Source organism: Castor canadensis, chromosome 3 (genome assembly GCF_047511655.1).
Source record: "Castor canadensis chromosome 3, mCasCan1.hap1v2, whole genome shotgun sequence".
In the NCBI taxonomy this organism is placed as follows: Eukaryota; Metazoa; Chordata; class Mammalia; order Rodentia; family Castoridae; genus Castor; species Castor canadensis.
Window position 1 is genome coordinate 48,184,556 of NC_133388.1, and position 72,089 is coordinate 48,256,644.

A 72,089-nucleotide genomic window follows, 5' to 3' on the forward strand; every position below is an offset into this window, starting at 1 on the left:
GCTTTAGGAGGTGGGACCTAGTGGAAAGAAGTTAGGTCATTGGAGGCACATGCCTGGAAGGGGATATTGGGACCCCTTCCTCTCTTTCTCTCTATTTTCCAGCCACCATAAGGTGGGGAACTTTTCTCCACCATACACTCCCAGCCATGATGGTCTGCCTTATCACAAGCCCCAGAACAACAGAGCTACCTGACTGTGGACTCAGACCTCTGAAATTGTGAGCCAAAACAAACTTGTCCTCCTTTTAAGTTGATTTTCACAGGTATTTTGTCATAGCAATGGAAAGTTAACACAGCATGTATTTTAAAACTTCTATGTAGTGCCTAATGCATAGTTAGAGCTTATCGTGTGTTATTTGTTATTATTATTGTGAAAACCAAAAGCAGATGAAAATCACTTTAATCATGGATCTTCATAAAGGTAAAAGTTAGGTTTTTGAATACGTATACACTATGAAAGGGTTTGGCCTCCTACCAGTCTGGAAGTTTTCTAAAACATTTGAAAAGAGACACCAGTCGTAAGTTGTCCCAAAATAAAGTTACTCTTCTCTTCAATGCTCTCTGCAAACTCCAGTCCCGTCTCTAACTTGCCACACATTGTGCCCCTGCTATTGCTTTCTGCTGACTACTCCCTCTGCTCTGAATCTTCATGGCCTTCTTTCCTAGGCTCATGTCCCCCAAACACAAAGGCAGTTTTCCTGACTCTCCCTGTCACCTGGTGGCAGGGCTGCTACGCCAGTTTCCTACTATTCCCACTGCAATCTCATTTAAAATCAGTCTTTTAAAACTTGCCTCTCTTATGCAGAAATTGGCATCCAGGAACAAAATAAGACCAGAAATTGGAGCAAAAGTCTAGGCCATGACTTCTTTCTCGCACAGGTATTTTCATGTGCCCTTTGCTGACCCAGCAAGATTCAGGGTGGGAGGAAAGATATATTAACAGCCCAGCATTCAGGTGCTGCAAATTCCTAGGCTTGCCCTTTAGAGCAAACCACAATTATTATTTTGGGTTGCATTTTTTTTTCTCTGAAATGGAGGAATTCATGAACTTTTCCCCTAGACTCAGATGCCAAGGAAATGTAGTGATGGGGGCAGAGAAATAACAGGCATGGCCAAAAGAGCCTGCCTCAGGGGCCCCTAGGGGAGCAGCTGCTGCAATTCAGTCCTGACCTGTTTCTGCACAATTCCAGACCCCAGGACGCACGTGAGTTTTGCAGAGCAGTGCACCCGGGGCCAGGCAGAGGGTTAATGACAGCAGACTGTGGGGGGGATGTCATTAGACCGTTTGGTGCTTTGGTGTCTGTTTGGGGACCCAATCAGATCTGACATAACAGGCCCATTTGACACAACTAGAAGTGGAAGCTGGCAGTTTGTTTGCTTGTTAAGGACCTGCAGTGGCTGGCATGAGAAACAAAGCTTCACCTGGAATGAATGTTGGTAAGAGCAAGAAAGTAGGCCCCATCACCACTTGGTAGTCTCTAGAAAGAAGGCAGTGTCCTTGGGAAAAGAGCTCTGTGCTGGGTTGGGCATGGTAACACACATCTGCAATGCCAGCACTCCGGAGCCGGAGGCAGGCAGATCACCAGTTCAAGGCCAACCCGGGCTACACAGCAAGTTCCAGGACAGCCTGGGCAACATGGCGAGACCCTGTCTCAAAAACAAAATGCTCTGTGCCACCATCTCCCATCTTAGCCTCCTGCTAACACAACCTCTGCAGCCTGTGAGATCCTAATTGTTACCTCCACATAAACATGAAAAAGAGAAAAGTCACAGTCTTCTCCATGCCTAGTCCAGGGAAATGTGAAAGGGCATATCCAGCCTGAATCTTCTGTTCTTTGTAGAAGAAGGCCAAGGTTGTCTGCAGTCTCAATCAGGCTTGGCCCGCTGATGGGAGTCGGATTTGGTACAGCCTCATCTAATGTGAAATGCTGGTGTTGAGCTAGTTAGTTCTATTGTATAGGGGACATCTTATCAGCAATAGTAGGAAACATCTGGAAGAGATAAAGGTCTGAGGAAGCATCTGGCTGCCTGTGAGTCCTGTGAAAGGGGCTCCCTCCCATAGGGTAAAAAGAAAGCCTTGGAAAGGTTGCTGTGATGGAGAGAATCCAAAGCTCTCGGCCTTGCCCATGAGCAGCCCTGCCTGTGAACAGACTGTTAGAGTTGGAACAAGCCAGGAAGCAACATGAAGGTTGCTGGACCTTGTGCATGGTACTTGGGACTACTTCAGAAAGGGTAAGGCCCAAGTTGGTATTAAGATTGAAGGTTCTTGGGGGGAAAATCCCCATGGTAGATCCCTGACTTCTGTGTAACATTTTTCCCTTCTCATCAGAAGCAGATGGAATAAACAGACTGAGCCCACTGGTCTATTTCTCCAGAATTCGGCATGTAGATACTCCAAGATCTGTGTCCTTCACCAGACTGCAAATTGGTAACAAAAAAATCTGTCTCTGCCCTTTTGTTTAGCAATCATGCAGATTTGCTTTCTGTTTCTATGAACTAACAAAAACAAAAGCATGCAGAAACTTGCTCTCCAGAGCCCCCAAACAGATCATAGACTCAGGATTGGATGTCATCTTGGATATATAATTTCTGCCTCAAGGAAAGTAATAAGTAGGGTCAGAGTGTCACCCAGCTGCACTGGCAGAAACTCAGCTACAGGTAACAGGAGGCCCTCTGTCCTCATTGCATTGCCAAATGACCTGAGTCAAGTCTGGGCTCCTAGGTCACCTGGACAAAGAATGGCAGGCAGAGGGCTGGAGTGAAGGTGCTATCTTGGCCTTGTATTTAATGTGAAAAAAAAGGAAAAAAAGAAGTTAAAGGAAAGAGAAATCTTTGGGGCTGGTCTCTTATTTGGTGTCTTCTAAGTTTTATATCAATATGATTTTTTTTAATCTAAGTAAAGACTTTCCCAGAGCAGGGTGACCTCCTAACTTAGGCTGGCCCCAGCACCAATGTACCTTAAAATCCACAGGGGACAGTGGATTTCTGAGCTCAGGCACTGGCCTGGCTAACATTTGGCCTAATGAAAACAGCAGAAGCTTCACTCTGGACTATTTTAGCCTACCATGAACTTTGGGACATCTGACTCACAGTGCTGCTCTTCACCCTGTCATATGTAGCCTCAGAAGCTAGAAACTCACATCTTCACTTCTGGGTACATAATTTAAACTTCCTGAAACAAGAAAGAGGTAAAAGATTTGTTTTAAGTAGACATCGGTAAGAGTAGGCATTTTGCTTTAGGAGAAAAATAGGTATTATTTAATTTAAGCATATATCTTGAGTGACCATTTAGAAGAGAAAGGGAAGAAGGAGGAGAGGAAGAGAGAGAGAAGTGGGGAGGCAGAGGAAGAGAAGAAGTGAGGGAAGTAGGAAGAAAGGTAGATGATTTTCTAAGGATGTCTTAAAAAGTATTATCACAACTAAAGATTGATACTCCCAATAAAAAATAAAATATACAAAAATTCTTTCATCTAAGTAAGTTCCTTAGCAGTGAATTTAAGAAACTCATCCACTGGCTATATTCAGAGTAGTATAGGCATGGAAAAGCCTGGTTTTAGCATTTGACCCAATGATACCCTGGCAGGGTAAAGGTACAAAAAAAAATAACTAATAATAATGAGTAAAGGTACAAATTTTATTCAACTGAGCCCATGTAACAGTGTATTCAAGAAGCTTCAGGGCATTCAGACACATAATTCACATTGCTAAATTGCTTACCCATTACGTATCTATTGCAGAAAAGACAGTAACTTTATTAGAACAAAATTTAGAAATACTGTAAACATTTGGGATTTAAACCCAACTGACTGAAAGTACAATAATTAACCTATGTGTGAAATTAAGTACAACCCCAAGGAATATTTATGTACACGTTGTTTTAAATTCTCTCTGATGCCCTTCCAAGAAAATCATATGCCAAAGGAGCAAAGAGCAATGTAACCAAACTGGCTCCAAATAGTCACCATTCTATCCTGAGGAATATCACCTTAGCATTTTCATCTGCTTAATATAGTTGGTCCTCTGTATCTTACCATTATTCCCCGAACAATCCAGCACCACTACTCTTTACATGACGTTTACACTGTATTAGGTATTATAAGTGATCCAGAGATGATTACAAGTATACAAGAGGATGGGTATAGATTATATGCAAATGCTTCACCATTTTATATGAGGAACTTGAGCAATGACAGGCTTTGGTCCTGGAACCAATGCCCCTACAGATAAAGAGGAGCACCTGTATACAACATCCAAATGTGATTACCATTTTAGAAAGAAACTAATTTTTCCAATAATGGGTTGTTTAAACTATCTGATTTGCTGCTTATTAAACACAGCCATTGAGTGGTTGTATGGTATTCTATACGTAGCTGCTTAGAACACAGCACTACTGCAGAAACAGCTTACTGTTTGATTCACATACCAGCTCGTGACCCTCCTCTAAATAAATCTGTCATTCTTCTCCCCAGATACATTCCCTGCCTTGCCAAAGGGGGTGACTCTGAGAAGTCCACCAAAACGAAAGCAGAGACAGTCAAATCGCAATCCTGTGACAAGAGTAGGTAAAATTTCCACCCAGGAAGAAAATTTCCTCCTCTCTTGCTGGCTCTTACTAGACCTGAGGCTGCAGAATGCTTTAAGGAAGCTTGGAGCGCCCTTAACTGATAGCAAACTCACACTTTCAAAGCGCTGGATCTTGTCTCTTGTCATTCAAAAACAAAACTCTCTCTTATTTAGGAGCAGGAAAATCCACATATCTCATTATGAATCAGTATTGAATTTCTATAGAATTTAAATCCACTAAACAAAATTGCTTAACAGTTTTGCCTCACAGCTAGTTTGGAATGAACCAAGAACAAAAGCTGAGATTTCTGAGGAAAGCAACTCTGTGGTTTCTGCCTCTCAGCTGGCTCACTGAGTCTTTTTTTTTTTTTTTTTGGTGGGATTGGGGTTTGAAATCAGGGCTTCAGGCTTACAAAGAAGGCTCTATACTGCTTGACCACATCTCCAATCCATTCTTGCTCTGGTTATTTTGGAGATGGGGAATCCCTTGAACTATTTGCCCAGGATGGCCTGGAACTGCGATCCTCCTGATTGCAGCCTCCCATGTCGCTAGGATTACCGGCGTGCCCCACCACCCTCCATCAGCGCCTGAGTCTTTCCTTGTTGTTGTTAGCATATATTTGTTGTACAAAGGGTTTCAATGATGTTTCCATACATGCACACAATGTACCCCAAACCCTTCCATCACTCCCCCTTAATCCCCCTTCTTGTAACAAATTCAACAGGTTTCATTATTCTGTTTTCATACGTGTGTGTAGAACACTTCAACCATATTCACCCCATCCTCTCTTCTCACCTTCTCACCTCCCAATTGTATCCACACCCAAACAGTACCTGTTTAACATTCCTGCCATTCATCTCTAAGGACTAGATTCCACATAGGAGAGAGCAAGCAATATGACTTTCTCAGTCTTTGTTATTTTGCTTAACATGATGATCTCTAGCTCCATCCATTTTTCCTGCAAATGACATAATTTCATTCTTCATGACTGAATAAAACTCCATTGTGTATATATGCCACTTTATCTTTATCCATTCATCAGTCATGGTTCAAGGCCAACCTAGGCAAAAGGTGAAGGCGATCCCATTTCAATCAATAAACTGAGCATGGTGGCATGCACCTATGCAGAAGACAGAAGGTAAGATCACAGTCTTGAGGGCAGCCTGGGCAAAAACAGGAGATTCTACCTGAAAAATAACGACAGAAAAAAAAAGGCTGGAGGCATGGCTGAAGTGGGTACGTACCTGCTTAGTAACTGTGAGGCCATGAGTTCAAACCCCCAATACCTCCAAAATAAAGTATTTCATATATATGTGTGTGTGTGATTGAATTCTCATTTTTCTCTTATTGAAATTAAAAAATTTCATCATGATTTTAATAAAAGTCTTTTCAGCATATGAAGTTTTTGAAAAAAATGATAATTTTTTAGCACTGATGTTTTCCAGTTAAATACAACCAATTAATTTACCCTCCTTTATCCTTATTGATCTTTTCTATATCTAGGTGTTAACTCCCTTAACAGGAAAGTGTCTGTTGTAATGGGATGTATGCAGTGGGCAGTGAGGACCATCCCGCGTGTGGAGATGTATACCAATACTTCCTCCGCAGGTCTGCTACTGGCTGATGCTTACTATGAGCTTACTTCATACCAGATATTTTTCCACGTGCTATAAATGGACTCAATTGATTCATTCTTCATGAAGTCTTATTAGTAATTTCATTACAGGTCAGAAATTGAATAATCTCTGGAAATCGCAAAACTTGGAAGTGGCTAGTAATAAGAAGAGGAACATTGTCTACAGCCATATAACCTGAACATGCTGATCTTGGGAGCTAGGCAGGGTCAGCCTGGTTAGTACTTGTATGGGAGAAGAAAAACACTGAACTGCATCTTCATTTCTTTAATTATTTCCTCAAAAAGCTAATCATTTCCTCAACAAAGACTCATTTTCTCCAAGACAGAGTATGTTCTCAAAATTAAATAATAACAAAGCAAAAAATGAGAGCCATATTCTTCTCAAGGGAGAGCCAGATTTTTCAAACACCATGTTAATCCCTTAGCAAATGGATTTAGCAACAATGAAAAATATATTTTTTAATTTCTCTTTGGAGATACGATGAAAATACAGGTAATCTATGCTCATGAACAAGTAGAACTTGAAAGTGTTTCTAAGTATAAATAATAAATAAATCACCTGTAACCCCAACCATTCAAAAATCACTACTCAATATTTTAGCACATTTCTTTCAGTCATTTTTCTTTTACTTTCTAAAAGCGTATTAAATAGGCTATCTTTTAAAACAATTTTTATTTGGATCATTTATTCAAGAAATTTGCTCCTAGATGGGCGGTGGTGTCTCATGCCTGTAATCCTAGCTACTTGGGAGGCAGATCAGGAGGATTTGCAGTTTGAGACCAGCCCAGGCAAGTAGTTGGTGAGACTCCCATCTGCAAAACAACCAGAACAAAAGGGACAAGAGCTATGGCACCTGCTTTGCAAGCACAAAGCTCTGAGTTCAAACCCCAGTCCCACTAAAAAAAAAAAAAAAGTTCCCTCAGTACCAGGAGAAAAGGTTCAGATTGTTTCCCTGCCCTTCCCTGTACCCATACCCCTTAAACTCAACTGAAGTCACTGACAGAATAAAGATTTAGCCACTCTTCAGTTTCCTCTCCTATTTGGAAGATACAATCTCTAATTAAGATTAAAGATTGACAAAGCTCTGTGTAATTAGCATGAATTTCCAAAGATTTCCATTATTAGCTCTTACTAATGTACCTGCAATGAAAAAGTCAAGTTTAAGTCTTCTCTATATCTCTATTAATGGCCTTCCTAGTGTTAGACATTTGTTTAATCATCAATAGCAGTTTGTATTTCTACCACTGAGTTTTTCAGAAAGTAGTATAACCAAGTCAATGTTTAACTGCATTCTTTGGGTCTGGAATGGAAAGCAGGGGTTGGAAGGAAGTCTCCATGGAAACCAATCTCCCAGGAAGTGGCCAAGGGGGTTACTGTGTGGTGACACAGAGCTGGAAAGATATCGTGAAGGAAAGAACTGTTTTGGAAACCTGGGGTAACCTTGAGAAAATACCTTAATTAAAACAAGCTACATTAAAGGCCCCCAAACCGCCTCCATCATGGTTTTCCTTTGAATATCTTCATGAGAAATGGGCCTGAATCAATCCAAGGCTCACCCTCGGGTGATCAAAGTTGCACCTTTGCAAAACAAAGAAGCAGAGACTTCCTTAGCTGGCCCTGTGCACTTTTCATTCTATCAGAACCTAGAAGAAAAGAGTCCAGATTCATTTGCAAGACTACCAGATGGGAATAAAGCTTTGGAATGGCAGCTGCCACCTCTGCGAGAAAGCTGGTATGGAAGACACTCTGCAGGTAAACATTAAACCCAGCAGGAGATGTGTGTCTGGACTAAGGAGAGTTGTTGACAGATTTACCTGACTGTCTCCATAATCTCAGAAAGTCTAGATTATCAGGATGTAATGGAATATCTTCTAGGAGGGCCTGAATGGTTGTCAATTAAAAGTGTTCTGATACACTAGAAGGGTTGTCTAAACTGTGTTCAAAAGTTATACCATTATGTACCATGGCTTTTCACTATGGAAGAAGGATCTTATATCAGCTTAGTTTATAGCTCTTTCAACGCTTATTCCTAATTTCATTAGGTCATTAAATTTATATAGATATTGATGTAATAAGTGATAGTAATCATATGTTTCAGTTAGGTTCTAAATTTAAGTTGTTATCTCCAGTACAGTTTAATGCATCAGACTTTGTGATTTTGATAGCAGGACTTTAAGAGTGAATCCTTCTAACATGAATTTTGAAGGCACCCTAAACAGAATTGATTTAGACAATGGATGAGTCATCCTTCCAATCCTGCATTCTTCATGGTCCTCTGCAGAACTAAGGAAATTTTTTCCTATTATGACTGGGAGCTCTGAGCCTAAAGTGACTATAAATTATCTGAGATATTTTATATGACATACTAACTGTTTTATGATGCCCACAATGATAATTAAGCAGGATTTCTAACTTGAGAAGAGCAGTTCATGTGTATATATACCATAAAATACATACACATATATGTATATCATTTTCTCTTTTCTTCATATTCTGAAGAGTGTGAACAGAATGCTTCCATTTTCTTTTGATGCCTAGCAGATCTTGTGCAGAATAATTTTCATGACTACTTTCCATAGACTTTACAATTTTAACAAGTTTTCATTAATACAGTCTATTTTTTCTGTTCTTCAACTACATGAATGAGACATTTCCTCTTAGTTTCATTGAAAGATAATTCTTTACCTACTAGATTACCACCTGACCTAAGTTTTAAGATTTTGGTAACCAAATAATAAAAGCTAATTTGGGTAGAGTCCCAACTGGAAAACCACTTTTTTTTTTTTCTGGTAGCACTGGGATATAAACTCAGAGCCTCACACTTGTTAGGCAGGTGCTCTTACCACTTGAACCACTCTACCAGCATGGAAAACCATTTTTGAAAAGACAAAAAAATCACATTAGTTATAAATCATTAGTTATAAATTAAAAAGGAATGGTGAACATTCTGAAGACTATATTCTAAGCCCAGCTCCACTAAACACCAAGTCATATGGCAAATTACTTCGTCAACCTTATTTATCTGTCATCAGGGGTGAAAACAAGGGCCTGAAACAGCCTATCTTCTTTGGGGGAATCCAACTAAATAATGGGATGATATCATTCAAATCGTAGCATAAAATAAGGGGCAGTCAGGCTTCTGAAAAAATTGTTTAAAATATTCACATTTTTAAATCTGAAGTTTTATTGTTACTGTTCCTATCCTGTTCAATGTGCAGGTGTCATTTGAAAGAAAATAAGGGTATACTTTCCACCCTACTAAAAGTTAGGGCAAAGTCCTTACAGTGTCCATTCCAATGTCTTTTTCTTTTTTTAATTGTTGCTCTGGGGTTACCTTATGACATTTACAAAAATTCTTATAATTTATCATGGTTGAATTCACCCCCTCAAATGTCTTAAGGATAGAAACACATAATTACCCAGGAATTTTTCCATTTAAAATGCAAGTGGAGGCTGAGTTTGGGAAGATCATGGTTTGAGGACAGCCTGGGCAGGGAGTTCGCCAGACCCCATCTCAACCAATAGCTGGGTGTAGTGGCATGAGCTTATCATTCCAAGCTCTGTGGGAAGTTAAGATCAGGAGAATCACGGTTCCAGGCCAGCCAGGCAAAAACTTTGCAAGATCCCATCTCAACTAAATAGCTGGGCGCCTGTCATCCCAAGCTACATGGGAGGCTGAGATGGGGAAGATCACAGTTCTAGGCCAACCCTAAAAAAAGTTTGTGAGACCAACATCTCAAGAGAAAAAAGCTAGGCATGGTGGCACATGCTCATCGTCCCAGCAATGACAGAAAACTTAACAGAAGGATCTCAGTCTAGGCCGGCCTGGGCAAAAAGTGGGAACTTACCTCCAAAATAATGAAAGTAAAAAGGGTGGAGATATGGCTCAAGTGGTGGAGTGCCTGCCTAGCAAGCACAAGGCCCTGAATTCAAACCGTATTATTACAATAATAATAATAATTATTATTATTATTAACAAATAAAATGTTACATAGAATAATCTATGTAACGATCTAGAAATCAGCATGCATACAGATTGTTAAGAGGAAAGGACAAGGACTTCATGTAGTTTGGTTATGGTAGCAGTTCCAAGAGCCCAGGATAATCAAGCCAAAACATGAAATTCATAATGCATCTGTAGATCTACTTCTTTCCCGATAGAGGCTTAGTGTAGTCCTGACTATACTATAATGTATTATAGTAGCAACTTGTAGGAATTCCCCTTATTGTCTATTTCCTCTGGAAAGGTAGTCTATTTTCATTTCTTGAAGCTGTGTTTTTCTTGTTGCCTATATTTTTGGAGGAGATTTCATGGAGTGAAAAATGAATCTGTAAGCTTCTATTTAAAAGGCTTGAATTCTGTGTTTGAGTAACACTTTCAGTCAAATAGCTGTTAAGATGTTCAGGACCAAGTGCAGTGGTTCATGACTATCATCCTAGCAATTGGGGATCCTCCTATTCAGGAGGATTATAGTTCAAGCCAGCCCAGGCAAAAAAATTAGTGAGACCCTCCTCTCAATAAATAAGCTCAATATGGTGATCCCAGCTACATGAGAGGCACAGGTAGGAGGATGGTGATCTGAGACTGGCCCTGGTAAAAACATGAGACCCTATCTGAAAAATAACCTAAAGCAAAAGTTGCTGGAAGTGTGGCTTAAGTGATTGGGTCTTGCTAGGTAAGTGCAAGACCCTGAGTTCAATCCCCAGTAATTAACACACGCACATAAATACATGCACATGTGCGCACACAAACGTGCACACACACGCTTGACTTTCCTCTAAATATTGACTTGGGAAGGAAATGAGGAAAGCAAAAGCAAAAATTAGGATAAAATTTTATCATTTGCATTCATATAGTGATACTGCTTTATGTATTTCATCTCCACATTCAACCTGTGGGTTAGGTGTGTATAACTAAAACATGCAGAATAGTGTTGACAAAGTCTAATAACTAATAATCAGCATACTTGCTTAATTTAATGACAAACTGGTTTTTCTTTTTCCATTTTTCATTTGCATATAATAGTTGCACAAAGGGGTTTCATTGTGGAATTTCTATATGTGCATACAATGTGGCCAATTGTTTTTAATGGCTTATTCTTGTTTTTCCCCCAATCCTTCAAGTACCCAGGGCCATGTATTTTGACATCCCACTGGAACAGGGAGAGACAAGTATTATTAAAAGGCATCCACCCCGAAGACTTCAAGTAAGATGAATTTAAAAGGCTTCATAAAAAACTTCTCGGATTTAATGGTAACACTCCTTCTTAACTGTAATCATAAAAAACAGATATCGACTAAACTGTTGAGAATGTTGTTGAGAATGTTCCCAATTGCAAAGACCATACTAATTAGGATTTCCTTTAGTAATGATTTCACTTTCAAGACCCACAACCAAAAGAAGTAAGCATGGTAATAAGGACATAGGCATGGGAACTTACAGAACCTGAATCTAACACTGATTAGTTGGGTGACTACAGGAAAATCACTTGCAATAAATAATAACTGCTGGTGGAATGACTCAGTTGGTAGAGCACCTGCCTAGCAAGTGTGAGACCCTGAGTTCAAGCCCCAGCACCACCACAAAATAAACAACTATACTATCAAATCAGATAGTACACTAAGCAACTGATCTATGTCATTCATTTCATCCCTTAACTCTCTATGAAAAAGTCTTATTTTTGTTTTATACATGTGGTTCAGAGAGTTAAGTAATTTTCCCAAAGACACACGGAGGCTAAATATCAGCCAGGTCTCCAAAGTCAGTACCTAACCATCGGTGTAAGTGCTCTCTATGTCTCCTTCTATCACTAACCTTTTACTCACTGGCTGTTTCAATTAGGGACAATAACACAAGAGCTTTCAATGAGCTCACCTTAATAAACATTTAATGGATTCCCTTCAGTGAGCTATGAATTCTAAGAAGTCTCATCCTAGAAAGGAAAAGAGATCAGAGTGGGTCCTTGAAAATAAGCATCAGCAAACAGGAGGGCATGGAGCTCTCTTGTGAGCAGGATCTATCCTTGACATTTGCAAAGAGGGATTGCGCCCAAATCCCACCTGCTCCACAATTCACCCAGGCTCCTGGATCAATCCCAGGAGAAGTAGAGCTCATTTGTTGAGGATTATTTCTGATTCAGTTGATTTTTATTTACTTGTCTTCTCCAGAAACTCAAAATTATTATTTGAAATGATTATATCCTTTGGTTCCAAAAGAGCATCTTTAGATATTAGAAACCAAATATTAGAAACCTCAAAAATATTGCTTAGTTCAAGAAAAATAAAGTACACATGTAATAAATTAATATATAGTTTAATATTGTAAGCATATCTCTGGCTAAACTGAAAAATCCTGAAACTTATTTTGTTCCTAAACCAAATGCTTCCTTTCAAAGGAGTGTTCAAAGCTTCTAAACTGACTGGCTCAAGCAGAAGAAACTACTACAACCAGTGAAAAATATTTGTGTGATACTCTACAGTTTACAAAGTGCTTTTAATATCTATCAACCCTAAATAAGTTAAGGTTAGGCTTTGATTTTTCTCAATAATCCATCAAGCTCAAAAAGAGAACTTTTGGTATTTCAAAGTCTAACACTATACCCCCCATACTAACAAACCTTAAAAAAGAAGACTCAAGACAAACATACTGAATGAAAAGACTAGATCATATTTCATCTTCTATCTTCAGTGAATGAATGAACAGACAAATGAATGACAACGAGGCCCACATCCCTAGTGGGGGACAAAACACTCAAGTATACTCCCTGCTACTTCAGACTTGTAGCATCACTGAAGCAGAAGTCCAGTTGGTGAACCATGGAACCGATGTGCTTAATTATGAGGACATAGGAATGTTTTATCGAACCCAAGAGCTGGGATTCTCCTGAATGTAGGGAAGAATTGCGTCTTAGAACCTGAAAAGCAGAATTCTAAGCATTTCTCCTAAGCGCTCCTCTGTGCATTTGCTTTCTTTCATCTCTTTGAAGATCAGCTTTCTCTGCCCCTCAGGTGCACTTGATAAAATATGGTTTGCATCTTATAGCTCCAGTCAAATAGATAGACTGGCCTGACCTCCATGGCTCTGTTTCCAAATTCCTGGGAGGAAAGATCCTATAGGCTCAGCTCTGCTCGTGATTCCAGCTCTGATCCAATGAGCTAGGAGCCGAGGGCAGGCTCATCCAGTAAAAATGTGGGCAGAGGAGTCATCCTGTAGACTCTGGAGTCAGCTTCCAGAGAAGAGGGAAATCACTAGGAACTTGGCAGACACTCCCAAAGATATCAACTATAATTATCTTCACAAATGAAGCTCAGCACATTTTCTACCACAAATGGGTTTTTGAGAGAATAATAAATGCTGGGTTCCCATGACATGCTAATTAATAGCTTGATCTCTGCCAGGGAAAATTCTAAAAGTATTTTTAATTATTAAACCAAACCTAATTGCATCCTAAATCATTTGAGTTGCACATTTGGCACTCTCCACTTCCTGAACATCTACTCCTCAAGCATAGAGCAGGTCGTGAATGAAGGGTTCTCATCTTGGAACTGAGAAAATCTGAGTACTGTGCCAGGGAGCTCTGAGTCAAATGTGCCTACCCCTGATCATCTGCTCATCTAATCATCTCAGACCCAGTCTAATTTGGAATGTCCTACACACACATGTAGTGTGTCCCCAGGTGATCTGCTTGGATAATTCTCTTATCTTCAAAATTTGTTCAAATTTCACCATACTTACAAGGTCTACCCTGCCTACTAATAATTACAACACTCATCCCAGCTCCACTGATTCCCTTGGCTCTTAACAATCTTATCTTTTCTCTTGCACACCAATTTCCATCTGACATATCAGACACTTTACTTATCTATTGTGTTCACTGTGCATCTCCTTCACTACTTCCCCACCTCTGACACTAGAACATAATCTTCACAAAGGCAGGATTGTTTTTTCTGTCTTCACTAACATATCCAAGCATGTAGAACAGTGCGTGATACATAATAGGTGATCAATAAGTATGAGTTGAATACTGAATGACTAAAGGAACTGGAGAGGAGAGAGAAATGAGTATAAGTCTGCTGGAAAGAGTGGTTCTGCCTTTCATTGTGTTGTTTTTGGCATTAAATAATGTTGAGTCTACTAAATCACGAACATGGCATAGATGGCAGATTTTCTTTTACATCTTTCCATGTGGTTTCATAATTTCTCCATGGAGATTTTGTGCAATTTTTAAGTTTGTTTCTAGGCACTTTGTAATAGGGTCAAGCCAGTAGAAGATGATATATGTTAAAGACTCCTGGTCTTATCTATGGCATTAATGGGACTAGCTCTGAATCTAAGTATAGGTTGAACATCCCTAACCCAAAAATCTGAAATGCTCCAACATCCAAAACTTTTTGATCACTGACATGACACCAAAAGAGGAAAATCCATACCTGAACTATGCTGAAGTTAAAATGCAGGTGCACTAAAAATATTGTACAAACTTCCTTTAGGGTATATGCCTAGAAAACAAATGTTGCTTATATTTAGGTCCCATCCCCAAGATACCTCATTTTACATATGTACACATTCTAAAATCTCAAAAAAGTTCAATATCTGAAACACTTCTGATCCCAAGCATTTCAGGAAAGGGATACTCAGCCTGTACAATATTTACAATAGGATTTTGACAGGTGTCAGTGTCAATGTCCCCAAAGGAAACAGATAGCACATTCAAATTACAATAATTCAAGGACTTTTTTTTTTTTGCAGGTATCTACTTATAGGAGTTTAAATTAGGGAAATCACAAAAGATATTGCAATAACCACTGGTGGTTATATCTAAGCCAAGGGACTAGAGAAAGAAAGAGCTTTCTGAAGTTGGGAAGGAGAAAGCTGAGTCTAGAAGCTGCTTTGAGAGTAGCAGTGACCTTCCATGAGGGACACAGTCACCCCAATACCACCTTGTAGAGGAGCTGAGGAGGAAATACCTGATGTCATTTTCTTCCCCAACCTCACATCACTCACCAGGGCTCCTCAGTGGCTGTACCCAATGGGAAGCCACAAGGCAGTGAATATGCTCAGTCCTTATGGTAAGAAAGCAGGGTAGAGAGGTGTGGTGAATAGATCTGGAGAACTCAATGGAAGATACCAGCACAACGCCATTTATTTAAACTGTGAACATTCCCTTTACTCCTCACAGCTGAAAGTTCTTCTCAGGACTGAGTGTTAAATTTTACTGTATTAAAACAATCATATAGATTTTTTTTAACCCATTTGATACATTGTAGATTTTGTGATGTTGAACCATGCTTGTGTTCCTGGCATAAATCCTAGATTGATGAATTGGATTTTCTAAAGCTTTATATATCTGTTTTAATAAGTGAAATGGATACCATTTTCTTAGTCTTGTTCATTCCAGCTTGCCATCAAGACTGAATCAGTCTTGTGAAATGAACTGATGACTTTTCTCTAAGACATTTATTATAACACAGGTATTATCTGTTTCTCTAAAGTTTGGTAAAAACAAATGTTAGAAAACATTTTTAGTCACTTAGACTTTTAAGGGAAGTGAAAAAATTTTCCTACTAACTTAAATTCTTTATGGTTCTTAATTGACTAGCACATCTTATTCTTGCTAATCTATGTTTTCAGGAAATTATTTATTATCTAAGTTTTGAATTTCTTATTTAAAAGTTTTGTCTTCATATTCAGCTCACATCTTAATTTCAAGCTTGGAATCTGGCTCTTATTTTCCACCTTATAGGAGTGTTTTTAGATCCCTGTTAGCCACTTGCATTACTGTTTTGGTTTTGGTCTACAGAAATGTTTAACTTGTATTAATGGCAAGCAGTATCTTTTTTCAAATTTGCTTTACTTTTCATTGCTAGCTGTTCAGAGTGAAGAGTGTGGTTGAGATGTGAACTCACAGCAGTGTCTTTCTTGATCAGAAATTCTTCTTTGACTTTATGATTTCTCATTGCAGAGCTGTCCTGGATACCTTTCCCTGCTTCCTAGAACTTTAAAAGACACATGGTGCCAGACAAATTTTACATTTTCTTTGAGTTGCTTCCTCTTCTTGCTAGTAAACAGAAGCAACGATCTCACGTTAATGTTTAATCATCAAGATCAGAGACCTGCAGGCAATAGTTGACTCACTCCTGATTCCTCAGTCTCCTAGTAGACATTTCAGCTGATTCTGCTGAACATTTATTTTTCTTGAGAAGCCATATAATCCAGAATTCTTTAGCTAAAGAATACATTATTAAATGGATTTTTAAAAAGGAATTATTCCACCAATAGACTAGTAATTCCTTACATGGTTGTCTCTCTGAAGATGATGAATTGAGGCATGTCACTTTCCAGAGAGGAAAAAGGACCCACGCATATGAACCCAGAATTTTGAGGCAATGTCATTTAACTGGTTTATTTAGCTGAAGTCAATTTTCCTAACAATTTTTTCTGTAATGCTTCTCTAGCCAAGTGGTTTAAAGGATGGGTCCTATTTACCATGTCAGTTGCTGCCATCTAGTGGTTTGTTGAGGAATAATGTGATTCTCTGGGTTCTTTTCAAAGGCCAATAGTTCTTGGAGCTATCCACCACTTAACCCTTATCAGAAAGGTGAGTTTAAATAGAAAGATTGAGAATAGAAGAAAAGGATATGATTAGTCATATCTTCATATTATCAAAGCAAAAACCTGACCCTAAGAATTTATGGATTTTAGGTGATTTTTTTTTTTATGATTTTAAGTGATTAAAATGTCTTGACTTCTTCAAACTCAATTTTCAATCATCTGCTACAAACAAACTCTCCCTGATCTGTTTTGATGTGGTTCATTTATTCACTGGAAGCAGTGTGACAGCCAATAGTCCCCAACCTGGAAAGAAGCAATAATAGTCCCTGAGAGAATTCTGAAAAGTATCCACTCCTGGGACATTCCCCAGACCTGGTGCATCTCAATCTCCAGTGAATTGCCTAGGATTTTTTTTTTAACTCTGGGAGATTCTGATAAAGTATTTGGGGTAAAAAATATGTGGGGAAGAGCATGAGATTTGGAACTGGACACACTTGAGCTTGAATCCTGGTGATGCCGCTTCCTGGCTATGCAAACTTGGACAAGTCATTGATCTCGTTGAAATGAGGATACCCATACTTATGCAAAGATTTCACTTGGAGATTAAGTGACATGGGATATTTATACCTGAACATGGTACACAGTGATGGCTGCAAAGCCAGACAGGCCTAATCACAAAGACCCAAATCCTGAACACTCCCCAGTGCAGAGGAGACACAAACACTTCTGTCAGACCCTGCACCCAGTCATTGCTGGTTTTCCCTCCCACAGGTGTCTGGAGGGTCCCCCCTCCTTTGGTCTCCCTTCCACTTCTTTTCAGTGCTCTGACTCAATCAACTGCTGTTTCTCATGCTAGCTAGCACCTTCATGTCCAGCAAAGTGGAGAACAACAAGAACAAACAAACTTTTCCTATACCGATCATGTCTCATTACATCTTCGCTATATTATGCTAAAAGACCATGTCTTTATTGGAGGTGAGAATGGAGCAGAGAGCCAATTCCTACCTTAAGTGCAAACTGCCTGGCCCCTGTCTAACATAAAGAGGAGTTCCTCCCCCTTAATGTCTCCTCCCTGTCTCCATTGCCCTTCTTTTCTTCCTTGCCAGGTCAACTTTGGATTGCTCCAGCAGAAAGTAGTGCTGACCACTGTCCTCAGAACAGGGCAGGTCCAGGACCAGGGACCAAGGAAATGACCTACAGAAAACAAGTGGGAGGCCCACATCATGTTCCCCCACATGGAGTTCAAACCCTAGAACCACTGAAAAGAAAAAAGAGTGATATCCCAGCCAAATGTATATCTTCCTTCTATATCCCACCCAAACTGTATCTTCCCACAGGATTCTCCACCTCAATGGATAACACCATCCACCTTTGAATTGGGGTATCCTTTGGAGACTTCAGCTTTTCTCCACCAAGCATAACAGATCTTCTTGTTTTAGGTTTAAAAATTTGTAGAGCCTGTCAGTCTTCCTCCATCAATCCCTGTCAATGATCTTTGCCCTCCTAACTGTTCCCTGAATGTATAACTGCTATTCTCTAATTTCATTTCCACACTGTAGCCAGAGTGATCATTTCTTTAAAAGCAAAGGCAATTATATAACTTTACTTAACAGACATCGGTGACCTTACATTACTCTTAAAGATCAATCAGCATCATTAGAATGACTTCTCAGCCCTACACACTTGACCCCTACCTAAGAGCAGCCACATTTCGAGCTGCTCTTCTTCATTCCCCCGCTCCTTGAACTGCAGCCAACTGACCTTTTGCATTTCCTTCAACAGATCTCCCCAGGCCAGGCTAGGGCACATGCTATTAATTCTGCCCAGAACATTTCAGTACCCTAAAATCTCCCAATCTTCCAATTTCTGCTTAAAAAATTACTTCCTCAGGAAGCTTTTCTGAGCTGCTTCTTTCACTCTTTCCCTCTTGTACTAGTTTCTATGGCTGCTGTAACAAAGTACCACAAACCAGGTGCTCAAACAATGGAAGCTCATTATCTCACAGTGCAGGAGGCTGGAGGTCTGAGGTCATGGTATCTACAGGGTTCGTTCCTTCTAAGGACTGCCAGGGGGGATTTGGTCCCTGCCTCTTGCCTAGCCTCTGGCAGTGTGCTGGCAATCTTTGACATTCCTTGACATCACTCTGATCTCTGCTTTCATCTTCACACAGTGTCCTCCCTGTATATGTATCCCTGTCCAAATTTCCCCATTTTTATGAGAAAATATCATATTAGATTAAGGGTCTACCCTACTTTAGTATGACCTCTTAATTAATTACTTCTTCAATAACCCAGTACCACATTCTGAGGTACTGGGGGTTAGGATTTCAACATATGAATGGGGAAGGAGCACAATTCAACACGTGACACCCCCCATTCATTTATAAGGTTGGGTCCTCCAGTTATATATTGCCATAGTCTTGTTCTAGAGACTTTTTCTTTGGAGCACTGATCACAGTTTATAATTATCAGTTGAATAATCATACAAGCAAAAGTCTATGTGTTGCCCATAGTAAAATCTCCACAAGGGACCGGGTCTGTTTATGTTGACCATTTTATCCCTGTGCATGTAACAGTCACATAGCAAGTACTTGCTGGGTAAGCAAATAAAGTCTCCACTCCCCTTTTGCATATCAATGTGAGGAGAAAAAGCTTCTTCTCCCATGCTCCATCACCTCTCAGTGCTCAGTTTATGGAGCATAAGGTAAGAAAGTCTGAAGACAGACTCATGGAAATGAATATCTACAGAATTAGTGATCCTATGAAAACCCAATGTGATATCCCTTACAAAGCCAAGCCTCTGCGAGAAAAAGACATCTCTAAGATTTGTGAGCATATTGCACTTTCCCTTTAAGTGTATGTCAAAGTCACCAATGATTATTACTGAGAAGTCTGAAGGAGCTTCTCTGGATATCTTAAACACAGGCCACTTCCCTAAGGACTGAAATAGTTCAGCTGAGTAGGGAAGGGAGAGTAAAATAAAGTCACTTCCTGCTGCCTCTTTCATCTCTAATATGCTAAGACCCTGGCTATTTGATAACTTTGAACATGGCCCCCCAGTGCAGACAGAAAAGGAGTCTAAGCCTCTTAACTCTCTGATCAAGATTTCAAATTAATAAGTCACTGACAACAGTGCAATAGAACAAGAAAGAATCCAAACAGGTCTAAAAGCCTTTTGTACAGATATGACTATAATTTTGTTCAAATCACCTTCCCTGCATGCTCGCAGGAATAAGTGCTGCTTTTGCAAAGTGCTCAGATGGCTTAATATCTGGCTTTTGTGTTTCCTCATTGCATGGCATGGGGAATGCTGACTACTTTAAATGTTGGACTTCTAGAAGCTTGAACCCATTGACCTGCCACAAGTAATTACCTCTGAAAGTCTCCTGTACCAGCAAGAAGCCAGGACAGGACACAAAGCAAAGGTGAGCTGTGGCATTCATTGGAGGGAGTGGCTAACTGGAGGGCCATGCAGGATCAGGGTGAGCAGTTCTTTTCATGTTCTCCCTGCAAGAAGAGTTCAAAGCCAAACCAGACAGTTCAGTCCTTCACAGTTAGAATGTTTCAAAGCTATCTATTCTTACCTGTGCCTGGCTCCAACTAGCAACAGCTCCTTCTTCTTGGATGAGCTCTGGGCCCTTTCTGCTTTGTGATGAAAACAGTGCCTTGAAGATGAGAAAGAGGAAATTTACATGGATGATGGTGATTCTAAAAGTTTTCAAATCTCTGAAAAATCCTGCATGACTCTTCCTTTCATTCTTTCCTCAGTTTAAAACTTTCTCTTTGCTCTCCATTAGCAGAAAGAATCTTGTCTATAAGTTCTTCTTGACTTCTCTGTCATAACCCCACCAAAATGTAATCATGGAAAGGTCTCCATTAGATCTTTGTCCTGCTATACTCTTGTAATGCTCTGAGTAGAACTCCCCACACCTCTCCCTGCTGCCAAGAAAAATGAAAGCTGTGAGGTAGGAATAACTTTCAACACTTTCCACACCTGATTCATTTTGGAGTCAGCTAGATGCTGCTGTGTGGCTAGGTGACTTGGTAAGAGATATCCAGGTACCATGAGATTCTCAAGGCCACATTTGTGCTGCCAGCAGTGGAGATGGGCCCCTCCCTGAGCTTTGCATCCATTGACACAGGCACTGTCCACAGGACAAAAGCTACCACTCAATTTGGCCCTTCCGTTTCCTGGCAACAGCAGGTAATAAGTGAAGATGTACTCCCTTTTGCTTGCCCTCAATGACCGTCTGCACTGTCCTACCAGAGTTCATGACACACCTGGGGGAGAGCATCAGAGTCACAAATAATCAATTTCAAATTCACCCTAAATTGCAATACCCCCATGGCTTACATTGGCATATGAGAACACACTGTAGAAAAATCAGTTCCATTTAACCACTCAGTGGTTCTCTCATTTCATAACCAGCCAACCAGTCAATGGTAGAAGAGGCAAGGAAAGAAAAGAAAGGTTTTATCAAACCAGAATACATTTCTAGAGAGATAGCAATAAGTATCTATTGGCAGGGAAATGATATTTGTCAAAATGAGATTGTCAAAACTTTACATTGCAGATTTAGAAAACTTTGTAGGAACCTTTAAAACTACATGATACATAAGGCAGAATGCCACTTTATTCACTGATAGTGATTCAGAGCTCTTGTCAGGGACACAAAGTGGTTTACCTTTGTCATCGCAAAAGGTCTCTATGGATAATGATGGATTAAGATCTCACCCTGTTCCTGTGGATCACAGAGTCAGTAATGAACTACCCCATACTAATGAGTATGTCATCCTTCATAGCAGGAAGTAGAGAAGAAAATGCCAACTCCAATGTATGCTGCTGGGAAAAGACAATATTTGCATAAGATGCAAATGCTGGAAATGAACCGTAAAAGACAAGAGGTAAATACAGAAGAGTGTCATATTTGCCAAATTTATACCACATAACCACTGCCCTGGCACATGAAGGTAGTCAAGCATATGTCCAGTCTCTACTTAGCATGTTTTCAGTTAGTCATGGGAGCTGGAGCTCCACTGACTGAAGCAGTGAAGAATGAAGATCACCTCTGTTTGCAATCCTGTTGAGTCTTTTCTATTTTCAGTTCTCTTAAGGATATATCTAGGCCTCAAGTGTCCTAAAAACAGGTTGTTCCTCTTGTTTTATTGCTCCAGCAGGAAAATGGGGTAATGTTTCTTGGTTTACTAAAGGAGGGGTGGAATTCTGATACCTAGGCCTCTCTCTATAATTCATGCCACAGAAGTATCTAATAAGAAAGACCTTGTCTTGGTCTATCTTCTGCTGCTATAATAAAATACCACAGGCTGGTTAATTCTGGGAAGTCTGAGATCAAGGTGCTGACATCTGGTGAGGGCCTTCTTGATATGTCATAACATGGAAGAGGGCATCACACAGCCAGAGAGTGTGAGCGAGAGGACAGGAGCAAGAAAAGCCAAATAACTGACTTGCTTTCACAACAATCCACTCCCATAATACCTAACTCACATTATGATATCAGACTTCATCCATCACGAGGGTGGAACTTCCATGGCCTAAACATCTATTAGAGGCTCCACGTCCAAATGCCATCAACACATGAATTTGAGGATTAGCTTCCAATATATGAATATTGGGGGACACATTCAAACCACAACAGACCTCTTGTAACAAATCCCTTTGCCACTAATGTCTTGCAACTGTCATATTCTAAACTTCCCTGACCAACGAGTCTATAGTTACCGTCCTCAGCAATTCCAAACATGTCACCTAGCCTACAAAGAAATGTTTCTACAAGCACCTTCATCTTAACTGAGCCATATTTTTTGAGGCAGCAGACACACTCATCTTTCTCTAGCAAGCTTGAGATAGCTCTCATACCTCCTGAGTGAAAAAAAATTGTATTGTGGTTAGGGAATTTCAGATGTGTATAGACAGTCTACAACTTGCAAAGTGATTGATTTGTTCATCTATTCTAGAAAAAAATAGCTTGGGGGGAATATTAACCATTTCTAGCTGATCATTTTCAGGCCCAAATGGAGTCGAAGAAAAATCTTGCCATGGAAGCAAGAATTAATAAGCCAAAACTAAGGGACCATAAAGCCAAGAAAATACTTCAAAGTATCCCCAGGAATGAAGACTATGATGTTCTAACTGTGGTGCCTGATGAAACCAGGAACAGAGGTTCTGGTGAGTCATAATTTTTGTAGTAAAATATTTTAAACATTTTTCAATGTTTATCAGGAAAACTTCCAAAGTGGATGTGGCGAGGAGAGTGAGAAGATAGCAAATAGCCCTGGTTTTTTTTTTTTTTTTTTTGCTGATATTTTCCATGTCAGAATATAATGGCATGTTGTCTTATAATTTCAATAGCTAAGAGGAAAAGACAGAGCTCTCTAATAAATCCTTGCATTCCTAGGAGGAGAAATGGAAAAACAGTCTCATCGTACAGTTAGAGAGAATGAAGCACATTAAATCAAGTGCAGTGATGTGGCAAACTTGCATTAGCTCTTAGCTTAAATAGCTGCCATGTGCAGACACTCACTGCACCCTTTCCTCTGCAGGCCAGCACCACTGTCCTCCTCAAACTGGGTCCTGCTGTACCCACTGTCTCAGTGGGTGAGGCCCCCATGCCCATGTCACTCACACGAGACTCTAAGGCTCTCTTCAGCCCTCTCTTCTCCTCCCACCACAAGTCCTGCTGAGGTCCCCTAGTGGTGAAATCTGTCCTCTCTCTTCTCTTCCCAATGGTGTTGCCTTGGGTCAGGCCTTCAGCTTGTCACTCCAGAGCCACTGCTAGAGCCATCTGACCAGTTCTTATCCACCTTCTACCAACCCACCACTCAGTGGTTCTCAATGTGAGTCTCAGATCAGCAGCATCAGTATCACATGTGGACTTGTTTGGCCCCACCTAGAGGGACTGAATTGGAAACTTCTGACATGAGGCCCAGCAACCTGGATTTAACCACCTCTCCTGGTCATCCTGATGCCCTGAAAGAATAAGAAACATGGGACCTGAAGTATTTCTTTACTCTGCTTGCTAATCAAAGTATTACCTATAGCCCAGTAACATTGGCATCTCCTGAAATTATATTAGAAATGGAAAATTTCAAGTCCCACCCAGACCTACTGAATCAGGATCATCTGTTAAGATCTCCAGCTGATTCTCGTGCACACAGATGTTCTAGAAGAACTGCACCAATGGCAGAGCAATCTCATAAAATGCAAATCTGAACATGTGACTCTCCTGTTGCAAAAACAATCATTCAACAAGTTTCCACTGGCTTGAAAACAAAAGCTAAACTCCTTCACAGGGGTCCCTCAGCCTTTCAGGATCTAGCTGCTACCTACTTTGATCTCCTGCCACTGTCACACCCAACCCCACGCTCCAGCCTTGGATTGCTGTATGCTTTCCACAGATACCTGTATCCATGGCTTTATGTGTACAGCCCCACCACTTAGAGTCCCATTAAGTTTTCCCTGTCCATATCCCCACAAGGTTGTAAATGTACTCTAGTCACATACAGAGATTGCTGTGCTGTGGACCAAACCCCCATATCAGTACAGCTGATCACTGTGAGAGCTGCAGAAATGCTAGCCATGTCTCTGGAGGTCTTTGTTTTGTTTTGTTTTGTTTGCGGTACTGGGGCTTGAACTCAGAGCTACACCTTGAGCCACTCCACTGACACTTTTTGTGTTAGGTATTTGCAAGATAGGGTCTTGTGAACTATTTGCCTGGGCTGGCTTTGAACTGTGATCCTCCTGATCTTTGCCTCCTGAGTAGCAAGGATTATAGGCGTGAGCCACTGGAGCCCAGCTCTCTGGAGTCTTAAACTCTAAGATGCAAATTCACTGGCTAAAAGAGACAATGCCCCTGCTCAGAAGAACAAGGCACTTAATCAGTAAGTTAATTAAATAAGAAAAGGCTGAATAATTGAAAATCTACTTGGGGCATCCAATTTAACCTATGCTTCCAAGTTTCCGAATGAAATATGCTTTGTAGTCACATAGACAAACAACTTTTACAATTGAAAAAAAAAAATGTTGGCAAAACAACCAAGAAAATGGACTCAGATAAAATTGACACTCACAGTCATCACTTGAGACAGGCCTAGAAAACCAGCATTGGCAAAGACGTTGGAAGACGCCCCAGGCCTTGACTCACACAAGAGATACTGTGGCACATGGAGAAGGGCTTTTTTCTCTGCTCTCCTGATGCTTTTTAAAGCAGCTTCATTTAATTCAAGATGAGATTTGTTGTGTGCTCATTATAAGCCATTCCTGTGGTCCACCCAGACAGAGAGAAGTGGCCACACCAGCAATACACTAGTGATACACAGACTTGATAGCCTGTGGGAGCTCGCTCAAATTTCATGAGAATTCTTTTCTTTGTAATAACTCTGTGTGTGTGAATACATATGACAAAACGAGCTAGAAAATACAGATTTTGCTAGCATGAGACAGAAATGTTCATTCTCCTCATTAAAGTGGGATTGCAATTAATTAGGGTCTCATGGAGGGAGAGGGTTGCAGCAGCGCATTTATTTGCCTACTGCTGAAGTTGTCAGAAAGGGAAGTAAAGCAATTATCACCGAACATTTGTCTGATGATGGAGAGATTACAATTTATACACAGTCTCCCATTCTGCTCTGTGCTTTAATTATCATTTATACACACAGCCCTGTATGAGTAAAATATAGGGTATCGACATAATAGTGCACAGAGCTAGGATTTAGAAGATGCCTCTAAGCATTTTAAATGTGTTATTGGCTCCTCCCTACATCAGCTCTGTGAGGTAAGGATTATTACCGCCTCTCATTTATAGATGAAGAGACTAGACCCAGAGAGGTCAGGTCCATGCCCCAGGTCACAGCCGGTCAGTGAGAGTAAAACTGCTTAGGCAATACACACTTGGGGCACCTGACTCTACAGTCCACATACTTTACTGTGCTTGGCAGGTGCTCTAGCCATGATTCCTTCTTACTTATTCCCAGAGAGCCTCTTTGCTTTCTTTTCCTGTCTTCTAAAAGCAGATCACTTTGCTTTCTCCTACAAGTAGAGGACCAAGATCATACACATCCACAAGCATCCTGCTAGTCGGGATCTGACAATTAAGTTTCCTCTGTGCCTGTCTGTTTATTTAATGACATGCTCACCCTTCATGTTCCTGTTTCAGAAGGTGGAATGAGAGTTTTAGCTCTCTTGTGAGATAAAAGTCTGTCTTTCTTTTCTGCTGCCTTTTTAAAATGAAATCACCTACTCTTTATATATGTTTTACATATATTTATATGATAAATTACACATATAATCATATAACTTAGGTAATTATGTATGTATAACAAACATGAAGTAAGAATCATTCTTTTCAGTGAACCATCCTACATGCTTTCACGTGTTGATGTAGCTCCTGCTCTTTCCAGAAGTCATGCTTTGAATATAGCGTGAGTAAAAGCACTGAAACTGAAACCAGAGTCCTTCACTGAGCCCCAACAGTGCCTTCACTAAATATAAGCTCCATGAGGACAGGCACCTCTTCTTGTTCATAGAATATAGCCTGGTACATAGTAGCCTCTCAATAAATATTAGCCAAATACTTTTCAACAAAGTTTTATTCTGTAAAGAGAGAGAACATAAATTCCAGGTATTTAACCTTTGAATACCTGCATTGTCACATCTGTAAAAAGGGAATGAATACTGTCCACCATGTAGAGGTTATGTAAGAATTAATCTCATATGCAGAAAAGCACACATAAAATATAAAGTGTCATACAAAGATATGGGAATGGGGATGGATCTGAAGAAAGATGGAATTGATGTCTGATAGTAAACCAACTATATGCTTCAGAGAATGTCACCCTAAATCAATCATTTAGCATGAATATCGCCTCATAGTTCTGCCATTATATGGCTACCTGCACTATTTTTCTGCAAGGTATCTCATTTTATTGCTTCAAATATAGCTTTGTCTGTGAAATTATGGGTTTGATAGAGTGGGATACATTTTTCTAAGACATATATTATAAAATACAAAACAACCAAGCAGTTTTCATACTTTATGATCCTTGTGCTATTTAGTCACTCCCTATTTTGTTGCTTTTTCTCTCCTAATATATTTGAAGTAGTATACACTCACGTCTACTCTGCTAACTCAAAACCCGTTTAGTGTCTAAAAGTTTTGTTTGCATTTTTCTTGTTTTTAAGTCTATAAACCACAGAGAAGCACACGTCTTATAAAAACGTAACATGTAATGAGACATCTAACTCAGAAGTTTCAGACCTTCATGTTATGTACACAAAGCTATGTATATAACACTTTATTAGTAACAAGGATTAATTTTCAAGGGTAAAATTAAACGTGAATTTTCCTCACACACTAACTTTAGGCTGGAATGATCACAGCACCAATGGGGTGTGTGACCTAAGCTATCATTAATATTACATTAGGTCCTACCACAAGCAAACATTTTCTTCCTGCTTTGAAGCTCCTGCCTCTAGTTAGATGTTCTAGAAAATTCCTGTTCTCAGTCTGAGTGATGCTTCTGGCAACCTCTTATTTCTGCCTCTCTCATTTGCAGAGTATAGTTGACTGACACTCTTATACTCCACTGGATGAAGTCTTTCTTAGGTACAGTTACCATTGCATCCTACCTCCTAAAATTCTCTGATGACTCATTGGTTCATTCATTCATTTATTTACTCATTCAGCAAATACCTATGGAGTATATATACATATAAATGACAAGATGTTCAATAAGAAGATAACTGGAAGATCTAACAAGCTGTGGGGTCAGGGAAGTTTTCTGTAAGGAAGTAACATTTAGCTGAGACATGGAGTAGCTAGTTGAAGAAGCAGGCATGTGTGTGAGAATGAGGATCGGGGATGATGGAATATTCAAAACTGTAATTGGTACTAGCAGGTGCAAAGGCCTGCAGTGGGAGCAAATGCAGTAGATTCTAGACAATGGTTGGAGAAGGAAGGTACAGAGGCAACCCGAGATGGTTCTGGAGACATCAGCAGGGACTGTGTCACACAGTGTCTTATGAGTCATGTCTAATTAAGGACTTTGAACTCTCCCTTAAGATCAATTGGCTGGGTGCGGTGGCTCAAACCTGTAATCCTAACTCCTTGGAGACAGAGATTAGGAAGATCATGGTTCAAGGCTAGCCTAAGCAAAAAGATTGCAAGACTCCATCTCCATCAATAGGTTAGTGTGGTGGTGCAACCCTGTCATCCTAGCTATTCAGGGAAGCACAAATAGGAGGATCATGGTCTACACCAGCCCAGGCATAAATAACCAATTCAAAAATGACTGGGGTTGTGGCTCAAGTGGTAAAGTGCCTGCGTGGCAAGTACAAGGTCCTGAGTACCACTAAAAAAAAGAAAGAAAGAAGAACATCAATTGGAAGCCATTGATAGGACTGGGAAGGGACACCATCTAGTTTCTGCTTTTAAATGTCACTCTGTCTGCACTGTGGAGAATGAGTGTGGGGGTGCAGGAAGATGTGAGGAGGCTGGTTATAAGGCCATAGCAGTAGCACAAGCAAGAAATAGTGTGTGGACCAGGAGAGTGAAGATGGAGAGAAGGAACCAAATATGAGTTATGTAGGGGACAGGGCTGATAGAACCTGGTGATGGATTAGACATGGGTACATAGTAGACTAAGAAGGTCAGGTAGTTTCCTGGGTTCCTCTTGGACAATTGGGCAGACAGTGGGGCAAAGGAGGTGCTATTTGCTGGATTAAGGTAGCTGGGAGCAGAGGTTTGTGAGAGAAGGAGGTCACACTGACACACTCACAGGTAGACATCGAAGTGAAGATGTCCAGTTTATTTTAAAAATCTGTATTAGCTTAGGAGAGAGGTCAGGGCTTCAGACATAAATTAACCATAGTACTCTGTGAGGCAACGATGATCATTAGAGTGATAAAACAGGAGGGCAGAATTGTTCTTCACTAAAGAATCACAAGACATGAATCCTCACACTGAGGAGTTTAATTTTCCACTGATCTAGCTGCATACATTAAATATGTACAAAAAGCTTTTTGTATGCCTATCATCTCTCAATAAAGTAGTTTTTAAAATTTGATGCATAGGAGAAAAATAAATGCTTGATTGCTTAAACAGTGACACATAACTTTAGATATCAAGGGTTTAAATAAAATATGCCAAAATATTTAATAAACAGCTATCATTAAGATGACTCAGTCTCCTTCATCCAGACTCAGGGAGAGAATAAGCTTTATTTTCCTAGCTCAGAAGTGGTTGGGAAGATTTTGTTTCCTTGAAAGTCAGACTTGCTTGAGCAAAGCCCTCATTACTCTGTGGATTCTAAAGGATGCTGGGTACTGCTTAAATAAAAAGCTGAAGTAAATACATAAAGACTTATGAATCAAGTCCACAATAAAAATAAGTTGTCTCTTCTAATAAAAAGGTAAATTAAAATAGAATCTCTGACTCACTGAGCTTACCAATTGCATAGGTCTAAGTGTGACCCAGGCATCTGTTTCTAAAAGGCTGCATGGGTGATTCTGACATGAAGTCAGAGCTGATGTGAAAGTTCAAAGTGAATATCATGTTCCTCACAGAGAGCAGGTGTTCAATACAGAGCACTAAAGACACCAGAAAAAAACCCTTGGACATCGTAAACACTTTTAGCAAAATTCACTAACTTATCTACAATGGACAAACTAAGAAAGAAACCAGGAAACAATCCCATTCACAATAGCTCAAACTTACTGAAGGAAGTGAAAGATCTCTGTAATGAAAAATTATAAATCACTGAAGAAAAATAGAAGAAGACATCAGAAGATGGAAAGATCTTTCATGCTCATGGATTGTCAATCAATATTGTGAAAATGGCTATACTACCAAAAGCAATCTATATGTTCAATATATTCCCCATAAAAATCCCAATGATATTTTTCACAGAGATAGAAAAATCAATTCTAAAGTTCATATGGAAGCACAGAAGATCTTGAATAGCCAAAGAAACCCTGAGCAAAAAAAAAAAAAGCAATGCTGGAGTTATCATAATACCTGACTTCAAACTGAGCTAGAGAGCAATTTTAAAAAAAAAAGTGGTACTAGTATAAAAACAGACATGAAGACCAATGGAACAGAATAGAAGACTCAGCAATAAATCCACACAGCTACTGCCATTTAATATTTTACAAAAGATTCCAAAACATATGTCAGAGAAAAGACAATCTCTTCAACAAATGTTTCTGGGAAAACTTGATATCCAAATGTAAAAGACTGAAACTAGATCCCTGTCTTTCACCTGGTACTAATTCCAATTCAAAGTGGATCAAAGATCTCAATATAAGACCTAAAACTTTGAAACTACTACAGTAAAGAATAGGGAATACACTGGGATTTATATAAGCATAGGTAATAACTTCCTGAATTGAACTCCAATAGCACAGTGAATAAAAGACTGATAAATAGGACCACATCAAACTAAAAAGCTCTGTACAACAAAAGAAACAATTACTAGACTGAATAGCCTAAAGAATGGGAGAAAAATCTTTTCCAATCATACATCTGCCAAGGGATTAATAACCAGAATTTACAGGGAACTCAAAAAACTAAACTCTCAAAGAATCAACAGCCCAATAAAGAAATGGGCAAATGAACTGAACAGACAATTTTCAAAAGAAGAAGTAAGAATGGTGAATTAATGCATGAAAAAATTATCAACATCCCTAGCCATAAAGGAAATGCAAATCAAAACTACACTGAGATTTCACTTCACTTCAGTCAAGATGTCTGTCATAAAGAACATAAACAACAACAAATGTTGGCCAGGATACAGGAGAAAAACAACCCTCATACACAGTTGGTGGAAACCACAGTATGGCGATTCCTCAAAAAAAATTAAAATAGAAGTACTATATTATCTAGTGATACCACTACTGGACATATATCCTAAGAATATAAGTCAGGATAGACTAGAAACACTTGCACACCCATGTTATTGTAGCACTATTCATAATAGCCAAGCTAGGGAAACAGCCTAGATGCCCTAAAGTAATGAATGGATTAAGAAAATGTGGCAGATCTACACAATGAGTATTGTTCAGGCATAAAGAAAAATGAAATTATATTGCTTGCAGGTAAGTGTATGGAACTAAAGATCATCATGTTAAGTGAAGTAAGCCAGGCTCAAAAGGACAAAGGTCACATGTTTTCTGTCATATGTGGAAGATAGACCCAAAAGATAAACCTACACACAAATACAAACATGATCTCATATATACATATATAGAACATATTTGCAGCACTGGGACTGTTTGAGGGAACTAGGGGGAGGAAGGAGAAGAAAATAGAACGATGAAGAGTGAACATTATTGAAATACACTCCATCTGTGCTGGAAGATGGCATAACAAAATGCATTGAAAGCCACTGAATGATAGGAGGTGGTGGGAAAGGATGAGGAAAAGTAATAGAGGGGATTAATGTGATTAAAATACAATAGGTGCATATGTGAAATACCTTGGTGAAACCCCTTTGAACAATGAATATACACGTAAAAATGAAGGACAGGAATGTAAAACAGTTAGAGTGGGTACTAGTAAGAGGAAAATGAGAAGGGTAAAGGAGGGCAAACATGGTTGATGTACTTTATATTCTTGTATGAAAACAGAACCATGACACCAGTTGACATTGTTTTAAGAAGGGGGAAGGAGGTAAGGTAGAATGATGGTGTGGGTGATCTAACCAAGGTACATTAAATGCCATAATGAAACCCCCCTGCACAACTAATATATGCTGATAAAAATGTTTGTTAAAAAAAAAAACACCCTAGGGAGCATCACCTTTCCATATGCTTGTTCAAAATGTTTAACCTTATTTTAATCACAAGGAACTAACCAGAACAGCCCAAATTTAGGATCTTTCTGCAAAATAATTGACTTGAACTCTTTAACATGTCCATGCTACAAAAATGAAGATAGAGGAAGAGGGAGAAAGAAGGAAGCTCTGGGAGAAAAACGTAGGGGAGATTTTTTTTTTTTTTTAATTAAAGGAGATGAAGACATAAGAAAAATGCTGGGGCTGTAGCTCAGTGGTAAAGTGCTTGCCTAGCATGCACAAGGCCCTGGGTTGGATCCCCAGCACCTAGATAGATATATGATAGATAGGTAGATAGATGATAGATAGATAGATAGATAGATAGATAGATAGATAAATAGATAGATAGATAGTTTTTAAAATATAGAGAAAGGAAAATAAAATACAATTCATGATCCTACACTGTTTTATTAAAAACTAAAACAAAAGCCAGCTATAAAAAGCATTTGAATATGGATCAGATATTAGAATATTATTACACCAGTGTTAAATTTCCTAATTGTAATAATTTTATTCTAATTATGTCGAGAAAATATCATTGTTTCTAAAAGATATGTGGTGATATATTTAGAGGGGAAGCAACTGCTACTAATTTTTAAATGGTTCAGCTGAAAGCAATGTTGTGTCAAAATGTCATGGATATAGTTACATATTATACTAGTCTTGTGACTTTCAGAGCATTTAAAAATTTTTAAATAACTAAAAATTTTCAATGCTTACAGAGATACCAGTTGGAATATATGTAAAAAGACCAAGCAAATTATTCTGTTCATAAAAACCTAGGCATTTTAATAAACAAAACATTGTTAGAGAAAATTAAAACCCTTTCCATCTCTTGTAGGAAATTCATGGGATGCAGAATATTTGGAATATCAAGCAGGGAATGACTGTTATCCCCAGAAAACTGGCAAAATGGAAACGTGGTTCCGTGAACAAGAGGCCCAGGGAAAGCTTCTCTGGGATAGTTCTAGCTCTGACTCAGAAGAGATGAGCAAAGATGAGAAACAACCACGAGCACTGGTGAGGACCAGGACAGAGAGAATCCCACTTTTTGATGAGTTTTTTGACAGAGAATGAGGGTGCTAGAAGATTGCTTTTCTGTCAAAATCCTTCAAGTTACCATATGAATTACTTTGAAGAAAGTGATTTACTTTGGTAATTTAAAAAGATATCATTTGGAGTCTTCTAGTTAACAGCTTTGTCCTGCATGCTGTTCACTATTGTAGAACTGCCTCAAAACTAAACCACCAAAGCAATGGCTATTGTATTGTTTCACCTTTCTGTGGGTGACAGGGCTGTGCAAGGTGCTTCTTCTGCTAGTCTCAGCTCTCTTCTCTGGTTGAAATCAGATGGCATGTAGACTTGGAGTCATCTGAAGGCTCCACTAGGACACTGGGACTGCTGGACCATGCCTGTTCTCTTCTCTTCACATGGTCTCTGCAACAAGGTAGAAACATTTTCCTCATACCAGCCCAAGCCTCCCAAAAGCAAATACCCGTGAGGAAGAAACAGAAGCCATCACGCTCTACTCATGGAACCAGCTCTACATCACCTCCACCACATCGTAGAAGTTAACACAAGTCACAGGTCACATGGTAGCCAATGAGAGGGGTCTACACAAGGGCATGCATGTCAAAGGGTTGTCCTTTGGAATCCATTATGGAGACTTGCCACCACGCCAGGCTGTTAAAGGCAAATTAAGTCTTGTCAAACAAATGAAGGAGAGAGCAGATTTGATGCAAATGGAAGTGATTTCTTAAAGTCAGTTATGCTACTGTAGACATTAAACTCACTTAGGCCACTTTTTAATGAGTAAAATAATAGAGAGGTTTCAAGAAAGAGGTAGAATAATGTCAGGCATGGAGGGCTGTTGTGAATTAAGGCTCAAAATTAAGACCTCTTACATTATATGGTAGATTTCAGAGTACTTTAAAACTAAAGGAAATCTTAGAAATGCTTGGTCCAAAGGTTATTCCATTTGTAAAAATGATCTTTAGACACTTCTAAAGATCTTTTGTGTAAAATCCAGCTTCAGGTGTAGTAAAATCTAAAAATAGTTTCAAGCAATCCAGAAATTTCCAAGAATTTAGTAAAACTTTAAAGCAAAGCAAAATAAAAACACCTTTTCAAGCCTTCAGCAGGAAACTTCCAAAAAGAAAACAGAGAGGAAAATGCCACCTGAATTTGACATTCAGCCTATTCAGGCCAGTTTCTAAGAAGATAAAAAGCCTGAAATGTCATGAAATGAACACTTAGGTTTCTTCCACAGGTGGAAGTTGATTAGGCCATCTCTGAGCCTGTGTACTTCCAGTTCTTTGTGAGTACTCTTCATACTTTTTTTGTGATAGACAAGAAACTTATTTCCATCAACAAAGGAAAGAATAAACTGACCAACTAGCCTTCTCAAAAAAGTAAAGCTCTTAAGAAGATAAATGAATCCAACCTATCCATAGTGTCCTGTTATGATGGTGGATCCGGAAACCTTAAAATGGGATGGGAAACTCGCTACACTAAAGATAGTGGGACCAAAGCACGCATCCATGGCTCTGCCCTGTCACTTGAAATTGGACAAAGCTCTGTTGTACAACTCATTGGACTATAAACTCCACAAGAGAACATGGACCATGTCTTCTCCCTATGGTATCTCTATTTCCTAGCACGACATCTGGCATAGAGTTTATTATTAAATGTTTGCTGAATTCATTAATTTAATGTGTCGAGTTAACTAGTCAATTAGAGAGGCACTTGTTTCTCTCCAGCTATGCAGTTGTTCCTACCCTTTTCTCAAGAGTCTTATACAGACGAGGCTGATTATACAATAAAGGGACTTTTAAAAAAGCTCTTGGAATTTGTACATCTAAATTGATGACCTAAATTAAACATCACTGTGGGGGTACAGAAGCTATATACATATGCCTAGGAAGATGCCATAGCTCAAAATATTTCTCCAAGCCAGGCACTAGTGGCTCACGCCTATAATCCTAGCTACTTGGGAGGCTGATACTGGGAGGCCAACCTGGGGAAATAGTTCCTGAGACACCATCTCCAAAAATAATCAGAGCAAAATGAATGCACTGGATGTGTGGCTTGAGCAGTAGAGTGTCTTCTTTGCAAATGTGAAGCCCTGAGTTCAAACCCAGAGCCACCAAATATACATATAATTTCTCAAAAGTCTATCAGAATATGTTAGCTCCAAAGACCATCAGAATGCCCTCTCTGATCTTGTTCACGTGCCCCATGTGAGACTCTTCCTCATTCAATTATAAATTCAAGAATTTGAAAAGGACAGTGATGATCAGAACTACCAATGTGCATGGACTGCCTACTTGTGCCAGGCACGCTTCAAATGCTTTGCATATGTAATCCTCACATGAGCTGTGTGGGTCAGTGTTAGTGTCATTCCCCATTTTACAGATTAGGAACAGAGGCCCAGAGAGGCTGTGTAACTTGCCAGAGTCACCTAGCACAACTTCCTTTGAGCTAAACCATTGTTTATCAGAAGTGAACTGCTGGGAGCCAGGGGCTTCTCCCTCCTTTTTTCCCCAATTTTACTTCTACACAACAGCTTCATTAGGTGGCACCCCACATTTCTTTTCTATTACGTACTGTAGGGGGGTTTTCTTGCTGTTGTTTTGAAAGGCAAAATAATATACTGGGAAGGACAAGAGTTTTGTCGAATTATTTTATAGGAAGGAAGAACAGCTTAACTGATAGATAAACTGTGGCCACAGAGTAGGCTAACTAAAACCATCTGAAACAGCAGATGCAGCAGAGACAAACTTAACTGTCTTCACATTGAGCCTGGAGGCAGCAAGGTGAGCAGCCCCACCCCCACCCAGATGGAATGCTGCTGCAGGCTATGCCCAGAGCTGGGGACAGCAGTGTGCTGTGCTGGTGACAGGTTAGAACCACCAGTTGAGTGATTTAAAAAAAAAAAAATCTAATAAATCAAAGTGTCTGGGTCCTCCTTTTGATTTTGGGGAGGTGGTAGTTGTAGCACCCTAAGACTGGATTGGTGGGTTCTTTGTTTAGCTTCCAGATAAATCTAATGTTGAAAATCACAGCTTTAGCAGTATAAACACTTTGTACTTTAGCAGACTAGATCAACTTCAATCTAAAAACAATAACTTCTAAGGTAATTTTTTGAAGTTAAGGATAGGAAGCCTGGAGATCCACAAGAAATTGTTCATTTTGTTAGTGATCATCTGAGATACCAATCCTGTAGTTCATCTTGAATTTGTTCGGGCCAATGTACAGCCATCATAAACACAGTTGTTGCTGGTGAAAACTATAAAATTCAGCCTGAGGCAAACTTGTCAGTTTTCTTCAACTGAAAAATCTCTCCAGCTTTGGAAAGAAACAGGGCTTGCCTATGAACAAATGTATGCTTTCGCTTGTAAAAACAATACTTTGCTTCTTGCTCTGAACTTTTCATGAGAAAAATAATTTTTTGCATACTCTTGGAAATGTATTTCTCTCAATTTTTTTTTAAGCAGGGAGCTATTTTTCCTGTCTTTATTTTATTTGTTTGGCAGTACTGGGGAATGAACCCAGAGTCTTCTGCATGCTAGGCAAGCACTTTACCACTTGAGACAGGCCCCCTCAGCTTTTATTTTGATGATAGTTATAAGCTACTAAGCTAAGGTTTACCTAAAGATGACTTCTGCCAGAGTGATCTATGAAATAGCCTTGTAAACAAATGTATAATGTTTCTGCTTGTACAGAGTTTTTAAAAGCAGAAACGATAATGACAATTCCTTGTGCCGCTTGCCTTTCTTATGGAGGCATACTTGTCATCAAATTGTAATTTACATCAACTATTTCCTGCCTTGAATGAAGAAGAGAAGCCAGTTTCCACATTACTGTAAAACCTCACTAATTTAGCAGCCTGTCTGGGGGTTGGGTGAAAGTACACTAAGGGTTAATATAGGGACGGTCAGAACATTAAAAATTTGAATGATATCTCAATTTTAAAGAAATATTATTTTACTCAAGTACAGAATAAACAATACTGCAATAGAGAAGTAAGCTAATAGCTGGGTGACAGTGGCTCATGCCTATAATCCTAGCTACTTGGGAGGCTAAAACAGGGAGGATTGCAGTTTGAGGCCAGCCTGGGCAAACAGTTTGTGAGATCCCCATCTCCAAATTAACCACAGCAAAATGGACTGGAGGTATGATCCAACCTGTAGAGCTCATGATTTGGGAGTGCCTGCTTTGTAAGCACAAAGCCCTGAGTTCAAACCTGAGTCCCACTCCACACCTTCCCCCTACCCCCAAAAAACTAAAACTAATAGTCAAGTCCCATTTATAGATACACACTTCATAATAAGTCTACAATCCATTCACTCATTTAATCATGCACTAAAGAATAGGTTTTGTGTGTGCACTACACACCAAATAGTTGCAGCTGCTGAGACTGCAGTCATAAGCAAGATAAAGTGCCTATACTCATAGGTTATATTCCTGTGGGGAGACCATGAGCAAACAGTCAAGTACATAATAGAATTCCATGTAATCTTAAACATTAGGAAGAAAAATGAAGCAAGCAAGAGGCTAGACATGGATGTAGTGGACTGTTAGCTGGGATGCTCGGGAAGGGACTTTCTGAGGAAGAGCATAAAGGGAGGTGTAAGCAATAGGAAGCCCTGTGAAACAGGCTTTCTAGACATCAGAGAAGATGTACCTTTGCCTTGAGATGGGACTGAGCCACAATGTTCTAGGGCCAAAAGACTAAAACGGCAGAGCGAGCAAATAGGACTGTATTAATTTGTTTTCTGTTACCATAACAAAATATCTGAGACTAGCTGCTTTAGTTTTAAAAGAAGTTGATTTAGGTCACATTTTTGCAGGCTGCAAGACCAGGATTGGGCAGCCCCATCAATATGGCTTCTGGCTGAGAACCCCCTTGACTGCCTCACTACATGGGAATATGATGGTGGGAACATGTGCAGAAGAAATCACATACTGAGACAGGAAGCCAGAGAGATTCAGGGGTCAGACTCACTGAATTGAATAGCTTTCAATTGGGTTATTGTTTATTCTGTACTTAAATAAAATAGTACTTCTTTAAAAGGAGATGCAATTCAGACTCGTTTTGGCGGGACTGTGGTTCAAATCTAAGGCTTCACACTTGCAAACTGCTCTACTGCTTGAGCTAGTTTTGCTCTGGTTATTTCTTGGAGATAGCATCTTGAAAACTATATCCCTGGGCTGGCCTTAAACCACAATCCTTCTGATTTCAGTCTTCCAAGGAGCTAGGATTACAGGAATGAGCCACCAGTGTCTGGCCGCAATTCAGATTTTTTAACAGTATAACCTTCATTAACCTTTTTAACTCTTATAACAACCCACTGTTGTGGGAACTAACTTCATTAAGCTACATGGATCCCTTCCAAGGGCAGTGCCCTTATGACTCAACCATCTCCCACTAGACCCCACCTCTGCAAAGTTCCACCACTTCACACCACACTGGGCATCCAGCTTCAGCATTTTAACCTCCTGGGGACAAACCACATGCATGCAAGCCATAGCAGGAAGGTGAAAGGGGGTGTCATCAAGAAGGTGCAAACAGACCCTCTAAAGCCTTGTGGTGATGGCTAAGTGACCTGAGGTTGACCCTGGACCCCCTGAGCCAATCAGAAGGGCCTCCATCTCTGCTGGTAGCAGGAACCTTGACAAGCAATTTCAGGGTGATGGGTGGCAGCGCTCCATACCGTGGGCAGAGATTCATGGATGCTGACCTGCAGTGGGTAAGAGGGACACTGAGGCCCTGCAGCACTTCTGTTCCTCATTCCCAGACCTTCCCAACACCCTGCTGCCTCTGCTCTTCCTTCTGGGACTGTATCTTTCTACTTGGGCCAACTCCAGCTGATTTCCCTTTCTTAAAATTAGGCAAAGTCAACTGACAAATATCTTAAGTAGTAACCATCTCCCTTGCCTTATGGCATAACACCAGAATGGCCAGCCTCAAGTCCAAAGAGGAATTGTGAAGTTCTCTTCCCAATCCATGCTGAGTAGTGCTGTGTCATCCATGTTGGGAGTACTTACATCACGAAAATTAGCGAATGTTACAAATCCGGACTTTTTCTACAAAGCTAGATGTGAAACATATACAGGCACACCAAAGTAGAAGTAAGAATGGCTTAAGGATAGGCCTACCTCATAGTGTGTTTTGATAATGAAACAAGATTAATGCCTGTAAACTGCTTAGAAAAGTGTTTCAGCACCTAATAACTGCTTGATACATATTAGTCAACTAGCAGTATTAAATTAAGAATAAAATAAGAATTTGTGTGTTTTATGTGAGATTCTAGAAGTCTAGTAAATACATGAAGACATGAGATGAAAGACAGAAATACATAACAATGGAACTGTGAGAATGAATTTATCATGGTTCATAAATAATGCTATTATGTGCCTAGACTACCCAAGGAAATAAACTAAAAGAGGTTTAGAATTAATATTGGAATTAAATAGATATTTGGATTAAAAAATATGGGGGGATACTAGGTCTTGAACTCAGGGCCTCACATTTTCTAGGCAGGCACTCTACTGGTTGAGCCACTCCACCATCTTAGTTTTTAAATCACCGTTTTTGCAAGCCATTTCTCAGAACTTATCCAACAGAACCAAATATATTAATGTGCAAAGATCAACATTCAAGGATAAATACTGGATTTACTAATCGCAGGGGACATGTCTCAGGGTACCCTATCATGGAATATTCTTTCTCTATAACTCTAGGTCTGAAGCCCCCATTTCCATCTGTACCTATTCAAGGTACTTCAGTCACTTCTGGATTATAATGCACACCCTAGTTTTCTTCCCCAGCCAGTCTCCATGTTTGTGCCCTCCTCCCCATGGGGTGTGAGGAAATACCTCATTAGTGCTGCCCTTTGTCTTCTCTGGGCTTGACTGAAAGATGTTCATCCTGATGACCTTGAGTGTTGCCTGCCCTCTCCTAAGCACCCACCTCAACCTCCCTGGCTTGTGTTACTTCCTGCCATACTCTGGGCATTGGCCTATTACACTGATTACTCAGAAGAAAGTTCAGTGGTCTTCTCCAGCAGACTTGGGCACAACCTCAGACCTGAGGGTGCTACTGATATTCCAAGAACAAATGATATCCTTTCTGCAGCCTTAGGGTTGGGTTGTCCATCCTGCACACTGTGATAATGATTCACCTTGAGTCTCAATCCTCAGCTCCCTCCCTGTCTTTGGAAAGACAGGAAAGGCTTTGCAAACTTTTTGGATGTTCTCCATAGCCTACAGGAGCCAAGGAGACCAGAAGCAGGTACAGCTATCCCCAGCCCTCTCTATCAAAATATGTGTTGCTGTCATTATTGCTCAGCTGCAGCCCCCAGATGTTGTGCAAAGCAGATTGCAATCTCTCTTCTGAAGTGGTAAACAGGTATATGATGAAACTCATGGAGGTCAGCTTCAAGGCCCTTCATTCACACTGCGCTCGACCATGAGAGGGGCCCTCGTAATTCACTTACTTGTATTTTAGTTTACAGTTGCCCCAGGAGCAGACAAGAATTAAGTGCAAGTATCCCAGGAATATCTGTAGAGGAGTGGGGAAGTGAAACAGAGAAGGCTGTCAGTCAAAGAGCACAATTAAGAAAGCTGCTAGACTGGATAACAGGAGCTTAATCCTGTTAGGGAATTTTGAGTTACTCATCAGAAAGAGAAGTGTGCTGGGATTATACATCACCTCCAGTCAGTCATAGGCTGATAATGCTGGGGCATGGGGAGAGATGAATTAATTCCCTGGCATTTCCCAAATGCCATGTGTCTACCTGCCATGGAAAGTTCTCAGGCTCAGAGATACAGATGCTGGCAAAAGTCATGTCAAATTAAGGCCTGGGGGAGTTGGAAGGAGGCGCCTACAGCTTTTTACAACTTGGTTATATGTTTTTGAAAAACTATGAAGACAGTGAAAAGATCAGTAGTTGCCAAGTATTGAGAGAGAGGAGGGTAAAGACTGCCATATTTCCCCCTTCAATTGCCCTTCTACATACTTCCCTGCTTGACAGAGAGCATTGGAAAAGCACCGGCCATTGTGAGAAGCCAGAAAAGGAAGATGGAGATGGGTCTACACTTAGTTTGCGTTTAGTAGAACATATATATATATATGTGCTTCACCATCATTTCCATGTATAGTTAAGTTATCACAAACCACAATGAAGAAAGAATGGCTGTCAGGAAGCTGCCCACAAACTCACCCAGAAATATGATACCAAGGTACAAGGTCTAAGTTAATGAAGTATTCTATAAACCTTATTGCCACCACCAAGAGAAAAAGAGAAGCAAAACTAATAAGCCAATAAAAGGAAGTAAATTCAAATCAGTTTTTAAAATTTAAAGAATAATAATTCTTTATTTAAAGAATAAAACAGAAAAAGAGGAAGCAAGTAGGAAAAAGAAAAAATGCAAAAACTAAATTCAAACAGTAAGTTTACAGATTTAAAACCAACTGTACCACTAGTCATATTAAATGTAAATAATCAACAACACAATTTAAATGTAGATGGTTAGATTGGAGAAAGGAACAAAAAGATTGCTCTGTGCTATCTACAGAAACATATATCAAAAATAAAGACACAACAGTGCCAACACCAACCAAAAAAAAGCTGAAGTAATCTACTAGTATCAGATAAAGAAGCCATTAGAATGTATAACAGGCATGATCCCCATTTGCACCCAAAGTTATATATCCTTCCCAATTTAGCAAGAACAAAGAGAAGAGATCATATTTCATGTCCTTCCCCCTTAGGAGGAAAATCAGTCTCTCAAAAGGATGATCAAGTGGTTTTTGTCTTTGCTTTTATTAATGTGCAAGGAATCTGACAGCCATAATGATCTATGCCCTCACCCTTTAGGAAGGCAGGGCCATGTGATGGAGAGCCTTGCTGGAATCACATGGAGTTGGGGGTGATCAGTTTCCCAAGGAAGGAATTTGAGGATAATAAAAGCAACACATGTCCACAATAAAATAAATGCTAAGGCACTAGCTACCTCCCTAACATACCACATAACTGTAAAGCCTAGCAATGGCAAGCTGCTATCCAAGATCAACATGGCAATGACGGAGAAGATTGAGAAAAGGTTTGAAGTGCTTAATAATCTAAAAACCTTTAATTTGGCTACTAAAGAAAATGAATGAGGAAGCAATTTTGTCAGAATTTATTTAAATTATGCAGAAGTTATCAGCATAAACTCTAAACTGGGGATTCCAGAAATGAAGAAAAAAATGTTTACATCAAACCCAGGTTTACAGTAAAGTAACAGAAGGTGTTTTGTACAATATTATATTCTTTGTACCCTAACAGACTCATTCAAATGTTGTTAGCAATCAACATCCCCCTCTCCAAATGGAATCCAAATCTTATCCCACCACAAAAAGTTGGAACCTCTCTGCTTCTACTTCCAGTTTATAACACAGTGAGGGAAGTAAGACTTCAGATAGGGATGGAACACCCAAAATCACAGATTACTAGAAGCAAAGGAGCCATGTATTTCACTGTCCCTCCCAGAGGGGCTGAGATAGACACAGCACTCACATGTGACCATGGGAGACTGATTGACTAACTGACATCAACACATATTGGTTTAACTTATTGGTCATATCTTCATAACTAATTGAAAATGGATATATTTTGTATTCAGTGTGCTTTACAATATACCACAAATGCGTACAAAGGCACCTAGGACTGCACACAAACCACCCACCATTCACCCTCCACCCCTTCCAAAAAAAAGAAACTAGAACCTCCAGTACCAAAAACCGACCTTATTCATGCATTTATTACATGTCGTTTTGGCCAAGTATGGAAAATAATAATAGTAGTAGTAGTAATGACAAATTTTAAAAATAAAAAGAAATTTCAAAAACAAAAACTTCAAATTCCCACGCTGCATGAGCAGCTCTGGTGTGGAAAAGCTCTGTCAGTCCTCTGTTATCTTCTGTTGTGTTTAAATCCTTGTGTGATCTGCCGTTTCCCTGCATTTAATTTTGTGAAAATCTGCCTCCCAAAAAGTAATTAGTGCCCAAAAAGCAAGGCAAAAGTGAATGCACTTAATAAAAGTGATAAGGTAAAATTTGAGATGCGTTGAAAGGCAGCGTGGCTTTGGTGGCTGCCTTGGGAAAAATGAATCAAGCATGCATTCTACAGCACTGAATGCTCTGCAGCCTGGCATGCACAGGTTTTCCTCAGTGGCGGCCTCCTTTGAACCACAGACCCGGGGATACCAAGGGTTTGCTGTATTTTTCTGGAATGGGAAATTTCAATACAGGACTTCCAAGTTTGCCACCTACTGACCCTTGGTTGAAGTACCTGGTTCTCTGTGAAATAGTGTTCCTTGTAACTCAAAGCTTGTGTTATACATTAAGGCCTTTAGCTCTTTGCGACTAAAGAGCTAAAGAGATGTGAAGGCTATTTTTTTTTTTGTCTTAAAAAAAGACTTCAATAGGAAATGGACCCAAAAGTTTAAGGACCCCACATGAGTTTTAAACAGCATTCACGATCATTTGAGACTGTACTGGCCATTCTCATTGCATGTACTCCTTAGTTTAAAAACAAAACAAAGCAAAAAAAAGTAAAACTTAATCACAAAAAGTTGACACCAGCGAAGATTTTTTTCTAACATTTCTGCTTCTGGTCCTCTCATCTCACTTTTTCCCCTGCTTGTTTTCTTCCCTGGGGTCTGAGTCAGCTTCCAGGCATACTATTACCCTTTCTTGGAAAGCAGGTAGGTGGACCTGGCTCTGACCTTTCTTGTTCCAAGATGCTTCCATTTTTTCCCATTACTATTGGCAAAGTTTCTATTATCTAACTTATCACTTCTTTCCTGGCTTTGTGTTTCAAAGGTGTTTCTAAATATAGGCTCTACAAGACAGACGGAGTCTTCAAAATAAGACTAATTTCCAGTGGAGTAATTAGAGGCAGCCCCAGTTATTACACAGCGACAGATCCACATTCTGCCCACAGAATTCTGAAAGCAGAATCTGTCCCCACAACTTATTCTCCTTTTCTTAGTTAAATTTTAAATCTTTTCACCATCATTTTCCTCTGCAGAATCTATTGAGTTATGCTGCACCTCTTCCACTTTCCTCTGCCTTGCCTGCAAGTATTAGAATATAAATATCTGCCCATATATCAAGGATGGCATAGTAGCAGAAGGGCCAGGGTGAGTAGAGGGTGAAACCAAGTCTTTTCTGACATCCCTTGTGGTCATCTGGTTTCATGGTGACAATCTACTGTGAAAGTGATTCAAAACATTATCAAGATGCAAATGAGCCAAAAGGGTTTTTCACTAATGAAAGTTAGTTAATAAGGACTGGCCTTATTATCTATCACACATTGAAGAGTATGATTATGATAATAAAACTGACCATTAGCAAAATGACATGGAGATTGAAGGGCCAGGAATAGGGCTATTGCAGCAGATTCAAACAAAAAACATTATCAAATTGAGAAATCTTTGAATTGAAGGTGACTGTTTTTACCACAGTTTTTTAAGTTTAACTAGTAAGACAGCAGAAATTGTTGATGTCACATATGGAGCAATTGCCCTAAAGAAAGGAACCCAGGTGCAAAGGGAAATAGGCAGGGTCCAGTAGCCAAGGATCAAGGATAAGGCTAAAGTTTTCACCTCGACTGTGATGGCAGTTGGAGTGAGTAGTTTCCTCCTCCCTGCCACCTCAGGTAGACCGATTCTCACTCACCTAACTAAAGGTTGACCTTTAGTACAGGGGCCAGGGCTCAGGAGCCATGACTTGAGGTCCCCTGGCCAGCCTGGTCCCAGGTAAAGATAAATGAGGATAGGTCAAAGAGACTGTTTTCATCCTTGGTTTCCCCTCTCCTACCCAAGACTCATAATGGGGCCACCTAAGAATGTGCTCTCCCCATCCCTTGTTAGCCTGGTCAGTTTTTAGTGAGCCAGAAGAGGATCCAATGGGAGAACATAATGTGAAATTATTAGAATATAAATGTCTTGGTTGCACACATTTGTGGTGTGGATACAGCTTTGTATTTGGACAACAGAAAATGAAATAAACTTGAAAATTATTTGGCATCACAAAAATGAAATAAGAAAGCTGAAATATTTATTGTCAGTGAAAAAACAAAATAAGACATAAAACCTAGCCAGGCTATGGAGGCTCATGCCTATAATCCTTGCTACTTGGAAATCCATTCTTGTTTGTGGCTGAGTAAAATTCCATTATAAATGGAATACCACATTTTCTTAATCCATTCATCAGTAGTGGGGTATCTTGGTTGTTTCCATAGCTTAGCACTATTGTGAATAGTGCTGTAATAAACATGGGTGTGCAGGTGCCTTTGTTGTAACCTGACTTACATTCCTTCAGATAGATCCCTAGTTGTGGTATAGCTGGATCACATGACAATTCTATTTTTTGTTTTTTTGAGGAGCCTCCATACTGTTTTCCATAGTGGTTGTACTAGCTTACACTCCCACCAGCAGTGTATGAGGGTTCCTTATTTCCCACATTGTGTTCTTGGTGGTTGCTATTCTGATAGGAGTGAGGTAGAATATTAATGTGATTTTGATTTGCATTTCCTTTACGGCCAGGATGGTCGCCATTTCTTCATGTGTTTTTTAGCCACTTGGACTTCTCCCTTTGAAAAGGCTCTGTTCAGTTCATTTGCCCAATTCTTTTTTTGAGTCATTGATTTTTTTTGAAAGTTTAATCTTTTGAGCTCTCTATATATTCTAGTTCTCAGTCTGATGTATAGCTGGCAACAATTTTTTCCCATTCTGTGGGCAGCCTCTTCAAGTTAGAAATAATTTCTTTTTTTGTGCAGGAGCTTTTTAATTTCATGTAGTCCCATTTGTCTATCCTTTCTCTTAGTTGCTGAGCCATTTGAGGAAGTCATTGCCTATGCCTGTTGCTTCCAGTGTATTCCCTGCTCCTTCCTGCACTAGCTTCAGCGTTTCAGGTCTTATATTAAGGTCCTTAATCCACTTTCAGTTGACACTTGTATAAGGTGACAGACAAGGATCTAGTTCCAGTTTTCTGCAGGCAGATAGCCACTTTTCTCAGCAGCATCTGTTGAAGAAGCTGTCTTTGCTCCATCGTATGTTTCTGGTGCCTTGGTCAAAAATTAGGTGGATGTAGCTGTGTGGATTTGTGTCAAGTCTTCTATTCTGTTCCACTGGTCTTCATATCTGTTTTTGTGCCAGTACCATGTTGCTTTTATTGCTATGCTTTGTAGTGTAGTTTGAAGTCAGGTATTGTGATACCTCCAGTGTTGCTCTTTTTGCTCAGTATTGCCTTGGCTATTCGTGGCCTTTTGTGTTTCCAAATGAACTTTAGGGTTGATTTTTTAATCTCTGTGATGAATGTCATTAGGATTTTGAAGGGATTGTGTTGAACGTGTAGATTGCTTTTGGTAGTATAGCCATTTTCATTACTATAATTCTACCAACCCATGAGTAGGGGAGATCTTTCCTTCTTCTGTAGTCTTCAATTTCCTTCTTCAATGGTTTGTAATTTTCCTTGTAGAGGGCATTCACATCCTTTGTTAAATTTATTCCTAGGTATTTGATTTTGGGGGGGAGGGGCTATTGTAAATGGAATTGTTTTCCTAATTTCTTTCTCAATCTGGTCATTGTTGGTGTATAGAAAGGCTACTGATATTTGTAAATTGATTGTGTATCTTGTTACCTTGCTAAAGCTGTTCATGGTGTCTAGGAGTTTTTTGGTGGAGTTTTTCAGGTCTTTTAGGTATAAGATCATGTCATCTGTGAATAGGGATCATTTGACTTCTTCCTTACCACTTATATTCTTTTTATTTCTTTTTCCTATCTTATTGCCCTTGCTAGGAATTCCAAGACTATATTGAATAAGAACAGGAAGTCTCATTCCTGACTTTAACAGAAATAGCTTCAGTTTTTTTCCCATTTAATATGATGTTAGCTATGGGCTTGTCATATATACCTTTGTTATGTTCAGGTACATTCCTTCCATTCCTAGTTTCATCAGAGCTTTTATCATGAAAGGATGTTGAATGCATTGAAGGCTTTTTCTGTATCTATTGAGATGATCAAGTGTTTTTTGTCCTTGCTTCTGTTAATTACATTTAATGATTTGTATATGTGAACCATCCCTACTTCCCTAGGATGAAGCCAACTTGGTCATGGTGTATGATCTTTTTGATGTGCTGTTGAATTTGGTTTGCCATTATTTTATTGAGGATATTTGTATCTATGTTCATTAAAAAGATTGGCCTGTAATTCTCTTTTTTTGTTGTGTCCTTGTCTGGTTTTGGGATGAGTGTAATACTGGCTTCATAGAATGGGTTTGGCAGTGTTCCTTCCCTTTCTATTTCATGGAAAAGTTTAAGGAGTGTTGGTATCAGTTCTTTAAAAGTCTGGTAGATTTCAGCAGAGAATCTGTCAGGTCCTGGACTTTTCTTTTTTGGGGGACTCTTTATTGCTGCTTCAATTACATTGTGTGTTATAGATCTTTTTAGGTGACTAAAGTCTTCTTGGTTCAATTTTGGATGGTCATATGTATCTATAAATTTTTCCATTTCTTCTAGATTTTCCAATTTATTTGAATATATATTTTCAAAGTAGTCCCTGATGATTCCCTGGATTTCCTTGGTGGTGTTGTTATCTCCTTTTCGTTTCTGATTTTATTAATTTGGGTCTTTTCTCTCCTCATTTTAGTCAGATTTGCCAGGGGGTTGTCAATTTTGTTTATTTTTTCAAAGAACCAGCTTTTTCCTTCATTGATTCTTTATATGGTTTTTTCAGTCTCTATTTTGTTGATTTCAGCCCTTATTTTTATTATTTCTCTCCTTCTGCTTATTTTGGGTTTAGCTTATTCTTGTTTTTCTAGGAGTTTAAGATGCTGCATTAGGTCATTTATTAAAAATTCATCTTTCTGTGTTTTTAATATATGCACTTATGGCTGTAAACTTTCCTCTTAGGATGGTCTTTGCTGTGTCCCATAGGTTCTGATAGGTTGTGTTTTCATGTTCATTAAATTCCAGGAACTTTTTTCTTTCCTCCCTTATTAATTCTATGATCATCGAGCAATATGTTATTCAGTCTCAAATTATTTGAGTTTTTTCTGCTGCTTTTGTTGTTTAGTTCTAGTTTAATTGCATTGTGGTCAGACAGTATGCAGAGGATTATTTCAATTTTCTTATATTTGTTGAGACTTGCTTTGGGCCCTAAGATATAGTCTGTTTTGGGGAACATTCCATAGGTTGCTGAGAAGAATGTATATTGTGCTGTTGCAGGATGGAATCTTCTGTAGACATCTGTCAGGTCCATTAGATCTATGATGTCATTCAATTCTAGAAATTCTTTGTTGATTTTTTGTATGGATGGCATATCTATTGGTAATAGAGTATTAGAGTCTCCCACTACCACTGTGTTGGGGTCTATCTGTGTTTTTAAGTCCATTAGTATATGTGTAATGAAGTGGGGTGCACCAACATTGGGCACATGTAAGTTAAAAGTTGTTATTTCCTCTTGATGTATTGCTCCTTTTATTAATATGAAGTGACCTTCTTTGTCTCTTCTGACTAATTTGGGTTTGAAGTCCACTTTATCTGATATAAGTATTGCTACTCCTGCCTGTTTTGGGGGGCCATTATCTTGATAAATCTTCTTCCACCCTTTCACCTTAAGACAATGTTTGTTTCTGTCAGTAAGGTGGGTTTCTTGTAAACAACAGATTGTTGAGTCTTCCTTTTTAATCCAGCTTGCCAAATGGTGTCTTCTGATGGAGGAGTTGAATCCCATTAATATGCAGTGTTAACACTGACAGGTATGTTTTAGTTGTTTTTGTTATTTAAGGACTTGTATCTATACAGCGAATTCTATGCTACACTCTGGTTACTTGTCTGTTTTTCTCTTGAGGTTTAATGTTTCCTGTCCTTTGTGGTTATGTTTGTTTTCACCTTCTGTGTGTAGGATTCCTTTCAGAATCTTATGTAGTGGTGGTTTGTTGGTCATACATTGTTTAAGTTTCTGTTTATCATTGAAGACATTTATAATTCCATCAGTTCTGAATGACAGCTTTGCTGGGTACAGTATCCTAGGAGTGAAATTGTTTTCTTTCAGTGCTCAAAATACTTCACTCCATGCCTTTCTTACTTTTAAGGTTTCTGTTGAGAGATCTGCTGTTATTTTGATGAGTTTACCTTTATATGTTATTTGATTTTTCTCTCTTACAGACTTCAATATTATCCTTGTTCTCTACGCTAATTGTTGTAACAATAATATGTGGTGGAGAGGTTCTATTTTGGTCATGTCTGGTTGGTATACTGGAGGCTTCCTGTACCTGAATGGGCATCTCTTTCTCAAGATTTGGGAAATTTTCTGCTATTATTTTGTTGAATATATTACATATACCTTTAGCTTGCACCTCTTCTCCTTCTTCAATGCCCATGATACAGGTTTAGTCTTTTGATGGAATTGCTGAGTTCTTGTGTGTTCCTTTTGCAGCTCTTGAAAGAGGTGTTTTGTCTAAGAATTCTTCTGTTTTTTTCTTTAATATCTATTTTGTCTTTGAACCCTGAAATTCTGTCTTCCACTTGTTCTAGTCTGCTGGAGTGACTTCCAAGTATGTTTTCTTATTTCATTTAAGAAACTTTTTACTTCTAGGACTTGTATTTTATCCTTTTTTCTGAGGTTTTCCATATCTTTGACAAACTCCTCTTTCATATCTTGTGCTGTCTTCTTTATTTCATGTATCTCTTTTTTTATAATCTTAGTGTCATTTTGGAGTTTGCTGAAGTCCTCTCTGAGTTCATTTAGTTGTTTCTGTGTCTTCTCGAGTTTTTTTATTTGTGTTGTCTGGATAGTCTTTATGTTGTTTTTGTATGTTCTCTTTAAGCTTCTTTCAGCTCCTCTGTGATTTGCTCTTTGAGCTCCTTTTTGAGTTCCTCTTTGAGCACCTCTTTAAAGTCCTCATTAAGTTCATTGGACATACTTATCATAAATCTACTGGGGTCAGCAACTGGGTATTCTTTCCCTTTATTTTCCACTAAATTGAATTATTATTAGTCTTTTGAGGGGTTTTATTCCCTGCCTTTTTCTTCTTCCCATGTTTCTACTTTGTGCCTTGCTCCTGTGTTATTGATTGGTTAGTTGGGGTTTTAATCATCTTTTATCTTCTCCTTGACTATGCTAATGACTATGGTTTAGTCATTAGCTATGCTGATGTGCTATTTTTGTTCCCTGACCTGGAGGTATAATTTAGCAATAACAAATTCACAGATTCAATACCAGACCAGTTTTTTTTACAAAATATATAGAGAACCCCTTGGTGATACTATCTATAAACAGTGGGAATTGGGGGAGATAATGATTGTTTGGCTAGTGATAGATACTTAGGTAATTAAAAAGATGACATTAGAGGGGAGGGCAAAAAGGTGGGGTGGGATGAGGGCAGAAGGGATGTGATGTGTGAGGGCTATAGGGTAATAGGACCCTATTGTGTGTTAAAGTGTACTTTGGGTGTTGTGGGGGAGGGTGCTTTTGTCAGGGATTGCAGAGGGATAGGATGGAGGGGATAATGTATAGAGTTGGTATAGTAGACTATTAAATAGTGGTGAGTGGAAGGTAGGGACAGTGGGATGAAAAGTAGGGGGAGGCAAGAGGGGAAAGTGGAGAAAAGGGTAGAAAAAATAGTGTGGAAGAGAAAGGAAAACTGGGCAAGAGATGGCTAAGCTGATTGATATTTGGACAGAGAAGAAAAGGGAGATAGGTAATACTGGATTGTAGCACAAGAAAAGGAGAGAAAATAAGTTTTAATAAAGCTAAGAAAATAATAGTAAGAAAAATTTAAATACTAAATAAAAAGGGAATATTAAAAAAAATAAAATAATCAAATCAGTTCACTGAAAGCTCTGGACTTATTTGTTTGACTTCAAATCCATGTGCTGGTGCTTTTGACAGGTGCTATCTCAGTGTCCCTGTCCCTTCTCAAGGTTGGCATGCTGAGCTGTGAGGTGATAGATTTTGCCCCTCCTTGTCAGACAGCTTTGGGTGAAGTCAGTTCAGAGCATTTGAGCCCAAGGCTTTCTTGATGTGTTGGGCCATCTGGTGTAGCTGGGATCTCTGAAGTGTTCCAGCCAGGAGGCTGGTTTGTGAGCAGTTGCTGGTCCCTTCTGCCCACAGGGCAAGTTGCAATTGAGCTCTCTGATTGCTCACTATTCAGATTCTCCAAGCTAGTCAAATATGTTTCTTATTTCACCAGATGGTGGCAGTGGCCACTTTGGCTCTAGCAAGTCAGTCCCTCCCCCAACAAAGTACGGCAACTCAGCATCATACCCTGCCCATGGTTCCATGAGTTAAGCTCAGCATTCTGCCCAGCCCCCACTCTGGGAGGTGGGGTCCATGTTTTTCCCAACCCCCTACTCTGAGAGATAGGCTCTGCATTTCACCAGCCCCTTTCTGGGAGGTGGGCTCCGTGTTCTGCCCTGCCCCTGCTCTGGAATGTCAGTTCTGCCTTTCAACTGCCCCCACTCTGGGAGATCAGCTGCCTTTTGCCCTCCTACTAGGCAGAGGTGAATTATGTTTTCCATCTATGGTGTTCAGTTTTGTTGAGGGGGAGTGCAATCTGCCCACCAGCTGTGCTGAACTATGTGGTTCCCTCAAGGACAGGTGTTCTGTGACTCTCACTTGTTGGGGTTGTAGAATCACTCCAGTGATCTACAGTGGTCAGGGCCAGCAAGGTGCCGGAAGGCTGTGACTGGGTGATATGGGGTCCAGTACACTGCAGAATCTAGTCAAGTTAGTTCCTCAGTCCTCTGCTTCCAATTCTAGCTACCACAATTCTGAAGTTTTTTTCTGAAATCGTGGAGCTCCAGGTTTTTGCTTTCCTTAGCTATCTGCCATCTTGGATCTCCCTCTAGTTTTGATGAAGCTTAACATAGTAGGTAGAAAATTTGGAGTAGTATGAATGTTTTCCATAACTAAAAAATAAAGTTACTAAAAAAATTTTTTTTTAATCTCAAAAGTTCCAGTTTCCAATTCAGCACGTAAAAAGTTAGAATCTTTCATTCTGTCCTAATGACAAGCAAAAAATGCAAGCAAACTAAAAAATTAACAACTCTTCTTAGATCCATCAGAGAAGTGAGGTCACAGGGCAAACCACTATCCTAAAAATTGGAGCACATGAAGATAAATAGAAAAAATTACAATTTACCTGAACAGAAACCTCTGCAAGAACCAGTGAGAGGGTAGGAAAACTTAAACAACAACTAACATTGATGAAGACTCAATGTGGACAAGTCTGAGTGTTAAAAACTCCAAGGGGACTCAATCATAGAAAATACCCAGGAGTCGTTACTCAATTTCCTGCACAGGGAGCAAGAGATGTTTTTCCCTTTCCCCCTTTGTCCTGTTATACTAAAATTCTTACTAAAACATCCACCTTGTGAGACTCTCCTTTTTGTGAGAATCTTTGAAATTCTTTTTACGAGTGGATCTCAAGTATGTGTGATTGATTTTGCATGGAAACTGTGAAGCTGTGGGAACCCCATTATCCTTCATCTGGTTACAGAAAATTGGAATTACAATTGTTGTTCAACATTGAGTTGAATGTCACAAGGTATGGAAAGCATTTAGTTTTGGAACTTATTGCTCTCTAAGTCTGTCTTTTAGCCATGGGTAAGCTTTCTTTCACCTCTCCTCCTCCACAGCTTGACCCTGTCTCCTTTCTTAGACTGGCCATCCAAGTGGGGACAATAGAGACAAAGATGGACAAGGAAAAAAGGGGAGGAAAGAGATGTTTTTCTCCAGTTTTTCCATGGCCCCAACCTCCCAAGTAACTCAGGAAATAGTCCCAGAATTGAAAACACAAAATTAACTGGGGCCCTAAATGGCATGTGGCTACTTCTTTGTCCCAACTCCCTTCCTGAATTTCTTCCACCTAATGCTAAACCTCTAGGTTTGTCTAAACTATTGTTACCAACGATTTTCCGCTTTAAATCTTGCTTTGGCAACTGAGGCCAACAGGAAAAGGGGAACAGGTACTAGAGAAAAGGTTAGATCAAAAAGAATTAACCTAGAAGGTAACACCCATGCACAAGAAATCAATGTGAGTCAATGCCCTGTATAGCTATCCTTATCTCAACCAGCAAAAACCCTTGTTCCTTCCTATTATTGCTTATACTCTCTCTACAACAAAATTAGAAATAAGGGCAAAATAGTTTCTGCTGGGTATTGAGGGGGGGAGAGGGAGGGGGCGGAGAGGGAGGTAAGGGAGGGGGTGGGGGCAGGGGGGAGAAATGAACCAAGCCTTGTATGCACATATGAATAATAAAAGAAAAATGGAAAAAAAAAATCTTGCTTTGGAGATGGGCCATTTTTCCTGCTATGATTGCTATTGTCAAAACTGCAAGCCCAGGTCTGCAGCCTACCCAGCTGCTGCTACTGTGGCCTATTGGCTGGTTGGCCCATCCCCTCCCAAGGCCAAAGCACCATACAGTGCATGTGTGTGGACCCACATTCCACTGCCTTACCACACTGATTTAGTTCATGCAGAGGTCGGTTGCAAGTTGAGAGCAAGATCATGCTCTGGGATCACCCATAGGTGGTAGCAGTGTAATGCCACGGTGTCCTATGCATGGGTGGGACTGAAGAGAGGGGATTATAGAATTCCTGTAATAAAAAGCTAATTTTTGGTGTGTATGAAGAGGACAGACTCTTGCATCCCATATCCTTTGTCTAGAGGAGGAAATGAGGTACCAGCTCTGCATCCAAACTAAGCTCCCTAAATCAAATTTAAAAGATTTGGCTAATAATAAAAAGTTGCTGTAACCCAAAGTAAATTATTATTGGAGAATATTATAAAATTAAAAGAAAAGGAACTTCCTATAGGAAGTAAATCTTAACAGTCTCTGTTTAAATATCCAAAAAGGCCATTGTAAGTAAAATCCCACTCATTGTTGGCCCTAGCTCTCTCACTATCCCTCGTTGCTGGACTCTTTAGCTAGCAGAGAGTACCAGATGGCCTCAAAAAGAGGCTGGATCTCCATTCTGGGGTGGAAGATGTCTGTCTACAGGATGCAGTGACCGCTCTCTAAAGAAAGGGAGACATTTTTCTTAAAAGAAAGTAGTTGGGAGCTCTCAGGTTAAGAGGAGCTCCAGGAGGGGATCTGCAAATTAAAAAGGGGTCATATTGGGAGCTCTTGAAAGAAGAACCCCAGAGAATTAGAGCAGCTGTGCTCTCACCTTTTTTCTGTTCTTTTCTTCTTTTTTCTCTTGTTGCCACTCTAAAGAAAATTCTGACTCGAGCCTATGCATGAAAGGTGTATCTGAGAGTACACTCAATTAATTGTTTTTATGTGTCATTTTGTATATGTCTATTAGTCTGTGTTTATGATTGACTTAATAGAGGTAAAATTCTGATGGCTACAGTAACAATCCTATTAGATAGTTACTCTTTCTTCAGCCATCAAGATAAGACTAACAAAATGAATACTAAAACTACATTAGGCACATCTCAATTCACTCCTGAAATTCCAGATCATCTTAGGTATGCTTAAATCGACATCTTTTTGGCATGCCTAATGTAAAACCTTTTGGGTTTTTTTTGCATGTGTATGTGTGTGTGTCAGAGAGCATCTTTAGAATGTTTCTTAAGTTGCTGTAATAAAATTATTGGTGCTATAAATTTATGAATGAGATATTCAAGGTTAATTAAAATCAGGTATTTGAGAGGCAACACTTGAGACTAAAGTAGAAAGACCATGAAGCTGTCTAAAACTGCCTCATTAGATGGAGACAGGTGATCTTACTCTGTTTTTTTGTTGTGTTTGTTTTTTTTTCAGTACTCAAGGGAACAGGGCCCTACACCTTTAGTCACTCCCCCCAGCCCCTTTTTGTGACTTTTTTTTTTTCAAGATAGGGTCTCACAAACTATTTGCCTGGGCTGCTTCAAACTGCAATATTCCTGATCTCTGCTTCCTGAGTATCTACAGTTACAGGCATGAGTCACCCATTCCCTGCTTATTCTGTTGCAATTATAATTCAGATTCAACTCTCTTAAAATATATTTAGATCAATTAAATGTGTTTTTGTAAATTATTATTGTATAGAGAAATACTTTAAGATTGCTTTCCTCCTGAGTCTTCACTGAATATTTTATTTTATTGGGAAAAAATGGCTTAAATAAAAAATCTGTGAAAGTTATTTCAATGCAAATTGAAAAGAAAAAAAGAGAAAAATCATCAAGCAGAAAGGAGATGTAAGAAGTATAAGAATACATTTTTGGAGAAGAGGGAACAGGAAATGCTTTGGGATGAGAAAATATCTTATAAAATAAGATTTTTTTTTTTTTTGTCCTAAAGGATTGTTCCAAAATGGATAGGATAGGATAGGGACAAAACCCTGAAGGTTCCAAATAGTTGCAAAGCATATGAGTATATGCTTTGAAAATATATGAAAGATTTGAGGTTATGAAAAGTTTAAGTGTGTGATTAAGTTGCCTGTAACTTAAGAGTTTTATAAATTTTTTCTAAGATCAAAAATTAATGCACTCTTGTAGAACTGGTACCCAATTCTCTCTCTTAAAAAAAAATTCAGCTCTTCAAAGCATTTGCAAACAGCTGGTTTAAAGGAGAGATTTTATGTCTTATCAAGATAATATCTTGTGTTTTCTGCTAATTTTATTAGGCTTTAAACAATTTAGGAAACTTAACTAAATCAAATTTCATTTTGTAACAGGTACTTAAAAGCTGCTTTTGCTGAAAAGTACTGACTCTTTACTTTTGCCCATGAATTAACTGAACACAGGATAAAAGATAGACATCCTAGCCTCCATTTTGTATCCGTGTGCTTTGCTCTGAGCCATTCTCTCCTGCAGTCGCTTTACAGGCATCTTGGATCCACGAAGAATGAGACAAGGGACACAGACCACTGCCAGCTATCAATGACTCTTACTGTAACATGGCCCCTCCTCTTAAAACAATGAGCTACCAGACCTCCTGTAACCACCAAAACATACCTGTTACTGAAACTGCTTAATAATTATGCATACCTCTCCTCCTGCCCCCAGTTTTCCTCTTATTTAAACCTAATGCAAATGTATCTGTGAGGAAGATGGCCTCTTTCTATAGTAGCCCCACACTATGTAATGACATTCTTTTCTCTGCCCCTCTTCATTACTCCTCTCTTTATTTGGCATGTTGGGTTGAGTAGCTAGACCTGACCTGTGAAACCCAAAAATTTGGTTCTGGGGAATAAAACTGCCCTGCAACAGAACTGACAACTACGAAGGCACAAAATACACCATTTAGGCTTTAGGCACTCATAACTAGCTGACCTGAGCAGAGAGTAAAAATAGAATTGTTACACACAACTGCTAGAATTCTCTTTATTCCAGGAACTTCTTATCTTTCCAATTTAGCCAGCATCAGCTGGTTTTTACCATCCTTTGGTGAGGCAGAGAAAGAAACATTTGAACTACTACACAGGCCCCAAAGTCTAATCCTTTGTAAGTTTTCCCTGATTGGCGTACCTCAAGCCTGCCTCTTCCTTTTCTCTGTTGTCTGGAGGCTCTTCTGAGCCCTTTGAAATTCATCTGAACTAATTTGGGCTTTTGCCATTTGTCTGACAGGGAAATTTGGATTCCTTGTGGTTTGGAGGCTCTCTGGAGTCCCTTTTGATTTCAGTTGAACTAATTTGGGCTTTTGCCATTTGTCTGACAGGGAAACTTGGACTCTGTTTTAGCAATTACCAGTTAAGGTAAATAGGAAACCAAGGTGTTTGTGTTTGTGATTTCTGTTGTGATTTGTTTATAAAAAGTTACAACTACCATGACCAAAATTCTCCCTTACATGTGTACCCCAAAACCTGATCCTGCCTATCTGGGAAGGTTCCACTGAGGACCTCCATCTGGCCCCACAAAAGTAGAGCATCTTTTGGTGCCATTTTGAGGGTGGCAGATTTAGGTTATGCAACACTAGTGAATCTAGGGGAGTGATCTCCATTTGATTTGGGGGGAACTTGTGTCTCCTTCTGGCTTCTGTTAAAAATTCCAGTTTTCTGGCTCTGGAAAGCAATTCCCATTTGTTTTATGTTTGTTTTGTGATTGTTTTGTGTTTATGTGTCGTGTTTAACATGACTTTCTATTCCATCTGAAAGCCCTTTAGAAAAATCTTGTGGTCAACCTGTAAGGAAAAAGTAAAAAAAAAAAAAAAAAAAAAACAGGGAGAGACTTATCAGGAACAATGTTCCTGCCCTGAGGTGAAAGTTTCACCAAGTCTACTCTGCTGCTCCACAGGAATATTCCAGGACTCTGTGGGAAGGGGTGGGGATATGCTACAAGGACCACCACGGCGGGGGCTACCACACCACCCACAGCAGCCCAACTCCACAGCTGCCACCTCCGCCATGACGGCACCAAGGTGACAGGCATCGGGTCAACATTAGGTTTGGGGTAGCACTGCTGTGTTCCTGCCCACTGCCAGTTGCTCCCTGACCTTTAGATCCACTTTTGCCCACAGAGGAAGGTGAGGATCCTGACCCAGGACCTGTCAGGTCATCAGTCAGGGACAGACACAAGAAAAACAAAAATAGGAAGTTTAAGGAGATGGACTGTGATTTGCATTAAAATAAAGAATGCTTACCACCTGGGGAAAATTATAATTAACCTGTATCAGAAAGGTCTGAGAGTACTCTAAATCCATATATTTATGTGTTATGTTGACACTTTAGTCTAGCAAGCATTGGGCAAAAACTTCCTCTGTCCCTGGAATTCCAGAAAAAAATGACTAGTTATGCAGCTGATTTTCATTTCTTTATACATACTTCCATCTGGGCATGCCTAATTTAAAAGCGTTGTGTGTATGTATATTATAAAGTTAATATGTAAAAGCTGTTGTCTCTTCAAAAATCTGGCTTAAAGGAAAGATTTTGTGTTTTATCAAGATAATTGCTGTCTTTTCTGCAGATTTTGTCAAGCTTTTGATTACTTAGGAAACTGAGTTTTAACTGAATCAGAGTTCACTTAAATATCTGTTTATGTCAAAGTCTTTTAAACTTTATAACTATGGTTAAACAACTCTTTTAAATGATTCTAATACATTTAATGCCCTTTATGTTTGTGACTAAAAGTATGTAGAGCTGTGTGCCTGAACTTTACCTAAATACTGTGCAAATGTTTGCAGTTAGAAATGTGTAAGTTTAATATGTATAAAAATGCTCTATTTTGGCCAAAATTTATCACAACTAACGCTTTTATATGTAAAAATGGACAATGAAACTTTTGACATTTCTGTTTGTAATCAGTACCATTCAGATGAAAAAAACCTAACATTTGAGCAGCCCTGCCATTTAAGACCTGGCCTACATCTATTTGTCTTAACAAAATGAGCATTATTTTATGAGATGCACTTGTACACTAGGAAATTAGACAGTTTGGAGTCACTGGCACTGTCCCCCAACTTTTGAGAGATCTAAAGTTTTTATTTTTGTCCATGCTGTACACCTAATATCTTACCTAGCCAAAAATTCAAAATTTTACCACAAAGGTAAAAACTAAATTAACATGTGTATATGAACTGTTGTTGGCTCCTTTGTATATCAAATGTATTTATGTTCCCTAAATATATAAGCCTCCTAAATGCAAAGCACTTTACCAAGCTGGTGTCCTCCAAATTATCATTGTTAGTGATTCTGGCCTTTTGCAGGCTTGTGTCCATGGGTTCCTGATTGTCACAAGGAAAACTTGATGTACTGATGTAATGCTGTCAACCATATCCTAAAATACTGTATGCAATGGAAATAACTACACTGTTCTGTCAATTGCTAAAGTGCTTTTCAAAATTTAACTACAGCTACTCTAAGTCTTTTGTTGTTGCAGTTCTGATCCTCCTCTGGAGCATCTGCAGTCATGTTCATAGAGGTGACTCTTATAAGTACTTATTTGTCTGAACGGTTAGTTTTTTAATACTTGCTTTTGTTGGTTTTGTTTTGTATTTTCCTTATAAAACTTTGTAACTGTTGCCTTTTGCCATTCTTCAAAAGTACAACTTCTAAAAATATCAATATGAGCAACATTTCTTTGAGATGCTAGGAGATCACCTACAAAACAGAATTAGACATAAGAATGGAGATCCCAGCCTAAGAACCACTCCTTCTAAACCTCATAGTTGCTTAAATTTGCCAAAAAGTCTTATTGACACTGACTCCCACCTGACCTGTCACTTCTCCTCCAACATGGGATCAGATGAGATAATCCAGGGAAAAAGCACATCCTGGCAATGAAGAAGTATTAGTCAAACCACAGAGTGGTTAATCAGTGGATAACTTCAAGAAAAATTATTCAGAGACAAAGAAAACTTCTCATAAAAGAGGTCAAGTTGTCAGAATTCAAATGGAGTCACTTGTGCCAACCCTTTACAAATTAACCAACGCAGAGGTTGTAAAGAAAAGATACATCAGCATGGCTACCTAACATGGATTCTGCCATGAAGGCAGAATCTTCTACCTCTAAGTAGAGACAAAAATGACTATTTCTACTAAGTCCAAACATATCCTTTTAGAAATCTGTGCTCATGGAGTTATTTAAAGGAGTATCACCTACATGTGTATTTCATTGAATGTCTTCTAATTTTACTCCCTATTATATCCTGCTTCATAGTGGTATTTCTACTCGTAGTCTGGAATGAATTTTTTTTATTTATATACATCATCTATTATGATTTGTCCCCTTCTCCTGTACTAGCAAATCACTAACCAAAAAGCCTAAAAAACCAAAATGGCTGACCCCCTGATTTTCTCAAGATTGAGGAATGTTCAAGTATAAGGGGGGGAATCGTAACAGAAACTTAAAATCTGATTTTGCTAAAAAGCACAGAATCCATACTTGGTCCAACCAACTAATGAAAGCAGGATAAAAACTACACATCCTGGCCTCCATTTTGTATCTGTGCTGAACCATTCTCTCCTGCAATCACTTTACAGGCATCTCAGATCCAGAAAGGACCAGACAGGAGACAAAGACAACTGCAGGTATCAATAAATCTTACTGTAACAAGGCCCCACCTGACCAATCTTAAAACAATGAGCTACCAGACCACCTATGACCACCAGAACACACCTGTGTCTGGGACTGCTTGATAATTATGCATATCTCTCCTCCTGCCCCCAGTTCTGCCTCTTATTTAAACCTAAAGCAATGTCTGTATGAGGAAGATGGGTTGAAATGCCTCTTCTGGTGGTATCCTGTGCCTTTCTCTGACCTTTATCATTACTTGTCTCTTTGATGTGTTGGGACAAATGGCCAGACCTGACCTACAAACCCAGGAGTTTGGGCTGGGGCCTAAAATCTCCTGTAACAATTTAAGTATCTGTTTATATAAAAGTCTTTTAAGTGATGCAAATATATCTACTACCCTATGAGAAATGTGTGGGCTAGATATCTGAACTTTTAAAAAATGTTATGCAAAATTTTATAGGATTAAAGGTGTATAAAACTTTAATACATTCAAAATGACCAGCAACTACTCTCTTTTATATATGAAATGCACTTATACATTAGGAAATAAGTTTATTTGGAGTCACTGACACTGTCTTCTGACCTTGTAAGAGGTCTAGAAATCTTTTGTCAGTGCTACATATCTATTACCTTACCTGGCCAAAGACTCTAAATTCTATGCCAAATGTAAAGTTAAGTGAATATATACATATATATGTATGCATACATATATGTTTTTATTTATACACTACATATTTTATACTTATATATTTTTATTTATACACTATATATATTTTATTTATACACTATATACATTACTACATTTGTGTGGCCATGATGCTAATTGTTGCTGCCTTTAAATATTAAATGTATTTATGTTCTCTTGATCACCCAGAGAATACGTCTATAGATAAGTACATTGTACCTTGTTTAAAATTCACTTATTCTAAAGGTAAATTTAAATGAGGATTTATACATAGTACTCTATTTTTGGCAAGACATATAATGTCATTTTTACACTAAAATAAGAATTTAAGTATATATTTGAAAGATAATGAAAGCTTCATGGTGCCGATATAATGCTGTCATTCATAATTATTGCCCTTAAATGCTGTATTTAACAGAAATAACTAAACTGTATTGTTAATTACTAAACATTGATAGTTCTAATGATAACTATTCTAAGTTTTGTCATCTGCAGTTTGCATGCTTCTCTAAGGCATTAGCAATCAAACTCATGGAACACAACTCTAACAAAACTTTGTAACTGTTGTTGTTTGAAATCAGAGTTTTGGACCCGAGGCCCAACTCCTGGGATTCCACATGCCAGGTCCAGTCACTCACCCCTATATGCCATCAAAGAGGCATAATGAAGGGAGAAAAAGGAGATTTATTACACGGCTTGGGACATCCATGGGAAGAGGCAGAGTAAGCACTCAGCCCTTCTTCAACCATCTTTGGGGTATAGACATGAGCTATAGGCTTAAGTAAACAAAGAACTGGAGGCAAGGGACAAAGGTATGCATAGTTAAACAGTCCCAGTCATAGGTCTGGGACTATCTCTGGTTGGTCACTGTCTCAGACCTTGTTCTGGGAGAGGTTCTGGAACTGGTATCTACAGTCAGGTAGGTGGTCCATCCTGAGGAGTCTTTACTGTTGGGGGTAGTTTCAGTCTCTTGTCATGAAGATGTTATCTGTCTTTCCTGGAATCCAGGGTGATTGCAAGGTGCCTGCAAAGAGAATGGCTTAGAGCAAAGACAGATGCAAAATGAAGGGGAGATATCATGCTTTTCTCCTACTTATAGTTAATTCGTGTGCTCAAGTAAGGAGTCCATGCTTTTCATCAAAAGCAGTTTAAGTACCTCTTAATGTTGACATTTTGCAGAAGCACAACTTCTAACAATAGCAACCTGAACAGCACTTTTGTTTTTTTTGAGATGCCAGGACATTGCCTACAGAGCAGACAGAATTAAATTTAAAAATGAACGCCAGATAAGCTGTGCCTGAGGACCACTCCTTCTAAAACTCTTAATTGCTAAAGAATTGACCAAAAAGGAGTTCATTGGCACTGACTTTCAGCCTGTCTGTCACTTCTCCCCCAACAGGGGTTCACATCTGACATCAGGGACATCTCATCCTAACAATGAGGATCAACTAAAGCCAAACCACAGAGTGATTGTGAGGCAGGCTAAATTAAGAACTCATAGAAAAAATATTACATCTTAGATTAACCATGCTTTGGCTCAGGAACCACCCTCACCTGGCTGGGCACTGCCCATGTCCTCCCCACTCATTAATTGTAAGGTGTAAATCTTCTTCTTCTCCCCTTCCCATGGGTTTGCATAGGTTTTTAAAGCACCTGAAGAGCAGAAACATCTCTCAGCTGGCAGACTCCACCTATGCCCACCAAGCTCCCCTTTGTATTTTCCTTTCCTAACTTTTAATAAACTCCCTTTACACCCATGTGTCCTGATAGACACATGGATTCTTCCTGGTGGGATACAAAGAATTTGGAAGTTTTCTGATCACAGACTGCACCATTAACAATGGCACATGCCAATAATTCCAGTGCTTGGAAGGCTGAAACAGGAGGATCCTGAGTTTGAATCTAGCCTGGATTATGTAGGGGTTTCAGGCCAGCCTGAACTATATAATGAGAACCTGTATCAAAACCAACAACAAAATGGAGTCACTTCTTCCAACCTTTCCAAAAGTAACCTAAAGCCAAGACATTCTTATGTGTGACATAGGCAATTTAATTGGACATCTTACTCTTAACAATTAAGTATATCCCATCATGATGCATCAATCATTGTTTGTTATCCTGGTTTTATTTTTGCAGGAGTAACATTAGATCTATGCTAGAGATAACTAAAGAGACTAATATGTTCTGCTACAGCTCAATGTGTCAGATTCTAAATTTACTGCCTTAAAAAAATTAACAACTAAAAATGCTTCACAATGGAATTAAGATTCTTAACTTTAAACTGAGAGCCTTACTCTAATATGCAGATGATCTCACCTTAATTTCTTGGGGTCTATAGGATATTGAGTTTCTAAAAAAAGACATAGATCTCCCAACAAAAGGTAAAATACCTAATAATAACTAATCCCCTTTATGAGGTAACTTAGGTCCTGATTGTAAATATCTGGAGTAAACTGGGAAATGACAAAAAGGCTCTAAAAGTTTAAAGGTTTACTGGTATCTACCATACCTTTAGGAATTCCTTTTTTTTTTTTTGGTGAAACTAGGATTTGAACTCAGGGCCTCATACTTGCTAGGCTGGTGCTCTACCACTTGAGCCACCCTGCCAACCCCCTAGGAATTCCAAATTTAGATACATATGTAACTAAAAAGCAGGGCATGACATTAAAAGATCTTATTCAAAAGTCGGAAAAATTCTGGCATATGGCTTAATTTTCAAGACTATTAGAAGCTGTCACATCTAAAGGCAGCTTCTTGGATTCACATTTCAAGAATAAAAGCTATTTCTCTTAAGTTCTTACAGCAGAAGTAGAAATGACCAGATTCATCAAGGACTGAATAATTTTATTTCTGTGAGCCATTAAAAGATTTAAAGTCAACCTCCTCCTTCCAGGAGGCATGTGGTATTCAGCTAAAACAATGTTCACAAAGAATAACTGTGACCCCAAATGTTACCATCTGAAATAGACCACAGATGGATCTAGGTTGCCACCTTTAGAGTACCCATCAATCTACTATGTTATTTTTGTGGTTGGCAGGTGTTTTCAATATATTAAATCTAAAGACATGTGTTTTTATGATTCTTCTTTTTTTTTCCTTTTATTATTCATATGTGCATACAAGGCTTGGTTCATTTCTTCCCAGGGCCCCACCCCCTCCCTTACCACCCACTCCGCCCCCTTCCTCTCCCCCTCACCCCCTCAATACCCAGCAGAAACTATTTTGCCCTTATTTCTAATTTTGTTGAATAGAGAGTATAAGCAATAATAGAAAGGAACAGGGTTTTTGCTGGTTGAGATAAGGATAGCTATACAGGGAGTTGACTCACATTAATTTCCTGTGCATGTGTGTTACCTTCTATGTTAATTCTTTTTGATCTCACCTTTTCTCTACTTCCTGGTCCCCTTTTCCTATTGGCCTCAGTTGCTTTTAAGGTATCTGCTTTAGTTTCTCTGCATTAAGGGCAACAAATGCTAGCTAATTTTTTAGGTGTCTTACCTATCCTCACCCCTCCCTTGTGTGCTCTCGCTTTTATCATGTGCTCAAAGTCCAATCCCCTTGTTGTGTTTGCCCTTGATCTAATCTCCACATATGAGGGAGAACATACGATTTTTGGTCTTTTGGGCCAGGCTAACCTCACTCAGAATAACGTTCTCCAATTCCATCCATTTACCAGCAAATGATAACATTTTGTTCTTCTTCATGGCTGCATAAAATTCTATTGTGTATAGATACCACATTTTCTTAATCCATTCGTCAGTGGTGGGGCATCTTGGCTGTTTCCATAACTTGGTTATTGTAAATAGTGCTGCGATAAACATGGGTGTGCAGGTCCCTCTGGAGTAACCTGTGTCACAGTCTTTTGGGTATATCCCCAAGAGTGGTATTGCTGGATCAAATGGTAGATCAATGTTTAGCTTTTTAAGTAGCCTCCAAATTTTTTTCCAGAGTGGTTGTACTAGTTTACATTCCCACCAACAGTGTAAGAGGGTTCCTTTTTCCCTGAATCCTCGCCAACACCTGTTGTTGGTGGTGTTGCTAATGATGGCTATTCTAACAGGGGTGAGGTGGAATCTTAGTGTGGTTTTAATTTGCATTTCCTTTATTGCTAGAGATGGTGAGCATTTTTTCATGTGTTTTTTGGCCATTTGAATTTCTTCTTTTGAGAAAGTTCTGTTTAGTTCACTTGCCTGTTTCTTTATTGGTTCATTAGTTTTGGGAGAATTTAGTTTTTTAAGTTCCCTATATATTCTGGTTATCAGTCCTTTGTCTGATGTATAGTTGGCAAATATTTTCTCCCACTCTGTGGGTGTTCTCTTCAGTTTAGAGACCATTTATTTTGATGCACAGAAGCTTTTTAGCTTTATGAGGTCCCATTTATCTATGCTATCTCTTAGTTGCTGTGCTGCTGGGGTTTCATTGAGAAAGTTCTTACCTATACCTACTAACTCCAGAGTATTTCCTACTCTCTCCTGTATGAACTTTAGAGTTTGTGGTCTGATATTAAGATTCTTGATCCATTTTGAGTTAATCTTGGTATAGGGTGATATATATGAATCTAGTTTCAGTTTTTTGCAGACTGCTAACCAGTTTTCCCAGCAGTTTTTGTTGAAGAGGCTGCTATTTCTCCATCGTATGTTTTTAGCTCCTTTGTCAAAGACAAGTTGGTTATAGTTGTGTGGCTTCATATCTGGGTCCTCTATTCTGTTCCATTGGTCTTCATGTCTGTTTTTGTGCCAGTACCATGCTGTTTTTATCGTTATTGCTTTGTAATATAGTTTGAAGTCGGTATCGTGATACCTCCAGCATTGTTCTTTTGACTAAATATTGCCTTGGCTATTCGTGGCCTCTTGTGTTTCCAAATAAATTTAACAGTAGATTTTTCAATCTCTTTAATGAATGTCATTGGAATTTTGATGGGAATTGCATTAAACATGTAGATTACTTTGGGGAGTATCGACATTTTTACTATGTTGATTCTACCAATCCATGAGCATGGGAGATCTCTCCACTTTCTATAGTCTTCCTCAATCTCTTTCTTCAGAAGTGTATAGTTTTCCTTGTAGAGGTCTTGCACATCTTTTGTTAGGTTTACACTTAGGTATTTGATTTTTTTGAGGCTATTATAAATGGAATTGTTTTCATACATTCTTTTTCAGTTTGCTCATTGTTAGTGTATAGAAATACTAATGATTTTTCTATGTTGATTTTATATCCTGCTACCTTGCTATAGCTATTGATGATGTCTAGAAGCTTCTGAGTAGAGTTTTTTGGGTCTTTAAGGTATAGGATCATGTCATCTGCAAATAGGGATATTTTGACAGTTTCTTTACCTATTTGTATTCCTTTTATTCCTTCTTCTTGCCTAATTGCTCTGGCGAGGAATTCCAGTACTATGTTGAATAGGAGTAGAGATAGTGGGCATTCTTGTCTGGTTCCTGATTTTAGAGGGAATGGTTTCAGTTTTTCTCCGTTAAGTATAATGCTGGCTGTAGGTTTGTCATATATAGCTTTTATAATGTTGAGGAACTTTCCTTCTATTCCTAGTTTTCTTAGAGCTTTTATCATGAAATGATGTTGGATCTTATCAAAGGCTTTTTTTGCATCTATTGAGATGATCAAGTGGTTTTTGTCTTTGCTTCTGTTAATGTGGTTTATTACATTTATTGATTTTCATATGTTGAACCACCCCTGCATCCCTGGGATTAAGCCTACTTGGTCGTGGTGAATAATCTTTTCGATGTGTTGTTGAATTCGGTTTGCCATTATTTTGTTGAGGATTTTTGCATCAATGTTCATTAAGGAAATTGGCCTATAGTTCTCCTTTTTGGAGGTATCTTTGCCTGGTGTTGGGATAAGTGTAATACTAGCTTCATAAAATGTATTAGGCAGTTTTCCTTCCCTTTCTATTTCATGGAACAGTTTAAGGAGGGTTAGTATCAGTTCTTCTTTAAAGGTCTGATAGAATTCAGCACAGAATCCATCAGGTCCTGGACTTTTCTTTTTGGGGAGACTCTTGATTGCTGCTTCAATTTCATTTTGTGTTATAGGTCTATTCAGGTGATTAATTTCCTCTTGGTTCAGTTTTGGATGATGATATGTATCTAAAAATCTGTCCATTTCTTTAAGATTTTCAAATTTATTTGGATATAGGTTCTCAAAGTAGTCTCTGATGATTTCCTGGACTTCCATGGTGTTTGTTGTTATCTCCTCTTTTGCATTCCTGATTCTACTAATTTGGGTTTTTTCTCTCCTCATTTTAGTCAGGTTTGCCAAGGGTCTATTGATCTTGTTTATTTTTTCAAAGAACAAACTTTTTGTTTCATTAATTCTTTGTATGGTTTTTTTGGTTTCTATTTCGTTGATTTCAGCTCTTATTTTTATTATTTCTCTCCTATTTGTTTTGGGATTTGCTTGTTCTTGTTTTTCTAGGAGTCTGAGATATATCATTAGGTCATTGATTTGGGATCTTTCAGTCTTTTTAATATATGCACTCATGGCTATAAAATTTCCTCAGGACTGCCTTAGCTGTGTCCCATAGGTTCTGGTAGGTTGTGTTTTCATTTACATTGATTTCCAGGAACTTTTTAATTTCCTCTTTTATTTCATCGATGATCCATTCTTCATTAAGTAATGAGTTATTTAGTTTCCAGCTGTTTGCATGGTTTTTGTCTTTACTTTTGTTGTTGAGTTCTACTTTTACTGCATTGTGATCAGATAGTATGCACGGTATAATTTCTATTTTCTTATATTTGCTGAGACTTTCTTTATGCCCTAGGATATGATCTATTTTGGAGAAGGTTCCATGGGCTGCTGAGAAGAATGTATATTGTGTAGAAGTTAGATGAAATGTTCCATAAACATCAAGTAGGTCCATTTGATCTATTGCATACTTTAGATCTTGGATTTCTTTATTGATTTTTTGTTTGGATGAACTATCTATTGATGATAATGGGGTGTTAAAGTCTCCCACAACCACTGTGTTGGCATTTATATATGCTTTTAGGTCTTTCAGGGTATGTTTAATGAAATTGGGTGCGTTGACATTGGGTGCGTACAGATTGATGATTATTATTTCCTTTTGGTCTATTTCCCCTTTTATTAGTATGGAATATGTCCTTCTTTATCTCGTTTGATCAATGCAGGTTTGAAGTCTACTTTGTCAGAGATAAGTATTGCTATTCCTGCCTGTTTTCGGGGGCCATTGGGTTGGTAAATCTTCTTCCAGCCTTTCATCCTAAGCCTATGCTTATTTCTATTGGTGAGATGGGTCTCCTGTAAGCAACAAATTGTTGGATCTTCCTTTTTAATCCATTTCGTCAAGCAGTGCCTTTTGATAGGTGAATTAAGTCCGTTAACATTAAGCGTTAGTACTGATGGGTATGTGGTGATTCCTGTCATTCAGTTGTCTTAGTTGTTTGAAGGTTTGATTGTGTGTACCTAAGTTGAGGTTACTCTCTACTGTCTTGCTTTTTCTTTTCCTGTGGTTTGGTGCTGCCTGTCTTTTCATGGTTAAGTTGGGTTTCACTTTCTGTGTGCAGAATCCCTTGCAGAATCTTTTGTAGTGGTGGCTTTGTGGTCACATGTTTTAGTTTCTGCTTATCATGGAAGACTTTTATTGCTCCATCTATTTTGAATGATAGTTTTGCTGGGTAGAGTATCCTGGGTTTGAAGTTCTTTTCATTCAGTGCCCAGAAGATCTCACCCCACGCTCTTCTTGCTTTTAATGTTTCTGTTGAGAAGTCTGCTGTGATTTTGATGGGTTTACCTTTGTATGTTACTTGTTTTTTCTCTCTTACAGCCTTCAATATTCTTTCCTTAGTTTCTGAACTTGTTGTTTTAATGATGATATGTCGTGGTGTAGTTCTATTTTGATCTGGTCTGTTTAGTGTCCTGGAGGCCTCTTGTATCTGTATCGGAATATCTTTCTCTAGAGTTGGGAAATTTTCTGTTATTATTTTGTTGAATAGATTACGTATTCCCTTCGCTTGCACCTCTTCTCCTTCTTCGATGCCCATGATTCTCAAGTTTGGTCTTTTGATGAAGTTGGTGAGTTCTTGCATTTTCTTTTCACAGGTCTTGAGTTGTTTAACTAATAGTTCTTCAGTTTTTCCTTTAATTACCATTTCATCTTCAAGTTCTGAGATTCTGTCTTCTGTTTGTTCTATTCTGCTGGATTGGCCTTCCCTTTTGTTTTGCAGTTCTGTTTCGTTCTTTTTTCTGAGGTTTTCCATATCCTGGGTGGTTTCCTCTTTAATGTTGTCTATTTTTGTCCTGAGTTCATATATCTGTTTATTCATCATGTTCTCTGTTTCACTTTGGTGTTTCTACAGTGATTCTATGGTTTCCTTTATTTCTTCTTTTGCTTTTTCAAATTCTCTATTTTTGTTGTCTTGGAATTTCTTGAGTGTCTCCTGTACATTTTAGTTGACCATATCCAGTATCATCTCTATAATATTCTCATTGAGTACCTGTAGTATGTCTTCTTTTAAATTATTCTTGTGGGCTTCATTGGGTCCTTTGGCATAGTTTATCTTCATTTTGTTGGAGTCTGGATCTGAGTTTCTGTTCTCTTCATTCCCCTCTGGTTCCTGTACTAATTTTTTGCTGTGGGGAAACTGGTTTCCCTGTTTTTTCTGTCTTCCCGTCATTGTCCTTGGTGTTGTTACTGTCCCTGTACTGTGTGCAATTAAGTATTTTCTAGCTTGTAATAATAACAATGGTAATATTTAGAATGGAAGGGTGAGCTGAGATGGAAAGCAAGAAGTTAAAGAAAAGGGAAAAACAAATACACAGACAAGAGGGAGAAAGCAGAACAAGGTTTCAGACAAGAAAGTTTCAAAGGTATAAACAGGGAGCGTTAGTGTACTAATTGACAGCAAGCTGAACAGACATTAGAGAGACAGAGAGAGGATTGAAAATCAAAAATAAAAAAAAGATAAGAATAAAAGTAAAAAATAAGTAAATGAAAGAATATCTGTATATAAAAATGAATTAAAATAAAATGGAAAATGGAAAATTAAAAAAAAAAACACCAAAAAACCCCAAGTTCAAATGCAATGAAGTTTCAGTCTTAATAATTTGGGTGTCCGTCTCAGTCTCCAATCCTGGAGATGGTGCCTCAGATGTTGTTCTGTAGTTGTCTCATTAAAGGGGACGCATAAAGTAGAACAAAACTACACACACACACACACACACACACACCAGAAAAATAAAAACCCACCAAGTGTCCCGAGTTCAAATGCAATACAGTTTCAGTAAGTTTTTCCACTTGCAGATGTAATTCAGTTGTTCTCTCATCAAAGGTAGGGAGAAAAAGAAAAAAAAAGAGTCTGGAGACGGGTCTGTGAATGGCCCTCTGCAGCTGTGGCTTGCCTGCCCACTGCTGTCAGCCTGCTGTTGCTGGAGGCGTTATTTATGCAGATCTCTGGGGTGAGCTTAGCATTCACCTGGCCCCGCAGGCTTTGTTTGTTCAGAGTTCTGTGCGGGAGCCTCTGCTACAGGCTTTCCCCTTTCCAAGCACTGGGAAAGGTGACACTGCCCCTGCGTTGTCAGGCCTGCGTGTTTATTTACAGTTCATGTGGGAGGTGGGTCTTCCCTCCTCTCCTGTGAAGTTTTCCTCCCACTGCCACTTTCACAAGCTTTCCTGCTCCTGCTTACTGCGTGGTGCTGCTGCTCCTGCCAGCCGCCATGTTTGTTTACAGTTCACGTGGGAAGTGGGTCTTCCCTCCTCTCCTGTGGAGTTTTCCTCCCTCCGCCACTCTCACCAGCTTTCCTGCTTCTGGTTGCTGGGCGCACGCCCTGCCCCCGCTCCTGCCAGAGCCTCTCCGGCCTGCCTTGCTTGTTTATTTACAGTCCCAGGAAGGATTCCCTTCCCCCAATCTTCGGCGCTTAGTGCACCCCACCCTCTTTCCCGCCTGTCTTATTTGTTCTTATTGCTTATTACTCAGTTTCTCTTTTTTCCCCAGGTGGAGGTCAGTCTGTCCAGGGGGCTATGCTGCTCTGGCCCAGGCTTGTCTGTGGGAGTACCACGGTATCGTGAAGCTCACCTGGTCCGCGTCTTCCCAAGCCATCTGGGCGCGGGCAACTGGCAGCCCGGGAGCCCTCCTGGTTTCTCTGTTTAACGTGAAGTGGAGATTCTCTGCGCTGGCTGGAGGTGTGGAGGGGTCAAAGTTATGCCTCTTCTTAGTGATTATGCCTGCAAAGTGTGTCTCCATCGTCTCTCCAAGATTTCACTATAGGAGGCTCGCTTTCTGCTTCCTCCTTCTAGCTGCCATCTTGGAATCTCATGATTCTTCTTATTGTTAGAATTAAAGGCCCTCTGGTTCCAAAAAAAAGACACAAGAGACAGAGAAAATTTTGACAAGGCAATTTCTTTTGATCAGAAGGGTGAAAGTACATATTCACTCCAGCTGAGCAGACACATGAGCACAAAATGGTGGACAGTGGCTTCTCCTTATATCCCTGATGCAGTTATACCTGCCCCTCACCTGGGATTTGTCCAGGTCAAAGGTTCACAATCTTTCTTGACTGGCTAAAAGGCTTGGGGGATGGGTTAGGGCACATAATTTGGTGGACAGTTTCCATGGGCAATGGGGCTGTACAGAATCTGGAAGAAGAAACAGAAATCCTTTAAACAATGCAAGTCACCTAAGATGGCGACCTGAGGAATTTTAAGTAATCTAAGAGGGTGACATATACTTTGATAGAAAAGATCAGTTTTCCTACATTATGAATCCTATTACCTTTATCCATATATAGGAAACTTTTTTTAAAGATGATTTTCACTAATTTCTTTCTTAAGAAAATAATTTGATGTCTTCTGGTCCTGATCTTGGCAGCCTGATTCAGTCAACTGAATTTCTTACCAATTAAATTTCCCAAGTCACCTCTTAACTAAGATAAGGAAATGGCTTTTTTGTTCCCTTTCTAGATAGGGCTAGTAGTCCACTCTTAGCTTGAAGCAGGCATAGAAGATGGAACTATACCCTCTGAAACCCATTTTAAAATTAAAGGGACCAGAATTGTTTAGGGGGGAAAATAAAGCAGGGTAGATAGATGAGAAAGCTGGAAAATTTAAAATAAGAAATATTAAAAGGGCCATACTTAAGTGGAATTAAAACCAGGAAGTAAATTGAAATACCAGGGCAACAGGTCCCCTCCAATACTCTCCTTTGAGATGTTAAGTTACATGAATAGGGGTACATAAAGGGGCTATCTGCATCTGCCTTCTCCTCTGAGATGTTAACAAGTTGCAAAGTTCCTTGAATGGGTAGAGGGAGAAAATTGGAGGGCATGTCTGGCAAAGGGAGTTCCTGAAACTCACCTATTATTCCCATGTTTGGGGTATGCTTAGATAACACCCCCATGCTTAGAATAATAAATGGCAACATCTTAGCTACCCAGAACAGCTGTCCAATAGTTACAGGTTGCTAGAAGGCAATGACCACATGTAGACCGGCAGCTCAGAAAGTATAAAGACCACTGATAAGAAACATTGTTTTGGAGTCTTTATTCCCATTTCCTGCATGGAAAGTAGGAAATGTTTCACCCCTTTTTTCCATTTCTCCCATCTTTGTCCTGTTATACTAAAATAAACCCTTGCTAAAACTTAAAAAAAAAAAAAGACCCACATTTTAAAATTTTAACCTCTAAAAGCTCTCTCAAGTCCTCACAATGAATATTAGAGAAAAATCCCCTCATTCTTCCTGCAAGGTGTGTCTAGGGGTAATCATGTAAAAATATACTAGTCTTCTTAACAAGGCTTGACTTTGGGAGAAACTTTTACCAGAGCCTAACCTGCTGA

At 39.2% G+C, this 72,089-nt stretch overlaps 1 protein-coding gene across 4 annotated transcripts; it reads left to right on the plus strand.

Annotated features, from left to right (window-relative positions):
• Positions 1-7,540: 7,540 nt before the first annotated feature.
• Positions 7,541-34,455, plus strand: Ccdc198 (coiled-coil domain containing 198). Of its 4 annotated transcripts, none has more exons than XM_074067909.1 (6): positions 7,541-7,952; positions 11,325-11,407; positions 20,090-20,176; positions 21,555-21,656; positions 22,779-22,938; positions 32,440-34,455. In XM_074067909.1, exons 1-6 carry the CDS (start codon positions 7,730-7,732, stop codon positions 32,673-32,675), a joined length of 891 nt encoding a protein of 296 aa, XP_073924010.1. In that variant the 5' UTR covers positions 7,541-7,729; the 3' UTR covers positions 32,676-34,455. The 4 variants fall into 4 exon arrangements, with proteins under 4 accessions (XP_073924010.1, XP_073924011.1, XP_073924012.1 ...); XM_074067910.1 differs by having other exon boundaries at positions 21,558-21,656; XM_074067911.1 differs by lacking the exon at positions 7,541-7,952 and having other exon boundaries at positions 11,323-11,454.
• Positions 34,456-72,089: the final 37,634 nt, after the last annotated feature.

Coding starts and splice junctions, on each gene's coding strand:
- Ccdc198 (XM_074067909.1), top strand. CDS start 7,730: ATGGGCCTGAATCAATCCAAGGCTCACCCTCGGGTGATCAAAGTTGCA. Junction 11,408..20,089: donor ATCCACCCCGAAGACTTCAA/GTAAGATGAATT, acceptor TTGGACTTCTAG/AAGCTTGAACCCATTGACCT. Junction 22,939..32,439: donor AACCAGGAACAGAGGTTCTG/GTGAGTCATAAT, acceptor CATCTCTTGTAG/GAAATTCATGGGATGCAGAA.